At 34.3% G+C, this 72089-nt stretch overlaps 2 protein-coding genes, 1 non-coding gene and 1 pseudogene across 3 annotated transcripts; 2 read left to right on the top strand and 2 right to left on the bottom strand.

The window, feature by feature from the left end:
* Nucleotides 1-17418: 17418 nt before the first annotated feature.
* LOC118062695 (uncharacterized) lies at nucleotides 17419-19196 on the top strand. Its single transcript, XM_035076530.2, has 2 exons — nucleotides 17419-17977; nucleotides 19068-19196. The coding sequence occupies exons 1-2, from the start codon at nucleotides 17478-17480 to the stop codon at nucleotides 19171-19173; spliced, it is 606 nt and encodes a 201-aa protein (XP_034932421.1). The 5' UTR covers nucleotides 17419-17477; the 3' UTR covers nucleotides 19174-19196.
* A 10858-nt stretch (nucleotides 19197-30054) lies between these two features.
* LOC118062693 (putative disease resistance protein RGA4) lies at nucleotides 30055-34160 on the bottom strand. Its single transcript, XM_035076526.2, has one exon. The coding sequence runs from the start codon at nucleotides 33880-33882 to the stop codon at nucleotides 30076-30078; it is 3807 nt and encodes a 1268-aa protein (XP_034932417.1). The 5' UTR covers nucleotides 33883-34160; the 3' UTR covers nucleotides 30055-30075.
* Nucleotides 34161-47348: 13188 nt separating this feature from the next.
* LOC118062696 (uncharacterized) lies at nucleotides 47349-49169 on the top strand. The gene is made up of 3 exons (XR_012168966.1): nucleotides 47349-47435; nucleotides 48002-48433; nucleotides 49031-49169. It is a non-coding gene; the product is annotated as an uncharacterized protein (transcript).
* Nucleotides 49170-53849: 4680 nt separating this feature from the next.
* LOC118062694 (putative disease resistance protein RGA3) lies at nucleotides 53850-57899 on the bottom strand (annotated as a pseudogene).
* Between the last annotated feature and the right edge of the window lie 14190 nt (nucleotides 57900-72089).

The raw sequence follows: 72089 nt of genomic DNA, 5'->3' as shown, positions 1-72089 counted from the left end.
GAAAAAAAAAGAGTAATAATAATAATAATCCCAACCCAAGGAAGTTCACCTTAAACATTTGAACATAATATTGTTTTCTTCCAACAAAAGCCCCATCATCTATGTTTTCATATATTAAGCACGTAAAAAGAAGGTTTATTAATATCTTGTTTAAGAAGTATGAAGCAGTAATATAAATTTAGTGAGAGTTTGTTTATCTGGATAGATTAATAGAAGTTGAATGATGAATGCCTTGCTTTGTGATACTTGCAAATTGTTTCTCTATTTTAACGCTTTAGATTACTAGGGACTAGTAATAAGCTGGTTGGGGGGTGTGATTAGTACTTAAAAGTGCATGTTTATCAAGGTTTTATATCATCATTTTGCACTTGAAGTATCAATAACTCCTTAACTAAAGCATGTTTTATAATAACAACTTTGATATTATAAGATACCTTAATTTATGGTAAATGTTCATCTTAAATGCAGGCCGATCACATAAATAAAAGGATTGATTGATGAGTTTAAGTATTGAAAGTTAAAGGACAAAGAGATGGCCAAACTTAGAAAAGAGATGTCGGTGCAGTCCAAACCGGAACATTGCTCGGTAATTGGATCATATCTGGAGCTCTAGATCTCGGATTTAGGTCCATTTTATATGGATGGAAAGGTAAGACAAAGGCCTACAACTTTCATGAGGATCCCAAGATCTAAGAAGGCCGTTTTGAAGTCCAAATTGAAGGAACAACGAAGAAGTCCGAAGCTGTCCTGCAACCCAGACACTATTTAGTGTTCAGCCCATATCTTGAGTTCTAGAAGTCCAAATGACCTCATCTTTTTTTTGTTGGAAAGATGAGACAATTTCCTAGAACATTCCTGAGGATTCTGGGAAAATTATGATGTTAGCAATGACGTTTTGTTCAGACAAGAAGATAAGGATTGTCACCAAAGTCAAGATGTGGCCACCCACTCATCAATTAGTCAACAAATCAATAGTTCCAAATTTTGGCCTATAAAAGGAGGCACTTACCATGTATTAAGGCATCTTGGTTTCTAGATCAAGATCATGCTCTTGCTTTCTCTCTTTGTATTGCTTATGTCTTGCTTTCATTAATATCAAGTTTATGCACTTCATTTCCTTTCTTTTACTTAGTTAACTTCTTTCTCATTTATGTTCTTATCTTGTTTATTTATGTTTCTTTCTTTCATTATGTTTAGCTAAGTTAATTATGTCAAGGTGAAAAGGGTACACTAATGGTGTAAGAATAAGTATAATATAAACTTAACATGGATCTTAACGTTGGATACTAACATGTTTTATATTTGTTATCTTGTTCACTTTTAATACTTTGCTTGTTAAATGGTTAATCTAGATTTATGTTGTATAACACTTGGTACAACAAATACTTGGTACTTTCATAGCCCATACTGTATGGTTTAACCGACACCTGAGCTATGAAAGGAACTTGATTTGTTGTTAACATAAGTTATAATCATGAATGCCTGCCAACATTTACAAGTATTAGCTTTATTCGAATAAGATAACTAATGTAATCATGTTAACAATTTATAATCTGATTGGAACCTCCTTTATGTGTGGTTTCCAATTGAGTAATAAGAGTTTATATTATACTTGTTTGAAGTACCATTAGTGGATCCTCTAACCTTGACATTTGTTTTTATCATTGTTTAATCCTTACGTTAATCTTTTATCTCAAAGTTCTCATTAATTTCTTCATCTTCTGTTATTATTATTATTATTATCATTGTTATTATTATTATTATTTACATTCTGTTTATATTATATAATATATATCTTTGATCTTTTCATAAAGTCAGTATATAGGCTGGAAACCTGTGACCCGATCTTTAGATCATTCTCAGGTATAACAACGCCACGTACTGAGTATAATAATAATAATTGTTGTTGTTGTTGTTGTTGTTGTTGTTGTTGTTGTTGTTGTTGTCTTGTTATTTATAATTTATACAATTAACCTCTCTATGGTTCGACCCCGGTCTTGCCGGGTTATTTATTACTTCGACACTCCTGCACTTGGGAAAAGACATCAAGCTTTTGGTCGTGTCAGCATGCATCTTTGAAACGTGGCTGGTGCATTACATAATCCAAAAGGCATCCTTCGATATGCAAAAGTACCAAATGGACATGTGAAAGTAGTCTTCTCTTGATCTTCCAATGCAATTTCAATTTGATTGTAACCTGAATAGCCATCTAGGAAACAATAAAATTCATGACCTGCAACTCTTTCTAGGATTTGGTCCATGAAAGGTAAAGGGAAATGATCTTTTCTAGTCATTGAATTAAGTTTCCTATAGTCAATGCATATGCGCCAACCCCTAACAGTCCTAGTTGGAATTAACTCATTTTTCTCATTTGTTATCACAGTGACTCCAGACTTTTTGGGTACAACTTGGGTAGGACTTACCCATTTGCTATCAGAAATAGGATAAATGATTCCATTATCTAGAAGCTTAATGACTTCATTTTTCACTACTTCTTTCATATTAGGATTAAGCCTTCGTTGCATTTCTCTAGAGGGTTTAGCATTTTCCTCCAAATAAATCCTGTGTGTGCAAATCAAAGGGCTAATTCCTTTTATGTCAGCTATGGTCCATCCTAATGCATTTTTGTGCATTTTCAGAGTCTGTAATAACTTATCTTCTTGATGCGCATTAAGTTTGGAAGAGATTATTACCGGAAAAGTTTCATTTTCTCCCAAAAATGAGTATTTGAGATTAAATGGTAACGACTTCAATTCAGGTTTTGGTGGTTGAACACTTGAAGGTATGGGCTCAATTGATCGTGGTGGCAATTCTTCAATTTGTGGTCTCCAATTGCATGCCTTTGATTCCTGAAAGTAGACCATTTGCAAATCATCAGATTCATCAATCTCAGTTTCACTACAAGTGGTTTGAAATTGATCATGAACTAATTTTTCAATAAAGTCCACTTCCTGTAAATCATTATCATCTCCAGGTTGCTTGTAAATATTGAAAATATTCATCTCCAATGTCATGTTTCCAAATGATAGCTTCATCAGTCCATTCCTACAATTAATCAATGCATTAGAAGTGGCAAGAAATGGACGTCCTAAAATGACAGGAATTGAATTACATGCTTCAACAGGTTGTGTATCCAAGACAACAAAATCTACAGGGTAAATGAATTTATCAACTTGTACTAATACATCCTCAACTATTCCTCTAGGCACTTTTACAGATCTATCGGCGAGTAAAAGAGTTACAGAGGTTGGTTTTAACTCACCTAGATTGAGACTTTGAAAGACTGAAAATGGAAGTAAATTCACACTAGCTCCAAGATCAAGTAAGGCTCTTTCAATTTTATGTTCTCCAATAAAGCAAGAAATTGTAGGACAACCAGGGTCTTTATATTTCAAAGCATTATTGTTCTGAAGAATGGCACTTACTTGTTCGGCTAAAAAAGCTTTCTTTTTCACATTCAGTTTTCTCTTCACAGTGCACAGATCTTTCAAAAATTTAGCATAGGAAGGAACCTGTTTAATAGCATCCAACAAAGGTATATTGATCCTTACCTGTTTGAAAATTTCAAAGATTTCAGAGTTGTGACTAGCTTTCCTTTGTTTGATCATGGCATGAGGAAATGGAAGTGCTGGCGGGGAATCAGCCTTTTCTTTGCAATGTTCAGGTTCAACCCCTTCCTTACCCTCAGAGATAGACTCATCATCTTTCTCACAAGGTTCAAGAATAGGTTTTTCAATAACCTTACCACTACGAAGAGTGATGACTGATTTGACTTGATCCATGTGTTGGCTTCCAGAACTACTTGCATTTGCATTGTATTGCCCCTTTGGATTTTGCTGTGGTTGAGAAGGAAATTTACCTTTCTCTTGGAAACTGAGAGCAGATGTTAATTTTGCAAGAGCATCTTTAAAATCTGTCATGCTTTGAGCAAGTTGAGTGTTGATTGTCTCCTGCTTTTCAATGAATGCATGCAATGTGTCCTCAAGATTTCTTCTAGGAGGTGGAGCATAAGGAGGTGCATATCCATGAGAATTTTGAAAATTATGGTGTGCTTGAAACGGTGGCTGTGAAGTTTGTGCATTGTTGCTATCACTCTTCCAACTGAAATTTGGGTGATTTCTCCAACCAGGATTGTATGTTTGCGAGTATGGGTTATGGTTGGGCCTTTGGAAACTGTTTAAAGCATGGGCTTGTTCATGGAGGCATTCCTTGAAAGAAGGCAAAGTTGGACAATCATTTGTTGAGTGCTCCTTGGTTTCACAGATTTGACACACAATGTCTTGAACAGATTTTAATTGACCACTCTTTTTTAATTCTAGTGCCTCGACTTTTCTAGCTAAAGATGCAAACTTGGCTTGGAGGTCATGATCTTCCCTAAGGTTGTGCATACCCCCACTAGATGTATGAGGTTGAGTTTTACCTGGTGCCTCATAAGTACCTGTGGTGTCCCAATTTTGAGCATTTTCAGCTAGCAAGTCTAGGTACTCCATTGCTTCATTAGGGTCTTTATCTTCAAAAGTTCCATTGCACATCAATTCAACCATTTGCCTATCTCTAGGTGTTAAACCCTCATAAAAATGTGAAACCAATCTCCATGTTTCAAAACCATGATGTGGGCAAGTATTAAGCAAATCTCGATACCTATCCCAACATTGGTAAAATGTTTCTCCTGGCTTTTGAGTGAAAGTGATGATTTGTCTTTTGAAAGAGTTTGTTCTGTGAGATGGAAAAAACTTCTTTAAAAATTGTTGTTGCATATCATCCCAAGCACGAATGGATCCTGGTCTCAAATTTTGTAGCCATGTTTTAGCTTTATCTTTTAATGAAAAAGGAAAAAGCGTTAATGGAATGGTGTTCATGCTACAATTTGAGTCATTATAGGTATTACAGACCTCCTCAAATTCCCTTAAATGCAAGTATGGATTTTCTAAGTCTAAGCCATGAAAAGATGGTAAAAGTTGAATAATGCCTGGCTTAAAATTAAAATGAGATGCATCAGGAGGGAAAACTATGCATGAGGGTGCACTTGTTCTTGTGGGATTCATGTGGTCTCTAAGAGTTCTCATTCGGTTATTCTCATTATTCTCATTATGAAGCGATTGATTATCTTCTTCGGCCATATTTTCTGAAAATGATGAGGATACCCTACAAAGTCTACCACTTAATGTACGTGACCAAACTCTCATGCACGTGTAAGAAGAGAATAAAAGGAAGAAACGAAAATAGAAGAAAAAGAAACTAGAGAAAACAAAACAAAAGAAACAACAGTTAGAAAAAAAAATGAAAAGTGAAAGGAGAAAATAAAATAAATATTATAATTTATACAAGAATTTACCTCCCCGGCAACGGCGCCAAAAAACTTGACACGACCAAAAAGCTTGATGTCTCTTCCCAAGTGCAGGAGTGTCGAAGTAATAAATAACCCGGCAAGACCGGGGTCGAACCACAGAGAGGTTAATTGTATAAATTATAAATAACAAGACAACAACAACAACAACAACAACAACAATAATAATAATACTCAGTACGTGGCGTTGTTATACCTGAGAATGATCTAAAGATCGGGTCACAGGTTTCCAACCTATATACTGACTTTATGAAAAGATCAAAGATATATATTATATAATATAAACAGAATGTAAATAATAATAATAATAACAATGATAATAATAATAATAACAGAAGATGAAGAAATTAATGAGAACTTTGAGATAAAAGATTAACGTAAGGATTAAACAATGATAAAAACAAATGTCAAGGTTAGAGGATCCACTAATGGTACTTCAAACAAGTATAATATAAACTCTTATTACTCAATTGGAAACCACACATAAAGGAGGTTCCAATCAGATTATAAATTGTTAACATGATTACATTAATTATCTTATTCGAATAAAGCTAATACTTGTAAATGTTGGCAGGCATTCATGATTATAACTTATGTTAACAACAAATCAAGTTCCTTTCATAGCTCAGGTGTCGGTTAAACCATACAGTATGGGCTATGAAAGTGCCAAGTATTTGTTGTACCAAGTGTTACACAACATAAATCTAGATTAACCATTTAACAAGCAAAGTATTAAAGTGAACAAGATAACAAATATAAAACATGTTAGTATCCAACGTTAAGGTTCATGTTAAGTTTATATTATACTTGTTCTTACACCATTAGTGTACCCTTTTCACCTTGACATAATTAACTTAGCTAGACATAATAAAAGAAAGAAACATAAATGAGCAAGACAAGAACATAAATGAGAAAGAAGTTAACTAGACAAAGGAAAGGAAATGAAGTGCATAAACTTGATATTAATGAAAGCAAGACATAAGCAATACAAAGAGAGAAAGCAAGAGCATGATCTTGATCTAAACACCAAGATGCCTCAATACATGGTAAGTGCCTCCTTTTATAGGCCAAAATTTGGAACTATTGATTTGTTGACTAATTGATGAGTGGGTGGCCATATCTTGACTAGATAACAATCCTTATCTTCTTGTCTGATCAAGACGTCATTTCTAACATCATAATTTGCCCAGAATCCTCAAGAATGTTCTAGGAAATTATCTCAGCTTTCCAACAAAAAAAAGATGAGGTCATTTGGACTTCTAGAACTCAAGATATGGGCTGAACACTAAATAGTGTTTGGGCTGCAGGACAGCTTCGGACTTCTTCGTTGTTCCTTCCATTTGGACTTCAAAACGACCTTTTCAAATCTTGGGCTCCTCATGAAAGTTGTAGGCCTTTGTCTTACCTTTCCATCCATATAAAGTGGACCTAAATCCGAAATCTAGAGCTCCAGATATGATCCAATTACCGAGCAATGTTCCGGTTTGGACTACACCGACATCTCTTTTCTAAGTTTGGCCATCTCTTTGTCCTTTAACTTTCAATGCTTAAACTCATCAATCAATCCTTTTATTTATGTGATAGTCCTGCATTTAAAATGAGCATTTACCATAAATTAAGGTATCTTATAATATCAAACTTGTTATTATAAAACATGATTTAGTTAAGGAGTTATTGATACTTCAAGTGCAAAATGATGATATAAAACCTTGATAAACATGCACTTTTAAGTACTAATCAGTAAACCACTAGTATCGATTCTTGGGCATTTTCCTTCGGCAATCTGAGCCAACTCAGACTCTTGTCCATATTCTTGGAAACAGAGGTACTTAGTCATGATTTCAGCTCAAAAACCTGGGTAGATGAATTCAACAGTATTAATCGTGATGCAAAATGAAAGTAAGATTCACAACCTAAGGACAAGCTCTAATTATCAAGTGAGAGTGGGTAGTTTTTCTATCTGGTCTTGAAGGGTCTCATATCTACCCAGTGACGTTCTTCGTAAAGAAGTATGGGGGCGTTGCAAGGAACAGTTAAGACACGTATGCCCACCATTACCAAGCAGGCACTCAGATATGCGTTGGGTGTTTCACGCATTTAAATCCTGACCAATAGTCTTAGGGTAAATCGCTAATTCCCCACTTAACTTAAAGCTTGTGTGTGCTTTTTAAAATTAAAGCAAGTGATGCATGAGACAATTGTATAGAATGCAAGAATAATATGAATAAAATAAAATAAATACGCAAATAAAAGGACGGGCATATTAACAATAAACACCCAAAAAAACACAAACAAATCAGACAAAAACAAAGCTTAGTCTACAAGGTCCCCAGTGGAGTCGTCATTCTGTCGCACGTATGCGGCGTCGCGGCGAAAAGACTAAGTTTTTTCCATTTTTAAATCGACGAAGTAATATATATATATATATATGGAGATACGAAAAATATTATTTTTCATTGGTAAAAATGGAGTGGGAGTCGCCACCTAGTATTTTGGTCACTAGGAACCCTAACTGGTCTCAGAGATTGGGTACGGGGACTGGTTGCGTAAAAGGAAGGTATTAGCACCCCAAATACACCTTACCTAAGGTAAGCTGCATTGTTTTATTGTCTGATAAAAACTAAGGTGTTATTGTACATTCTAGTCGTTGGTCTGTCTATGGTTCAAGAAAAATCCTCCTCAGTAAGAAGGTCTTTTATCTTATCGGGTAAAATCTTAACCGTTCTAATGTCTATACCAAAATAATAATATTTAGGAATACGTTTTACGTATAAATTCGTAATCCCAAATACTAAAAAAGAAAACAAAAAGAATTTTTTTGAATTTTTTGAAATATTGGCCTAGTTCTCATGGCTTAAATAAACTGGTTATTAAAGTCAAAATGCATGCTAATACATATATTGTTTTGAAAATTTTCTTTGTTGTGTAAAAAAAAATATGATGTTATGATATTTATATCTATATATATTGGAGAGACTAAGCCGTATTTTAAAACAAAAACAATTTTTGAAAATATTATTATTATTAATTTTTTTTGCTTTTTGACATGAATCGGGTATTTAAATACCGAGCTTGTATCCTTACGGTATAAAAATACAACCCAATATTATTCCACCTTAATAAAAAATATGCAGAAAAATCAACAACATTTTTAGGTACTTTTAGAAATTTTTTTCGAAAGCAAAAAACATTTTTTTCTCGGAAAATCTTTGATATTTTTAGGAAAACCGGGTATTTTTAACACTGGTTTTGTATCTTTACAGTATAAAAATACCAACCAACATTAACCCATTTTGACAAAAAATATTCAGGGAAATCAACAATATTTTTCAAGATTTTTTCACAATATTTTTTTTAATAAAAATATATATACACAATATACACACATATATATTACCAAATACTATAATTCATAATATATATATAATAAAATTCGGGTTGGGCCGGCCCAAATGAATGGGCCGAACCCAACCCCGCTGGAATCGGGCCGATCTCGGCCCGCAAGGAGGATGGGCCGATCTCGGCCCAACAAATGCTGGGCCGATCTCGGCCCGCAATGAGGTTGGGCCGATCTCGGCCCGCAAGGAGGTTGGGCCGATCTCGGCCCAACACAAAAACTCTTTAGACTGGGCCAGACTCGGTCTGGCCCAAAATAAATAATAACAAAACTGGGCCGGAAACCCGGCCCAGTGTAAAAAAAAAAAAACTCACGGGGAAGGGAAAATAATTCCCTTCCCCTACTTCCTGCATGCAGAACGATTCTGCATGCAGGAGGATAACAAAAATAAACAAAAAATGAAAACGCAGGGGGGAAAGAAGAATACCTGGCACGGTGGAGGTGATGTTGCTGGTCGAACGTCCGGGTTGACGGTGCTGCAGCGGAGGTCAGCGGCTCACAAAGACGGTTCCCAACAGTCCGGTGCCTCTCGGGTCGTGCTTGGTTTTTTTTCTTTCCACTAAGCTTTCCCAACGGCTTCAATCTTCTTACCCCTTCTCCCAGCTTCGTTTCCTTGAATTTTATGTGTTTATTACTTTAGTCCACTGTTTCTCTCTCCTTCAGTCTCTCTCTCTCTTCGTCTCGGTTATTTTCCTTCTCTTTTCCTCCCCTGTGCTTACAATCTCCACCTTTCTTTTATAGGCGAGCAGGGGCTGCATGGGCAGCGTGGGGAGCAAAATGACGTGGGTTGAGCTGGGCAACGTGGGGAGCAGCACAGCGCCGGTCGGCTGGTCGGTGAGCGTGGTCGATCACGGCGTGGCCCTCCTGGCTTCGCGTCGTCCGAGGTGCATGGGCCTGGTCTGTCAGTGCACGCGAGGAGAGAGGGGCGCCGGTTGATTAAACAACGTTTTTCGTCCATGCTGTTGCACGTTAGGGGAGGAAGAAGAAAGAGGAACAGTGCCGTTCAAAACGGCACCGTTCGGTCCTCTTTTTTTTTTTTTTTTTTTTTAATATATGAAACGGCGTCGTTTTGGGGAAAACGCGCCGTTTCATTTAAAAAAGGCGCCAGAATACGCAAAATTTCAACTCAGCCCTCAATTATCTTTTGATTCTTTCAATTACGTCCCTGCCAATTTCGGTCTTCGCCCTCATAGTTGGCCGCGTTTTTCATCTTGGTCCTTGGCCTCTGATTTATGCAATTAAGCCCTCAATTGATCAATAAACTTCCAATTTCTTCAATTACACCCTTGGATCAAATCAAGACAGCCCCCTCTATTTACCCGCGTGTTCCAAATTGGTCCCTGGTTTCGGATTTTCACAATTAAGCCCCTAATTGGCCATTAAACTTCAATATTTATGCAATTAAGCCCCTGATTTGGCCTAATAAATTCCAAAAAAATATATTTTGGCCCCAGAACTTAAATTTCTCCCAATTAAAACCCAAATTGACCTAAAAATAAATTTTTCTTGCACTCCAATCCTCTATAAATTCAAATAAAATCCAATTAAGTCCATAAACATCCAAATTTGGGCTTTTCTCCTCAAAAATTCAAATTTTCCTTCTCAACAGGGCTCTCATCCTTCAAGAAAATACTGCCAAAAATCCAATCTCTGTATTTTTTAACCTCCTTGACAAATCTTTCGACCATTTTCTGAGCGCTTATGCCTCCTGTTATTTTTCTAACCTTCTTCGGCTATTTATTTATTATCATTTTTATTTTTTTGTGGGGACCCAAAAATGGGTTACAACAAAGATGATCTTTTGAAGTACTCACTCTCTTTACACTAGGAATCACAAGTGGTGTCCTATTTATGTGGGCAGATGTTCGTGTACCATCTTCCTTGTCTAAATCAACATCAACTACCCGCTTGTCTCTTTTATAGGTAGGAGAAGATCGTTTCTTTTTGGTTAAGAGAGGGTCATTCTTCTTTTCTGTTTTCCTTCGTGATACTATGGCAACATTAGCAAGACTTTTAAGAATGATCTTCATCTCTAGAGAACAAACTTTGGACCACCTTGGAGTCCACCAATCCATGTAACGTTTAGTTACCAAAGGAAGTTTATCATTTGGGGGCAACGGAAGCTTGCACTGGGAATGAGTTTTGAGTTTGGTAAAACTATGCCAAAGTTGAGATACATCCTCCAAGGTTGGGACTCCAGTTCTCCCTCCAAAGTCACGGGGAATATGCTGGCAAAACCCAAATTGTCTACTGAATCTATCAGGACAGTAAGATTCAAAAATAAAAGTATCATCATAACGAAGAGTCAAATAGCCAGATCGAATACACATAAAGTAGTCACTCTCGAGGATTGACAAGTTGCCATCATCATATAAGACCCCAACTTTAGCCAGGGGAAGTAATGCAGGAAATATGACTCTCTTGGGATCTCTGAAAAGAGCATGAGATTGAGATTCATTGAAATGTTTTGCCAACCCCACGCCGACATATTTCGTCATCCCAACTAACTTGGTAGGACTAATTGTTGTTTGATGGGTGCCAAATTTTTCTACAAGCCAACTGCTGAGAAAATAAATAGGAAAAGGGATGTCTCATGCGGTCACACTCAATGCAGATTGGACTTCCTTTAGACCTTTGAAGATACTTGCTAGAACTGGTATCGCAAGAGAGAATTGCCTTCCAGCTGCCATCATGGATGCTACTTTGAAAGTACTAGGACGAATGAAACCAACATCCTTGCTAGGAAATACAAATTTGCATAGCCAAAATGAAAGAAAAGCCGCTAAATAAACTTCATCCTGAATATAAGAAGGGACATTAAGCTCCTTAAAAGGATGAATGAATTTGCTGGAGCGAACACGAGACTTATCAATTGAGCCAGAAGGATAGTTAGTCTTATTGGATCCGCTAGACTTGCCCACAGAAAAAGGTACCTTGTATCTCAAGTCATCTTGAAACCAGAAATCTACCTAATCTTGAAGGGTCATTACATGGTCACCATCAATAGTCTGACATTCTTTATGAAAGGCGATGAATAGGTACTTGCAGCTCTTTGGAAGAAAAGAACATCCTTTCTTGTCAGCTTCATTAAGTTCATCAGCAGAAGGGATGACTTCATCATAAAAAGTGCCAAAAATAGGAAGGCCGCTACATGATTTTAGCTCCCAAAGAGATATAGACTCCTCGCCATTCGGGGTAGATAGCGTGTTGGTAGCAGGATTCCAATGGTTATAAAAAGAAAGGATAACATTCATCTGCCAGTCATAGGTAAAAAGGGATGCAAAAATAGTGTCTCGAATATGTGCCCTCTCGAGGATTGGCTCGTAATGTTTCAAAATATCTTTTGTCCATTCCCAATACTTGGGAGTATACTCAAGTGCATCGGAGATTGGGAAATAATCCTTGCAAGTAGCATTTCCATCACGTTTATGATAGTCTAATGACGGCAGATCAGCTAGAAAAGTTGTTGAATGTGGAAAGGAGGATTGAAGTTGTAAAACTGATTGAGGCAAACCACCATGACCATAAAGTTCATAAGAAGTCTCCAATGACCAGGAAGTCAAATGCTTGATGCTTTCGAAAGACCGCTTCTTAGCAAATGGACCAATGGCAGGTTCATATACGCGAAGGCTTGTCCGACGATACTTCTCATCAATTACTAAGAATCTTTTAGTAGAAGAAGAAGAATTCCTGAAAAGCACCATCTAAAAAGAAAAGGAAGACATATAAAAATGCATGAATTAGATGCATATTTGAAAAAAAAAAGAGGGAGAGAATAAGAACTTACCTTGATGAAGAGCCAAAGAAAAGTAATGCTCCAATGTTAAGAAATTTATGACTTGCCAAAATTGATGACGTGTTGAAAACAACAGTCGTGACCCTTAAGAAACAACTCGTCAAGCACCAAGGCTCGTGAAGTATTACGGCAAAAGAATTCAGATCACCCAAAGAAACCTGCAACCCTGAAATAAGAATAGATGTTAATTAAGGGAAATAGGCGGGTTCACCAATAAATCAATCAGGCTTAGTCAAGTCTATTTCAATAACAAGTTTGCGCCATCGATCATGCAGTTGTAGAAGCAGAAAAGGTTGCTTTTGGTTAACACACAGTATCAACAATATGCTCTTCCTCAACATTGAAAAGCTGTAGGAAGAATCTATAAGACTAGGCGCGCAAACAACATTGATTTCCGATGCAAACGAGAAGAAAAGAAACACTTGAGGAAGCTCTTTTATTTATAAGGCTGAGATGGTAGAATTGCTTTGGCCTCCATGTGTGAATTCTAGGTCCGTAAAAAAAAAAAGAGGCGCCTTGAACTAGCAGCTTTCACAGAAGTAATCCAGAGCCGGGAGAGCATATATATCATATAACTCATCAAATTCAGGGCTGATAGTATATCATAATTTGTGGTGCCAATGATTAGAGAGCATTGATGATAAGGATGTTGAATCTCTTGCAGCAACTTCAACCGTAAACACGCCTGATGGACAAGGAAATCATAATTCTAGATCACCACTGGTTGGAAGATCACGTATACTCATGCATCATAAAGCCTTAGAAACTTTGGAAGTTCTTCCACGGTTGGTTTATTATACACATAGTTGAAATCCAAGTTGAGATTGCATTGTTGACAATGGTAAAAAAAGAATAATCATGATCATAATGAAGGTTGTTTTACGAGCTTTGGTTAAGAGTTTACAGATTACTTCACCTGCATAAACTCAGAATTGTGTCCTGCATATATACAAAAAAACAAAAGGAAGGAAACCTGCAATTTTTAAACAAATACTGGAGAGCTATGCATACCTGCTAGGACCGTCGGTGATGCTGAGCTGCTAGGTAGATGCTATACGGCTAATGAAGGAACAAAAGGACTGCTGTGTGGAGGCTTCACTGTTAGTGAAGAAACAGAAGTATTGTCAGGTTGATGCTACGCGATTAATAAAAGAGCAACAGGAAGTGTTGCGTGGTGGGTAACAGGAAAAGAGCAATGTAATGTTCTTTTATAGCCACCTCAGTGACTCTTTCCTAATCTAAAACAAAGTCTTTTCTTATTCTGGGAAAGCAAAGTCGGCTTCCAGTACAGGAAATTGTGTTGGTCTCTTTCTTAATAATTCATGCACGTTGGATAATTCATTCAGGACTCTTAGCAGCTAATTCACTCCAAGCAATTCATTTAGAAAAGAAAGTCAATTAAGCAAAAGGTTGAAATTCATTTACGTGAAAAGTTGTTTTGTTCTCTGGACATTCTTCCAGGAAAAGGTTGAAATTAATTAAGGATGGAGGGCACGGTTCCCAAAGCAGTGAGAAAAGGGAGTTGCAACTTTCATAATTCATAACTTGTTGACCGCTACTCGGAATCACAAACAGATTGCGTTATTGGATTCAGAATAACGAGATCTTTAAAACAAGATGTTACAGTGACCATTTTCAGTGAAAAAAAAAATTCATACAGCACCGGTCAAAGTGTTGGTTGCTATTCGGGTATAAAGATAAATTTTGTTTGGTCCTGCATATGCAGCAGTTTCAAATGAGCAATTGGACCTGAATATTCTATCATTTGATCTGATAAATCTCAATCAAGATTGATCCATAAATTTTCAATTTTTGATTATCATATTTTATTTTCACAATAAGATTTATCTGCTTGTTGTGAAAATCTAATATAATCAAATCAAATTTTAGTCGGAAATTTAAAACCCTCACAGCCATATTTTTCGAGACATGCCCACTTGTTCCAAAAGTAAGTGAACTTGTCTCGAGGGGGCATCTGTAGAAACACAAATTTTCCACCAATCAAATTTCACCATATGTTATTTTATTCTTTAAAATAAAGGATAAAATAAAATTGAAATAAATGACATGGAAAACAAATGATCCTTCAAATATTTCTTGGCCAATGAAAAGTTGACACTTGAGATGAGATATTCAAGATATCTTATCATAAAGGTAAGATTCCATCAATAAAGACCAACCAATGAAATTATGCCACGTGGCATTGGAAAAGGACCTGAGAGCCCCTACAGATCTCTATAAATAGAAGGCCTCAACCTAAAGGCAGGGGATGGGATTCTAGGGGATACAAATTTTCTTTAAGACTCTCTCTCTCTCTCTTCAAGCAAGGAAGCTCTCTCTCAAAGAGTTTGCAAGCCTCCTTCATCTACGCTTGAAGTTTAACAAGAACGAAGCTCTGTTGGATCAAGCCAAAACGCCCCATAAGAGTTCTTCAACAACACTTTGAAGACAAATCAAGGTACTCTTCAAAGCATCAAATCACAATATCTCGCTTCGCAATACACGCCCAAATCCGCGTTCTTGCAAAGCGCAAATCTTAGCTTGATTACTCAAATAAATCAAGTCATCATATATCAAATCCAAGGGAAGAATCAGAGGATTTCCATATTCTTTTGAAAGAATATATTACATAGAGATTGTACCCATTCATATATTTAATAAAATCATATATTAGTACACGTGTGCTTGTTTAATTTCAGGTACACAAAATTGTGTCTACAGAATGCATTGAACATTAAAGTAGAGAAAGTTGTGTGAGGGTCCCTTCCTCCCTATACTAATTGATTGATGGCTGGTGTCAATTTGTCATGCCACGGCTGAGAAAATTCCACATTCGCCTATGTCAATTTGTATGTATTTAGAAAATTCCACATTCGCCTAAGATCTTTGAAACTCATGAATGAGACATCGCGGTAAGTTTGAAATTCTTGATGACTGTTGTATTATTTGAAACAAGTAGCATAATTGCTACTTTGATCTCCTCCCAACTTCAGTTTTTCAGTTTGTTTAAAAAGACGAGTTTATATGTTAAAAAGATAAGTTGAATAAAATAAAGAGGCAAGCCAATAATTCAGAACAACCAAAAGTTTATCAATTTATTGATGACAGATCATCACACACAACTAGCCAAGGAAATTAGCCGACAGGACCCTCATAGTAGTAAACCCGAAGAAATTAGACAAACATAGAATTTAGTAATGAAGTATTAAGTTCAAAGAAATTTAAATTGCTGAATGAAATTAGTTAACTTTGCATTTTATCATGACATGCCAAGTCTTGTTTTTTTGCTCTGGTTAAATCTGATGGAGTTCCACTTGAACCTGCCCCTCCAAAACATGAGGTTTTGTCAAATAAACATTGCATTTTCTTTTCAAGAAAAATAATTTAAGCAAAATAAAAGGAATTGAAGAATGGATAAAAATATGAAACTAAATATGATATATTTAAATCCTCATAACCCGTACCTAATGAGATGTTTCTTCACCACTTTCCCTTCTAATATTTGGACATACCAATAACTAAGCTTTTCTCTTCTTTTTCTTCTTTTATTGTTATGAAATCAAGTTTTTTACCTTCAATAATACAAAATTCTTCTAGAGTGGTGAGGTATGTTATGCTTCCTGGCAAAGAAATCAAGCTACTAAGATTTTCACATCCAAAAACTTCTAAGGCAAAATTTTCTAGATTTTCACAATTAAAAATGAATAAAGTATGAAGAATTTCAAGCACCCAATCCATAATAGATTGGGCAGCTCTTCTAATCCTTCACTTGCAACCAGATTTGAAAAGAGATTTTGGGAGTCTTTTTATTTATGTGTTCCCATAAAAACTGGAGGTGAGGTTTTAAGAAAATCCACAATTAATAGATCAAAAACTCTTTGTGACCAGGCTAAATTATCTATTTTATAAAAATGTAATGCTTCTATATTGATTTTCTATATTTAAATTAATTTATAAAGTATTTCTAAATGTTTATTTGAGGATTTAAACTTAAAAATCAAGAAAAAAAGAAAGCATATTCATAAATCAAAAAGATTGTAAAAGTAAAATCTTAATAGCTATGCTTTCATCTTTATTAATTTGTGAGATAATAGTAAATGACCGATTCAACCCTCACTGGTATACTCTTCAGGCAGAAGGACCGCGCATGCGCTCCATCTACAAATGTTAAGAAAGCCTAGACAAGTGGAATCCAACACAAAGCATATAACAAAATATATAAAAAAATGACTAAAAAACAGAGAGCAAAACAAATTTATTAACAGGATTTCCCTTTTAATTTAAATAATTAAAAATTCTTGAATACTTATTTAAATTACCAAGTTTTTTATTTATTAAAACAACTATGTTGCTAATTAAAAATATATATGTTTTTGTCAAGATAAAAAATAAATAATAAAAGTGAATTTTGACTTTTTTTATGTAAAATTAATTTATCAATTTTTTGACAAATACTTATTTTAATTATCTTAAAATTAAATACCAATAAATTTCCAAAAAGACATCGTGACGCAGTAACAAAGGAAAGAGACATCATCAAGCTGTGACTCCGTGGAAAGCTCGAAGATACAGAGGAAGTCACCGTAGATAACCTGTTCTAATATTGCCTTGCCCTGCACTACACTCTTGTGTGGAAAAGCAAAGATTCTTGATTGCTTCCCTTGGTGAAGACATCTTTTCTCTTTTCTTCCGTTCCCTCAACAGCATTTGCCAACAAAAAGAGAACATTGGTTCTGGAGTCAACATTGGTTCTGGAGTCAACAAAATGAATGGTGGAATTGTCAGGAATCGTAGTCAAGCTGATAAAATTACTGAAAGAGATATGTGCAGAAAAACGAATTGTCAAGAAGAAGCGATCAGGCTTTTCTTGAATTAGAGAGTTCAATCATAAGGTGGGTGGAAAAGTAAGTGGTCTGCATGCTGATTTTAGAAGGAAAATGGGAGGGGCAACGAGGGATGGACGATGGTTGAGGGATCATACTAGCAGCATGAATTCAGACGCGGAGGATTTCAATGAAACCAAGAGTATGAAGACTCGAATTGCTCAACGAAGTCCTATGGTATTAGAATATATTGAAAGCATTGATAGAACTATTGGCTTAAAAGAAAATCTTGCTCATGCTAAAGATTCCCTGGATATGTTGGGAATAAAGGGGAAAGCTTTTGAAGAAGAGAACATTGGTTCTGGAGTCAACAAAATGAATGGTGGAATTGTCAGGAATCGTAGTCAAGCTGATAAAATTACTGACAAGAGATATGTGCAGAAAAACAGATTGTCAAGAAGAAGTGATCAGGCTTTTCTTGAAAGGGGCTATGGTGAGGATTTTGAAGTGGAAAGGGCTGCCTTCAAAAGCTTTGAGCAATCCAATGATGTTATTGGCAAGACAAAAGTTCCGATGTGGAAAATAGAGGAGAAGATTCAGAAGCTAGGAAACTGGTGTGTAATCTATACTCTTTTATATCCTCTCTTTTTTTCTTCATAAGCTCAACTGAACTTAACTATCCTTTCATTACAACTAACAAGATTTTATTGGCATGTGTGTGCAAATTCTGTGTAGCTAAGCTATTTTGTATTTTTATCTATGCTCTGTAATTGTACCAGTCTTCATGTAACAGAGCAAAGCAATCTGATTCATGTCAAAAGACGCATTTCCAATACAATGTGTCCGTCCCTGTTTATTTTTCCAACTTTGTGTACTGATACCTGATAGATTTTTGAATTCATTGGACTCTGATTTGCCACTGTAACAAGTGGTCCTGAGATTAATGTGCCCCTTCTCCTCACTCCATGTTTAGATTACAGTCACACCAAGCAGTTTTGTTGTGGTGGGACAGCCTTAGCCTTGGGGGGCAAGGGGTGCCACTGGTTTCTTACCTGGTTTATTCTTTCCAAAAAGCAGGACAGTTCATATAAAAGTAAACAAATTATGGAGTAACAAGCTGTTAGGACATCAATGAAGGGAATATCTTTTTGTGTGGATGATGTTTTGTTTTAGAAAGTAATTCTCGAGAGCCTGCATTCCAGTGGAATTCCTAACTAAATCAATGTGCTTAAAATGCTATATTCTAAATATTTTTAGCAATTCCTAATAATTTTTAATTTTACAAGGAATGAAATTTGTTCCTGATAATTTCTAATTCAAATTTTGTTTTCTTTGTCTTGGATTTTTTAGCATATCCTTTCTTTGTATTTTTAGATGTAATTTTTATATACCAGTATAAAATCAAGTCATAGATATTAAGTTTAGGTAAAAATTTTACATCATAGATAAGTTAACTTTCTAATTCCTAATAATTTTCTATTCCCAATTTTACATCAGATCAAATTAACTTTCTAATTTCTTATAGTTGTCTATTCTTTCTTCAATGTGGGCATGTGTGCTTGTGTCAATAACCTTGTGAACATACAAGTTCTCTTACATTAAATATGTACATCTATCTTTTCTATGCTTCATTCGAACCAGTCTCATTCTTTGTATCTTTGATGATTCATTTATCATGCCAAGTTGAAGTAGCTCATTTGCCAGGTTAAATGGTGCTGATATTGATATGCCTGAGTGGATTATCCAGATATTGGGTAAATTGGGCAATTGGAGGCGAGTGCTACAAGTTATCGAGTGGCTTAACATATGAGAACGCTATAAATCCCACAGGCTAAGGTAACATCTTCTCATCTTCTTTGCACTGCTGTTTGTATGCATGAACGACAATACCTTTCTAGAGTACGGAGTACTGAAATTTCAAAGATAATCTCTCAGAATTTCTTCCCAGACAAAATCTACATAATTGATTAAATTGATCATCATACTGCAGGGTGAATCTCTGTCCTGTAAGGAAAGAGAAGCCCACTTTAGTTCTTTGGAGTGTAGCTTTTTTGCAACATATACTCTTTTACCTTTTAACGTTGCAGAAAAAAAGCTTGTTCTGTTTCTAAATATAGTTTTCATGACTTGTATCACTCAATCCAAAATTTTATCCTCTCTTGAATTAGTTCACAAAATTGTAAATTTTGATTGGTAATTTGGGTAAATCATCATGTCTTGATACAATCATGTTTACACAACTGCACTTCATGTACTTGGCAAGGCAAAGAGACCTGTGGAGGCACTCAATTTATTTCATGCAATGCAGGTAATGCTCAAGAATTTTCATCTGATGCCTTGCTCCGTTCTCATTTAATACAAGGTTATTTAATTGAACAATATAAAAGGAAATCCTCACTGACTTGTGTCATTGCTTCTTCTTCAAAGATTGAGAGCATTTTAGGAATTGATTATTGGCGTATTTTATCTGAGTTGGTTAACTATATAGTGTTAGCAGACCAGAGGTCAATGGAATGTAAAGATGCTAATATTATTTTTAATGGTTGATAATAACAACATAGACGGATGGATGACCAGAACTCAAGGATGAGTTCTTTTCAATCTAAAGAGATTGATGCAAGAGGATTTTTTTTTTTTTTTTGAAAAAGTTATTTGTTTTCTTATTTTTTTTCCTATTTATCTTAGAAAAATAAATCTTATGCTTAATGATTCTATTTTTTAAAATTTATTTAGAGCTTTCCTAATTTGTTAAGTTTGTTTTTCTTAATTTATTTAAGGAATTGTAAAATGATACTACTTGGTACGGTAAATTATGGAGAAATAAGATTTTAAATTAGAGTTTTTGATATGATGATCCTATTTGTAGAGATTTGTAGACTTTTGTGCTTATGAGCTTTATATTTTTCCATTTGTGACAAGTCTTTCTTATTCTATGCTAGTCATCAAACATAGTTCCTATGGATGTTCTGCTTGCTCTAATACAAGTTTCTAGCTTTCACTTGAGTTCATATAACACACATGTTGTCGATATGTATGATATGATCGGAAACATGATGGTTTTTGTGAAACATGGCGTAATCAAACATCTAAATTCATGATCAGTTGGTTAGATCAGAGAAATTTGGACGTGCCTGCTTTTCCATACAAGGACATGTCTAAATGTAAGATGGTTTCCAAGAAGTTATTCTAGATTTTATGTTTGCTCTTATTGCAAAAATCGATTACCATATCAAATGGTTGCATCTGCATTTAACAATTTATAACATTGACGGTTTCTTTAATTATAGATATTGAATATTATGAGAAAAAGTGTGAAGTGTGATGTGATTCAAGAAAACTTGAGGGTTATCTGTGGTTGAATCAGATCAGATCCATTCGATTCATTTTCTGGCTGAATGCCTAAAGATTTTGTTTTGGGCAGGAGGATAAGGTTGTATCAGGGATTTCTTTAGGTTCTGTGTTGATATATAAGATTGTTGCTTTAAGTTTCCCATGGTATGGAAAATTCCGGTTGATGCTTCCGGTGCTCAAGGAAAGATTGTATTCGTATCACCATTCTCTGTTCATCCCAGAAGGAAAAGCTGCCGCGTAGAAGTATCTTCTAGTCTTGACTTGTCTGTTTTCAGTGCACTGCAAACCAGCTGAAGAACAGCAACATGCTGTGAAGCAAAACACTTCCATCGAGGACGAAATCCTATGGGGCTCTGAAGGAAAAACACGAGCCATTAATGTCACAGCTCCTGGTGGAAGATTGCTTCAAAACAGCAGACAACTTGGTCATGGAGAGAGCATCACTGGGAGCAGCAACAGCAGCAGATCCATGAGTTTCCTTCGCTCCAATACTAGCAGTTTCAATAATGTTGGGCCTTGTTTTATCTGTGGCCATTTGGGGCACATGGCGAAGAATCATCTCCTCAACCAAATATGTTTTTTGTCGCTTTTACATCTGTTTCTACAATCCTCAACACTAACCAAACCAAACCAACCAAAGAGTTCAATTCAAGTTTCCAATGGATTTAGTTCTTGTTGAATTCTGACGAGGAACAACTCATTTCTTTAGAATGGAAGCCTTCTCCAGTTGAAATACTTAGTGGGCTTAGAAGGCTTATACATGAAACACTTATGGCAAGCATCCATCTTCTTTGGTCTTTGGCGAAAATCCAATCTCTCCAAACCATAGTTATTAAACCCGGACTGGACCGGCGGGTCAACCCGAGAACCGGTCGACCCAGTGACTGGACCGGTTCGGGTTAGGAGAAAGACCAGTAAATGCAAGAAACCGGCAAGACCTAGGCGACCCGAGCAAACCCAGACGAGACCCGGTGTTTGTAATGCATAAACTGTCATTTGCAAAATCAAAACTCGATCCATGAACATAATCAACATAACATTTAAATCTCGCAAAAACTATCAGATCTGAGTTAAACTCGGGAATGAAACACATAAAACTTAAATAACAAGCTCGCAAGTTACTACTGACTCAGGGGAAGAGCAGGAGAGGGGAGAAGGAGGGAAATGAAGTCAAGAAGAGGAAGTGATCGAGCAGTGGTTGCTGAGGAGTGAGGACATGGCGATCGCCAGTAAAGGTGGGATCTGATGGAGAGAGCGGTTTTTTTTTTCGTTTTAGATAGAGAGTGAGCCGGGGAGGGGGTGAAGATTGAAGAGCAGTAATTGCCTAAGCTGGGGGGTGACGTGGAGGGTTTTTATTTCAATCCATTAAATAATTATTTTAGTTTTTTTATTCAAAATAATTATAAATGCATAAAGTTTATTTTATAGTTTACAATAATAAGAAATAAACTAAAACAAAAGAGTTTTTTCACACTTTCAATGTAAAAAAATTATGTTTTTTAAATAAAAAATAAATTTTTTTTGGTTTAAATACTTCAACTTAAAAATATAACATAGTATCTTTTCAATGCGATATGAAGTCCTTGTATAAATATACTTTATGTTCATAAGAAAAAAAGTTATGTTTTTTTCAATATGGAATAAAATACTTTTTTAGTTTAAATACTTCAACTTAAAAGCATAACATAGTATCTTTTCAATGTGCGATAAATACTTTTTAAAATATTCTTTTAAACTTTATTATTTACAACATGTATAACATATATTCACATTGATTTTTTTTTTAAAAAAAAAATTCATATGAAATATGAAATATGAAATTTTTAATCTTTTAAAATTTTTCTAGGTTAACCTAGGTTGACCCATAAAATCCGGGACTTGGTTCCTTAGCCAAGTCAACCCCCAAACCGGGTTTGATAACTTTGCTCCGAACCACTTGCAATTTGTTTGATGGATCTAATTATACTTGAAGTGATATCAAATGACAAGAAATCAAATTTTGTATGCAATGGGAATAAAGCTTTAGGAGGACTGTCAAAATCTTATACTAGTATAAAACTATTACTAATCTTCAGGACTTTTTAGCCATTCTCATCGTGTCATTTTGCAGCAACAAAAAAATAAAAAAAATAAAAAAAAAATAAAAACTACTACACATGCCTTCATCTCTTTGCTATCTTCTTTTTATCTCTGAAAAGGAGATAAAAATGAATAAAATGATCAATGAAGAGTAAAAAAAAAGAGTTTATTTTACTTGAAAAATATTAAATTAATATATTTTTTTATGATTTTAATGTTAAAAAAAATCAATTCTTGTTTTTTCTTTGGACAATAATTTATTTTGTTTTTAAAAAATGTAAGGCAAATAGTATATTTAAACTCTGTTTGTTTTTTCATTTCAGAAGTGTTTTTTAAAAGTTTAAAAAACTATTTTTTTATTTGCTTCAAATTGATATTTTTTTTGGTATTTTCATATCATTTTGATGTGCTGATATTAAAAATAATTTTTAAAAAATAAAAAAAATATTTTAATTTACTTTTAGTAAAAAAATACTTTTAAAAATAACCACAATCACACTCCTGAACACTCTATTAGTGCCTGTTTGAGAACTAGTGGCTTTTGTCTCCTTTTTTCCCCCCTTAAAAGCTAAGTGTTTGAAAGATTTTTAAAAAGTTATTTTGAAAGCTTTATCAACATATATATCACTTGTTAGTGATATTTATATGTATTAGATGGAACTGAGATTATATTTATTTTAAAGTCCAATATGAAGATATTTTCGTGAATAGAGTAATATAGCATATAGTTGCTACCGATCAAGGATTATATGTCACAAATTTAACCACATTTTTTTAATCAATTAAATACTTTTAGCTTTGATTTTTTTTCCCCATCCGACAATGTATAAAATATTATTATACAATTACACATCAAGAAATCTTGGTTAAGTTTTTCTTGTGTCGTGAATTATTTTCTTTTATAATTTACTATAATGCCATCGAACTGTTATAAAACCAGTAACAACACTAGGAGCAAGTCGGCGGTGGCTTGGGACGGCCATTTCTATGGCCACTAAGAGCCCGTTTGGCAACGCGTTAGAGTTTGCGTTTCTTAAAAAACGCACTGAATAAATGTTTGGTTAAGGAAAAAAAAACTACTTAATGTGCATCGGTCCCACAATAAATTGTTGCTTTCTTGCGCAGCAACAAAAGGCAACCATGCTACACTGCTCACTGAACAGTGTAGCATGGTTGCCTTTCATGGAGCAGTAAAATGCATTGAACCGGGTCCGACCCAGTAAAAAAAATATTTTTTTATTTTTTAATTGTGTTTTATTTGCTTGATGACATAGTATTTGCAGAATTTGATCACAATTCTAATTTGTTCCTGATTATATTTTACAAGTTATGTTGTTGCGTGTTAAAGAAACCAAGAAAATTGTCGGATGTATTTCAGACGTGATGGAATTGTAGATCGTTCAATGGAATAATAAAAAAAATATTTATATAAAGTATGATTTATTTTATGATGTAATAGCAATAGCTAAATCCACAATATTTAAATTAAAAATCATCAATATTAATATATATTTTTTAAAATTATTTTATAACCTCAATTTTAAAAGCATTCTTAACCAAACACATTAAATTATTTTTTCTTCAACCTCAATTTCAACCACAGTTTTAACCAAATTGATAGGTTTATTTCCATTAAAGTGTGTACAAGCCAATGTATTCATTGCCTAAGCGTAAGAAGGCATGCTAAAGAGACAATGTCCAGCCTTCAGTGTATATAGCTATATTCAAGTACTGATTTGCATTGGAGTTTTGAAGGAATTACTAAAAACATGTTAAAATGGAATCCTCCTTCAGTTTTGAAATTTTTTTCTAATGTTAAACACATCAGCTAGTTAAACTCAACCTTAGGCACTTAGAAAAACACGCATATTTGAACTCAACCTCAGGCCATCAACAGAACCCTACATGAGCAACAACACAATACATTTTAAAAATATTTGAAGAACCTGAACTAAGACTAGATGATAGGGGGATTACAAATTTAAAATATACATGTACATATGTTATACCATGAAAGACAAAAAAGACAAGAGAGATAGCTGAATAAATCACTCGTAGGTACCACTCTCTTTGACATTAAAAAAACAGAGTATAATTATAACACATAAGAAGTCCAAATAAAAAGGAAAAGGAACACAAACACAGTAACAGAGCATCACAAACCGGAAGAAAAGCATATCATGCAGCAACAATGCATAAAATGTAATATACAATTGGCATAACAAAGTAATAGAATAATTCAACCGAAACATACATAATCAAACACAACAATAACAGAAATTTTTATTCTCAAATATCACACAACAACTGAAAATTAAAGACTACATTAATTGTGCAACAGAAACTGACCTTGATTTTCCTTTGCAACCGAGACAGAGATTGGTAAGATGCTTGGCCTTCAGCTTTCCAGGAGGATGATTTCGATGGTGTATTTGGTTCTGGCAAAGAAAACACACAGCAAATGAAATTTTTGGTTAGAGAAAACAATGTGTTTAGCAGATAAGGCATGATCTAAACAATTTTTCAGGTGAAGTGCGAAGAACATTACCTGGTGACACGACCAAAAGATTGATGTCTTCTCCCAAGTACAGGAGTGCTGAAGTAATATATAACCCGAAAAGACCGGGGTCGAACCACAAAGAGGTTAATTGTATAAATTATAAATAATAATAAAACAACAACAACAACAACAACAACAATAATAATAATAATAATACTCAGTACGTGACGTTGTTATACTTGAGAATGATCTAAAAGATCGGGTCACAGGTTTCCAGCCTATATACTGATTTTATGAAAAGATCAAAGAGATATATTATATAATATAAACAGATTTTTGATGTGAATGAACAAGGCAAGGCCAATAATATCAGGATCCTTGATCAAACATAGAGCATACTTAACGTACATAGAATATAACAAGAATGTAAATAATAATAATAATAATAATAATAATAATAAAAAGAAGAAAAGGAAGAAATTAATGAGAACTTTGAGATGGAAGATTACTGTAAAGATTAAACAATGATAAAAACAAATGTTAAGGTTAAAGGATCCACTAATGGTATTTCAAACAAGTATAGTATAAACTCTTATTACTCAACTGGAAACCACACATAAAGGAGGTTCCAATCGGCTGATTTCTCATTAATAGCTCATTATAAATTGTTAACATGATCATATTAATGATTTTATTTACGTAACACCAAACTTTTAAATATTATCAGGAATTCATGATGCTAACTTATGTTGACAACAAATCAAGTTCCTTTCATAGCACAGGTGTAGGTAATACCACGATTAAACAGCATCAATAGTGTTCTTTTTGTTTCTAATCTTCAATTCAAGAGTTCTTGTTGAATTCTGACGAGGAACATCTCATTTCTTTAGCATGGAAGCCTTCTCTAGTTGAAATACTTAGTGGGCTTGGAAGGCTTATACATGAAACACTTATGGCAAGCATCCATCTTCTTTGGCCTTTGGCGAAAATCCGATCTCTCCAAACCATAGTTATTAAACCCGGACCAGACCGGCGGGTCAACCCGAGAACCGGTCGACCCGGTGACTGGACCGGTTTGGGTTAAGAGAAAGACCGGTAAATGCAAGAAACCGGCAAGACCCGGGCGACCCGGCAGGTCAACCCGAGAACCGATCGACCCGGTGTTGGACCGGTTCGGGTTAGGAGAAAGACCGGTAAATGCAAGAAACCGGCAAGACCCAGGCAACCCGAGCAAACCCAGACCAGACCCGGTGTTTGTAATGCATAAACTGTCATTTGCAAAATCAAAACTCGATCCATGAACATAATCAACATAACATTTAAATCCCGCAAAAACTATCAGATCTGAGTTAAACTCGAGAATGAAACACATAAAACTTAAATTATGAGCTCGCAAGTTACTACTGACTCAGGGGAAGAGCAGGAGAGGGGAGAAGGAGGGAAATGAAGGCAAGAAGAGGAAGTGATCGAGCAATGGTTGCTGAGGAGTGAGGACATGGCGATCGCCAGTAAAGGTGGGATCTGATGGAGAGAGCGCTTTTTTTTTCGTTTTAGATAGAGAGTGAGCCGGGGAGGGGTGAAGATTGAAGAGCAGTAATTGCCTAAGCTGGGGGGGTGACGTGGAGGGTTTTTATTTCAATCCATTAAATAATTATTTTAGTTTTTTTATTCAAAAAAATTATAAATGCATAAAGTTTATTTTATAGTTTATAATAATAAGAAATAAACTAAAATAGAAGAGTTTTTTCACACTTTCAATGTAAAAAAATTATGTTTTTTAAATAAGAAATAATTTTTTTTGGTTTAAATACTTCAACTTAAAAATATAACATAGTATCTTTTCAATGCGATATGAAGTCCTTGTATAAATATACTTTATGTTTACAAGAAAAAAAGTTATGTTTTTTCAATATGGAATAAAACACTTTTTTAGTTTAAATACTTCAACTTAAAAGCATAACATAGTATCTTTTCAATGTGCGATAAAAAAACTTTTTAAAATATTCTTTTAAACTTTATTATTTACAACATGTATAACATATATTCACATTGATTTGTTTAAAAACAAATTCATATGAAATATGAAATTTTTAATTTTAAAATTTTTTTCCAAGTTAACCTGGGTTGACCCATAAAATTCGGGACCTGCTTCCTTAGCCAAGTCAACCCTCAGACCGGGTTTGATAACTATGCTCTGAACCACTTGCAATTTGTTTGATGGGTCTAATTATACTTGAAGTGATATCAAATGACAAGAAATCAAATTTTGTATGCAATGGGAATAAAGCTTTAGGAGGACTGTCTAGATCTTATACTAATATAAAACTATTACTAATCTTTAGGACTTTTTAGCCATTCTCATCGTGTCATTTTGCAGCAACAAAAAAATAAAAAAATAAAAATAAAAATAAAAATAAAAAACTACTACACATGCCTTCATCTCTTTGCTATCTTCTTTTTATCTCTGAAAAGGAGATAAAAATGAATAAAATGATCAATGAAGAGTAAAAAAAGAGAGTTTATTTTACTTGAAAAATATTAAATTAATATATTTTTTTATGATTTTAATGTTAAAAAAAATAAATTCTTGTTTTTCTTTGGACGATAATTTATTTTGTTTTTAAAAAATGTAAGGCAAATATTATATTTAAACTCTGTTTTTTTTTTTTCATTTCAAAAGTGTTTTTAAAAAAATTAAATTTTTTTATTTGCTTCAAATTGATATTTTTTTAGTGTTTTCATATCATTTTGATGTGCTGATATTAAAAATAATTTTTAAAAAATAAAAAAATATTTTAATTTATTTTTAGTAAAAAAATACTTTTAAAAATAACCACAATCACACTCCTGAACACTCTATTAGTGCCTGTTTGAGAACTAGTGGCTTTTGTCTCCTTTTTTTTTCCCCCTTAAAAGCTAAGTGTTTGAAAGATTTTTAAAAGTTATTTTGAAAGCTCTATCAACATATATATCACTTGTTAGTGATATTTATATGTATTAGATGGAACTGATATTATATTTATTTTAAAGTCCAATATGAAGATATTTTCGTGAATAGAGTAATATAGCATATAGTTGCTACCGATCAAGGATTAGATATCACAAATTTAACAACATTTTTTTAATCAATTAAATACTTTTAGATTTGATTTTTTTTCCCATCTAACAATATAAAAAATATTATTATACAATTACACATCAAGAAATTAATCTTGGTTAAGTTTTTCTTGTGTCGTGAATTATTTTCTTTTATAATTTACTATAATGCCATCGAACTGTTATAAAACCAGCAACAACACTAGGAGCAAGTCGGCGGTGGCTTGGGACGGCCATTTCCATGGCCATTAAGAGCCCGTTTGGCTACGCGTTAGAGTGTGTGTTTCTTCAAAAACGCACTGAATAAATGTTTGGTTAAGAAAAAAAATTTACTTAATGTGCATCGGTCCCACAATAAATTGCTTGTGGAACGCAGGGAGATGGAAAGCAGCAAGCTGCTGCTTTCTTGCGCGGCAACAAAAGGCAACCATGCGACACTGTTCTGTGACCAGTGTAGCATGGTTGCCTTTCATGGAGCAGTAAAATGCATTGAACCGGGTCCGACCCAGTAAAAAAATATATTTTTTATTTTTTAATTGTGTTTTATTTGCTTGATGACATAGTATTTGCAAAATTCTAATTTGTTCCCGATTATATTTTACAAGTTATGTTGTTGCGTGTTAAAGAAACCAAGAAAATTGTCGGATGTATTTCAGACGTGATGGAATTGTAGATCGTTCAATGGAATAATAAAAAAAATATTTTATATAAAGTATGATTTATTTTATGATGTAATAGCAATAGTTAAATCTACAATATTTAAGTTAAAAATCATCAATGTTAATATATATTTTTTTAATTATTTTATAACCTCAATTTTAAAAGCATTCTTAACCAAACACATTAAATTATTTTTTTCTTCAACCTCAATTTCAACCACAGTTTTAACCAAACATCTATTTTTTCAAACCACCTCAATTAAAAGTACTTTTTATAAAATAATTTTTTTCAAACCACAATCGCAACAGCTACAATAATACCAAACACACTCTAAGTATCCATTTTTGACAAACACACTTGTCTCATAAATACCACAAAAAACTATGCAAGTTACACATTTTATCCATCATTTAGCCCGATAAATACTAGTATGCATAAGCTTCAAATAACCATTCCATGGCGTCGCGTCTTGGAGGTTCCTACAATAGTTAAAATAGCTAACATGGTGTTAGCCATTGAAAGATAAACAATGCTAAAATTCAAAATGGTTGGAGTTAGATAATATATTATCAATATATAATTTATAAATCTATATTTTATATAAACAGGAGCCAAGTTTGCTTTTCTTTTTTTTTAATCTTGGGGTCAAATAAAGAGTGTTTTTAGCTTTAATTGTATTTGCTACAAAAAAGTGATTGGTTAGTAATCTCAGTAATAATCTTGTTGGTTGTTATTAAATGAAATTAGCTAAGTTAAAATTGGTTAGGCAAGAAATGATTAGGTAATTTTTTTTAGAAAGCAAAAAGTCTAATGACATTTTAAATTATTGACTTCATGGTTATAATTTTTCAATTTTAACAAATCATCATTAAATACATATGTATATAAAGTATTTAATTTTAAGATTTAATGGTTTGTTTTAAGAATCATGATATTATTGCTTTCATTAATTTGAATACTTTAATTGGTTCTCTCTCCTCAGCCTACTATAAAGTAATGGAATAATTAAAACCCCAACTTCCGTGCCTATACACGTGTATCGTCTATATAGATTCTTGGAATATGAGAAATCTTGGGCCACTCAGAGCCATTCTCCTTTTTACAATTTTCTTCAAGATGTGGACATCCGTAGATACTTAATTGCTTTAATTTGGAGAGGCGTTGAATGGCTGTTGAACTTGGCATATACTTGAGATTCTTGCACCTCTCAATCCCAATAAATCGAAGAGAACAAAGGTTGGCCATCCATTCTGGCAATGCTTCCTCTAACTCCTCTCCATCGAAATCCATTATCCCCAATTCCTCGAGGGCAGTGAGGTGTTGAAGTTGGTGTGGTACACTCTTCAGTTTATCCCATCCATGTATCCCTAGGTATTTGAGGGACCCACTCAAGTTGAGGTGTTGGATTGAGTTTAAAACTCCTACAGGAAAAGCCTCCATCTCCTCTGAGAAACTACCGATTCTCAATTCCTGCAGTTGGGTGAGGCCGCCCAACCAATCATCCTCTGGGATATCTCTCAAACTGGGACACATGATGATTTCTAATTGAACAAGAGAACGCAATTGTCGTAAACCATGCCAATCAATACTGATGAGCTTATCACAACCTCTAATCAATAATGTTCGAAGCGAAGACAATTCTTGAAAATCATTGCTATGGATAAGCTCACTCCAATTAATTATTGATAATTTCTCTAGAGATGCGCAACATTGTAGTCCGCTTGGAAGAGCCCTCAATTTACATCCCCTAATATCCAATTCCTTCAAAGAACATTTCAAATCTCGGAAATCACCAGGAATTGAGATCAACTCACCGCACCTATATATACCCAAATGCACCAGAGCTGTGCAGTGTTGTACGCTTGGAATGGATGCCAGCTTTGGACAGCTCCATATTCTTAAAACTCGAAGAGACGTGAAGCCATGAAATTCACCAGACAAATATCTCAGCTCATCACAACTGTCAATTTCAAATTCTACAAGAGATGAAAGACGACATATCGGAATGCTTTTCAACTTTCCACAGTTATCAATGGTCAACTCTTCAAGACAAGGAAATACTGCAAGAACTTCTCCACCTGGTGCCATCCATTCTTCAAGACCATCCATCCAGGATAGAGTGAGTATTTGTAGTGCTGGAAACAGTACACCTGCGCTGTCTCTGCTGCTATAGAACTCATTGCCTATACATTTCACATTAGGCATTTCACTCATCTTTAGAATCTTAAGGCGTGGAAGACATCCAAGTGTTGGGAGTTGCCTCAACTTCCCACAGTGATCAATGTTCAACTCTTCAAGACAAGGAAATACTGCAACAACTTCTCCACCTGGTACCATCCATTCTTCAAGACCATCCATCCAGTATAGAGTGAGTATTTGTAGTGCTGGAAACAGTACACCTGCGCTGTCTCTGCTGCTATAGAACTCATTGCCTATAAATTTCACATTACGCATTTCACTCATCTCTAGAATCTTAAGGCGTGGAAGACATCCAAGTGTTGGGAGTTGCCTCAACTTGCTGCAGCCTTTCAATCTCAGCACCGTCAGATTATTGAGTTGCAATATCCATGATGAGAAATTTTCACCTCCATAACCCTTAAATGTCAAGCTTCTTATGTCTGGGTGAGGCTGCAGGCCTTCCAGCACATCCTCGCTATTGACACTGCTGTTACCTTCATCATCACTCCATTCAAACACCAATTTGTTCATTCTTTTTCCACTCAGTTTTGCCTTCTCAGATTCTTCTCTGTCTCTAACTTGCTCAAGCTTGCATATCTTCAATGCTCCTCTTAGTTCTTTCAAACATCCCAGCTCTTCAACCATATGATCTGGACCCACAATAAATATCGGCAGAGTTTGAAGGCGTGTTAAGAGTCTCACCTCATCTGGTACTAGCTTTGGATCATCAAAATGAAGATGTATCAAGCTCACTAAATTCCTCATTTTCTTGGGAAGCTTTTGCATCGAGTAACAATCAGTGAATCTTAATGTTTCCAAATGGTAGAGCTCTGTGATGGATTCTGGTAATGCTTTGATACTGGTACGTGAGACATCAAGATATCTCAAATGTCTCAGCTTGCAAATTGAATCTGGTAACTCTGTGATATCAGACCCTCGCAATTTGAGAGTTCTCAAGCTTTTGAATTTCCAAGGCCCGTTGAGCACATCAACCATTGAGAAAACAGTTCGCAATTTTTTAGCATCAACCGCTGTTAATACTGCCTCGTCATCCCCACGAGATACGAGATTTAGATGACGAATATGAGATGCACCATCAACAGCCGAACCCTCTTCCAGATTTAACGCTTCTGATTTTGAGACCTGTAATGCAAGATCATGCACTAGATCATGCATCTTGCAACTTGTTACGATCTCACACTCGTTCCTTTTAACATCTTGGAAAAAGGAATTTGCAAGCAAGTCATTGAAACACTTGCTGCCTTCGTCTTCCATCCTCCCATTTGATGGCCTGAGAAAACCTTCAGCCATCCAAAGTTGAACCAGCTCTTCCCTTTCAATTTCAAAATCTTTAGGGAAAATGGAACAGTATGCAAAACATTTTTTCAGTGTAGGCGATGACAGGTAATCAAAACTTAATCTCAATATGCGCAAAGCTTTTTCATGTACATCCCGAGAATCCCAATTTCTACTCTTTAGAATTGACTGCCACACATCTGCCTGCTTTCCGTGAAGAGTTCCTCCCAAAACATTAGCAAGCAACGGAAGCCCTCCACATTTCTTTGCAATCTCTGTTCCAATAGACTCCAAGTCTGAAGCTATTGTTTCTCGTCCACCCCCACTCACCTTTTGCTTAATAATGGACCAACATTCATCATCTGTCAGTTTTCCTGGCTCGTGCTGAATACCAGGAGAAGTCTCCATCATGTCTGCGACTTGCTTTTTGCGGGTTGTAACAACAACACCATTCCCCTTCATGCTGTTAATTTCTAACAGTTGCTCCTTCAAATCATCCCACTTATCAAGGTCTTCATTCCACACATCATCAAGAACAAGAAAAAATGTCCTCTTTTCCAGCTTTTTCTTAAGGTTTTCCATAATTGCATTTAGGTTGCTCAACCTACTTGTAGTTTCATCAACATTTTGCAACATCTCTCCTAAAATCCTCCCTTTACTAAAATCATTCGAAACACAGACCCAGATTGTTAAATCGAAGTGTTTTCTCTCCCGCACTACTTCACAAACTTTTTTTGCTATAGTAGTCTTTCCAAGGCCAGCCATCCCCACTATAGGGACAACCGGAAGGACATGTTGGTGTTTGGTCAAGCTAGTCAGCAATTCCATAACTTTAGAGACATCATCCTCCCTTCCTACAACTTCTGAGCTGTCAAGGAACGAATGTGTCTCTCGATCTGGGTCCCAGCTAACTTCTTGAGCTCTATCTACAGGTAGAGATGTCAATCCAAGCCCAAATCCGGCTGCATCTTTCCGGATTTCATCCAGGGCTCTATTGATCTTCTCAACTTTTTGACCCATAATCAAACGGAATGCAACAGGATTGTGGAGTGAAAACCAATCACGTACCTTTCCCTTCTTTTGGTCTTTTCGGAGAATCTCATAAGCAAACTCGTCCAGAACATCTTCAGCATCGTAAGCTACATCCTGTAGGTTCTGCAGCCAACGCTTCACAGACTCGTCTGTTACTGCCCTTCTGGCTGCGTCTTGGAGCACATCTTTGATCATGGTCAAGGACTGGTTGAGCTTTCGCAGCTGGTCCTCCAATCCCCAAGCAAGTCCGATCCCTTCAGCAGCAATGGAACTCACCCTTTTCAAAGTCTCCTCCAAGGCAAACGTAAGAAGAAGCTCTGCTGCCATATTCTCCGTCTCTGTTTGTTTTTTTTTTTTTTTTTTTTTGGGGGGGGGTAATCAAAGAAGAAATTTTGAGCTAAGCATGGTGTGAAATATTAAAAGATGAAACGGAGCATAGTTGCATGAGGGTCCCTTCCTCCCTAATTGATTGATGGCTGTTGGCAGCATCTTCCACGAACCACTACTGTCATGTTGCTAAGAAAATTCCACGGACGCCTTTGTCGGCATGTTATTTGGTATAGTTTACAGGAGGAAACGATTCCAAGCTATTGATCATGAACCTGAGAAACTGATGGTGTATTTATTTTTGAGATAGTTTTTGTGTTTATAATTTCTAAAAATTAAATTTTAAAAATGTATGGTTGGATGAGGTTATTTGGATTTAGATATGAATTTGGTAAAAATCATGGTTAAGGTTTATATGCAGTAAAAAATATGTATAAAATGTTTGGTTGTTATTTCTTTTCAAAAGTGTTTTTTACTTTGAAATGTATTAAAATATATATATATATATATATATATATATATTATATTTATTTTTTATAAATTATTTTTTATATCAGCACATCAAAATGATCTGAAAATATATAAAAAAATCAAAATGATCTGAAAATATATAAAAAAATAATTTGAAGTAAGAAAAAAAATAATTTTTTTTTTTCAAATTTTGAAAAAAAAATGCTTTTGAAATGCAAAAATAAAAAGAATTTTATGAAACTCAGTTTAAAAAACATGTATAAACTGCTTTACAAAAACCACGTTTTAAATTCAATTTTTTAGTAGATCTTACATAATAAAACATAGTTTAATATATTATCAAATATCTAACTTCATTTTTTACACCGTAACACATATAAACTAAGAATAAACAAACACACCCTCAGCTGAATACTTCCATTATCAACAGGAGAATATGACTTCATGTAGTGGTAGAACACCTCCTTCATAGGATCTCCCCATTCCTACTGTAAACAAAAAGTGATAAGCAAGTAGCATCAAGCCACCGACACATAATTTCATAGTTGGAGCAGGCAAACCCTACCTAAGCAGCCGACATTTCAGAGAAGAAAAAAAACCAGCCACCAACCTTTGTTCATGGGATTTTGGTCCTATAAAACTCTGTACACGTGTTGAATCTTCTTGCCCATCACTTTCTAGTGGAAAACGTAAAGGGGCCATGAAATTGAAACCTCGACAGGGGAAAAGAGGCCCTCAGACGATGCAAATTATGTTTTTCCTTTCGCTTTAGGCTTTATTTGTTTTTACTTACATAATGTAATATAAGGTGTTTTGATAATAAATTAAATTGTGTTTTATATTATAGAATTTATTAAAAAAATAAATTTAAAACATAGTTTTTATATAATAGTTTTTAGTTTTTACATGTTTTTTTGACGGAATTTCGTAAATCCTGTTTTGTTTTTGCGTTTCAAAAAATATTTTTGAAAAAATTTAAATGTTTTTTTTATTCAAATTAATATATTTTTAATGTTTTTAGATAATTTTGATACACTAATATCAAAAATAATTTTTTAAAAAATAAAAAAATTTTATCTTAATGCATTTCTAAGTAAAAAGCAACCGCTACCACACTTCTATCAAATATTTTATATATATGTATTTTATTACGCATAAACTTCAATCATAATTTTTATCGAATATATATCTAAATCCAACAACCACACGTAACTATATTTTTCAAAAACTTATTTTTTAAAATAAAAACCATAAGTAAGAAGTTACCTAAAAAAACAAACATTTTTTAAGTGTTTTTGTCTTTTTTTGTTGCTTATATTTTGTTCAATTTCATTACCTAATATTTGGTTGGTTATTAATTGGGTATATATAATTTATTCAAGTTTGATTTTTTTTTTCAATCGCTTTGGTATTTTGCAAATTTTTAATTTTATAGGTGTATATTTTAGATCAAATATTATAAAAAGATTGTTGAACCCTGATAAGTTTGTGACCTAGGTCATGAGTTTGGTTGGTTTACCTTGACTGGATAGGAATTAAACTTGATAATTTATTTGTTTTTGCATAAATAGTTCTCAATTTATTTAATTATATGCATGCATGAATTTTTTAAATTTCGCTTGAGATTTCTTTATGTACAAAAACATGCCGTAAAAAGTTTGCATATCTATATTTTTTTTTAAAAATAAAAAAACATTTGACCAATGGTAAAGCGCGGGTCAAATAGTTAGTACTACTATTACTAATTCCAGCCTCACCTAGGAGTGAGACAACCAACTCCTTGACATCTACATGCAAAGTGTGTTTGTTTATACGGTTAGATGGTGATTTTAAAAGTTTTTTAGTTTTTTAAGTTTTAAATTAATATTTTTTAGTATTTTTTTTATTGTTTTGATGTGCTTATATTAAAAATCTTAAAAAATATTATTTTAATACATTTCACAACAATTTTTTTTTAAAAAATAATCTAATAATATTTTACAAACAAGACTCGTAATAGATTAGACCATGTTGCCACTATGCCACTACATGTGTAACATTATTTCCATTTCTTGTGTGTCACAATATATTTATATTTACAGTACAACTATGAATGAGATGGTCCAAGGTGGAGGGGAAAATATTAAATCAATTGATCATATTATAAAACTATAACATAGGATCAGGACCAAAGTTGTTAAAATCACGTTTTGACTCGTAAAATCATGCGATTTTACGAGTCAAAACATACTTTACGTGTTGAATGGCTTGAAAAAATCAAAAATGGATGAAATCGGGTTGAATCGGGGTGAAATCGCAAAAATCGAATGAAATCGTGCAAAATCATGATTTCAGGACCGATTTTACGATTGTGCCAAAATAAGATGCACTGAAACAAATTTTCCCTCCCTGGTCCAGCTGTCAGGCACCTATTATATTATACATATATAATAGTATTAGCTATGGAAATGCACAGTCACGCGTGAGAGTGACTTCCTCTTCTTTCTTTGAATAGAATAATTAACTTTAACTAGGTGCACTACAGCCCCATTGGTTATGCATCATTTATTCAAGAATAGTGCCAAATTGGTGTTGGTACATGAAGATAAAATGGTAATGAAGATGAAAGGAATAATGAGAAAGATAAATGGAATGAAGCTGATTTTAGTTTACATGACACATCAGCAGATTGTTTGTTTTAAGTTTGTTGATTTTTAGTTAATGAAAAGTTATTTTAAATTATGTATGATTTTTATTTGAATCATGTATTTTAAGATGCTTGAACTATATATGAATTTTTATTTGAAGGCTTGAAATATGTATGAAGTTTTATTTGAAACATGTTTTTTAAGGTGCTTGAACTATGTATGAATTTTTATTTGAAACATGAATTTTTTTTAATGTATTTTAAAATTCTTTACGATTTTACGATCCGTTTTTACGATCCGAGTTTGTGAACGACTTTCCGTTTCATGTTAAAATCACGATTTTAACAACCTTGATCAGGACAACGAAGAATAAAGAAAGAAAAGTTGTCTATGTGAGTGACAATGATACAATGCTTCTTTTCATGTGGAATTTTTGGTCTAAGACTTTTTGCGCATGCAAAATTGTGAGGGGATGCACCTTAAAAAGGGTGTCATTTGCGCATGATTCTATTCATTGGGATTTATTACATTGATGCCCATTCTTTTAATATCAATTAACAAAAGCTAGAGCTTGAGTAAAATTAAAAAAAAAAAATTATAATTTTTTTATTTTTTTAATGTATTAATATCAAAAATAATTTTTAAAAAATATAAAAATATTATTTTAATACATTTCCGAGTAAAAATCATTTTAAAAAAATAACCACTATAATATTTTTTAAACACGATTTAGAGTGAAAGAGAACAAATATCAAATCTAAATGTAATATAAAAGAAATTTTATATTTTTATCTCTGTTTTTTTCAACCAAATACGTTTCTATCCCTTTGTGTTGCACTTGTAAGAGTAGTACCTATGAGTCTTTCCATCATGAGCTAAATGCAATATTTGTTTCTACATTTGAAAAGTGTTTTTGAAAAAATTTAAATTTTTTTATTAATTTTAAATTAATATATTTTTTAGTGTTTTCAAACCATTTTTATGTGATGATATCAAGAATGATTTTTTAAAAAATAACAAAACATCATTGACATGTATTTTAATATGAAAAATTATTTAAAAAATAACTGTAATTACACTGTCAAACAAGCTCGTAAAGCTAATCTTGGACCAAGATTATTGTGCTATAATTTTGAGTTTGAATCTTTCCTTTATGAATCCAATGCCAAAAAAGAAAAAAAAGAAGAAAAGTTTAGCACACGAGAACGAGGAAGGTGGCAAAGTAATTGGAGCTTTGTCCCTTTCCATGGTGACCTTACCTTTCTGGATGCTGTGTCAATGTGACACTCTTTCAAGCTACAATCTAACAATTTCCCACATAAAAGTAAGTTCAAAAGTATAATGTTCATTCATGGGCAATGAGGCCTTTTGTTTTTCTCTCTAAATCAAACCCCAAGTGACAATTGCATGTCTCTTATCCATCCATGACAAAAATGAATTGAAGTAATGTTTTATTTATGTAAAGCAGGCGGACTTACTATTATTAATTATTTGTTGTTATTATTGTTTATGAGATTATTAATTATTTGCTAGCAATTCTTAGAAGATAAAGGGGGTGTTTGGGAGTGTGATTGTAATTGCTTTTTAAAATATTTTTTACTCGGAAATGTATCAAAATCATAATTTTTTTAAAAAAAAAATTATTTTTGATATCAGTGAATCAAAATAATATGAAAATATACAAACAATATTAATTTAAAAAATAAAAAAATTATTTTTTTTTCAAAAACATCATATTATATATTGGATCCCATTACTTGGAGAATCATAGGAAAAAGAGTATATTAATTATACTTGCTTGATGTTGCTATTAAGGGTGTGCTTGTTTTCCGGAAAGTGGTTTCTAGAAAACTATTTTTCAAATTTTTATATGTTTGTTTGCCTTTAGAAAAGTTGGTGATTAGTACTTAAAAGTGCATGTTTATCAAGGTTTTATATCATCATTTTGCACTTGAAGTATCAATAACTCCTTAACTAAAGCATGTTTTATAATAACAAGTTTGATACTATAAGATACCTTAATTTATGGTAAATGCTCATTTTAAATGCAGGACTATCACATAAATAAAAGGATTGATTGATGAGTTTAAGCATTGAAACTTAAAGGACAAAGAGATGGCCAAACTTAGAAAAGAGATGTCGGTGCAGTCCAAACCGGAACATTGCTCGGTAATTGGATCATATCTGGAGCTCTAGATCTCGGATTTAGGTCCATTTTATATGGATGGAAAGGTAAAACATAGGCTACAACTTTCATTTGGACACCAAGATCAAAGAAGACCGTTTTCAAGTCCAAATTATAGGAACAACGAAGAAGTCCGAAGCTGTCCTGCAACCCAGACACTATTTAGTGTTCAGCCCATATCTTGAGTTCTAGAAGTCCAAATGACCTCATCTTTTTTTTGTTGGAAAGCTGAGATAATTTCTTAGAACATTCCTGAGGATTCTGGGCAAATTATGATGTTAGCAATGACGTCTTGTTCAGACAAGAAGATAAGGATTGTTATCAAGTCAAGATGTGGCCACCCACTCATCAATTAGTCAACAAATCAATAGTTCCAAATTTTGGCCTATAAAAGGAGGCACTTACCATGTATTGAGGCATCTTGGTTTCTAGATCAAGATCATGCTCTTGCTTTCTCTCTTTGTATTGCTTATGTTTTGCTTTCATTAATATCAAGTTTATGCACTTCATTTCCTTTCCTTTACTTAGTTAACTTCTTTCTCATTTATGTTCTTATCTTGTTCATCTATGTTTCTTTCTTTCATTATGTTTAGCTAAGTTAATTATGTCAAGGTGAAAAGGGTACACTAATGGTGTAAGAATAAGTATAATATAAACTTAACATGGACCTTAACGTTGGATACTAACATGTTTTATATTTGTTATCTTGTTCACTTTTAATACTTTGCTTGTTAAATGGTTAATCTAGATTTATGTTGTATAACACTTGGTACAACAAATACTTGGTACTTTCATAGCCCATACTGTATGGTATAACCGACACCTGAGCTATGAAAGGAACTTAATTTGTTGTTAACATAAGTTATAATCATGAATGCCTGCCAACATTTACAAGTATTAGCTTTATTCGAATAAGATAACTAATGTAATCATGTTAACAATTTATAATATGATTGGAACCTCTTTTATGTGTGGTTTCCAATTGAGTAATAAGAGTTTATATTATACTTGTTTGAAGTACCATTAGTGGATCCTCTAACCTTGACATTTGTTTTTATCATTGTTTAATCCTTACGTTAATCTCTCATCTCAAAAGTTCTCATTAATTTCTTCATCTTCCCCTTTTATTATTATTATTATTATTATTATTATTATTATTATTCTGTTTATATTATATAATATATATCTTTGATCTTTTCATAAACTCAGTATATAGGCTGAAAAACCTATGACCCAATCTTTTAGATCATTCTCAGGTATAACAACGCCACGTATTGAGTATTATAATTATAATTATTGTTATTGTTGTTGTTGTTGTTGTTGTTTATAATTTATACAATTAACCTCTCTGTGATTCGACCCTGGTCTTGCCGGGTTATTTATTACTTCGACACTCCTGCACTTGGGAAAAGACATCAAGCTTTTGTCGTGTTAAGTTTTTGGCGCCATTTGCCGGGAGGTAAATTCTTGTATAAATTATAATATTTAATTTATTTTCTCTTTTCACTTTTCATTTTATCTATTTTTGTTTCCTTTGTTTTGTTTTTGTTTCTTTTTTCTTCTCTTTTCTTTTCTTCCTTTACTCTCTTCTTACACATGCATGAGAGTTTGGTCACGTACATTAAGTGGTCGACTTTGTAGGGTATCCTCATCATTTTCAGAAAATATGGCCGAAGAAGATAATCAATCACTTCATAATGAGAATAATGAGAATAACCGTATGAGAACACTTAGAGACCTATTGTTAACTGTGAAAAGACCTCATGATCCTCACCCTTTTGTGGACTGTTAACTGTGAAAAAAACAGGTAAAATACAATATGTTAACAGCTCATTGGAATACAAAACAAACATGATAACTTTGCAAAACATTAAAAAAACATGAAATATGGAAAGCATGCAATAATTACCAAAACCTATTAAACACAACAACATTTAATTGATGCAACATATAACAAACAATAAAATACATAAATGTAAGTTTTCCATATATCAAATGAAAACTTACTTCAAAGTCGGAAGTTAGCCCTTCGCTCAAACATTAATTTCAGCCACTGAAATTTTCGGTCCATATCACCAATTGTTGCCCACATTTCCCTCCTACTTCTAACCATAAAAAACTCAGTTGCAAAGCAATACAGCTCACTGCCGAACACCACTTCCTCAATGGAGTGAAACTCATTCATCACCTCTTCTATGCTACATCCTTTTGTTTTATCCAAAACACTTGATGTGCACTCACTCTTGGTAGATACACTATCCATGTGTTCATGTGGTAGTTTCTACTATTTGTTAATGTTGGATTCCAATGTTAGTTTTCAGTAGTAAGAGGGGGTACCATTTCATAGCATCATGAAGTGATAATTTCCCATCATTTTTTGCTCTTTAAGATAGGTGCTCAATCTAGAATCTTTTAGGGTGGTTTTGGTGTTAAATATCATTGTCAAAGCATAGGAGCATGAGCTATCCTTTTGACCTGCATACCATCAAGAAAAATGTTTCCTATGAAAAGCCTTATGTTGTATTATAAACTGTACTTATGGAACTGGTAACATTTTGCTAGATATTCTCATTTTCTTGAATATACATCTTAGTTTTTGTAATAACTAGGAAATGATAAAATGGTTTTCTGCCTCGTACTTGAGCAGGTCATGCTTGCTTGTGGCAAGTACAACTTGGTTCATGAGTTCTTCAAAAAAGTTCAGAAGTCTTCCATTCCAAATGCCTTAGTATATAAAGGTGCTTGACTAGTCTATCATTTCTTCCTTTTGATTTTATAGAACCTCATTTTGAAATCAAATTCTTGTTACATACAGTTCTTGTTAATAAGAGGCTGTGTTGGCTGTCAAAGACATGGAAAGACGGGGAATTTTTTGTGGTAAACACAATCAAGCACCAACTACAACCTAACCTCAACCACCCACAAACAATAAGCCATCTACTACCACCTAATATCAACCACCATCACCTGCTGCCACCCACCACTACCTGTTGCGTCTTAGTTTCTGTATAAATAAGGTGTTAAGTTTGTGTTGTAAAGTGTGGGAAAGAAAAGAGAGAAAGAGAGGGTGTGTATTAAGATATTGTATTTTGTAAGCTTTTGTTTTTGTAATAAAACCGTGTGTTTTATCCCCTCTGAGTGTTCTAAAGCCACCACAAAGTGGTTTCCCCACCAACAATTGGTATCAAAGAGCCCCGTTCGTCAGAAAACAGAAGCGTTTTGGGGTATACCCGAATTTTCAAAGTTGTCAAAAACAAGTTTTGATCATTCCACAGTGTAGATCTCATCAAGACGAACTCACTGGTGCAAAGAACAGCATGATCGGAGCCCGCGGTGAGCCTCACGCGCCGCCTGAAGATCCGGTGACTGTCGCCCACGCGCATCCACCTGCGCCAGAGGTTGAAGACGTGTGTCGTCCACGCGCGCCATATACTGAGCCGGTTAAGCCGCTAAGCCGAGCCATTAGTCGAGCCGTCAAGCCGAGCCTCCAAGCCGCTTCGTACCACACTGAGCCGAGCCTCCAAGCCGTTTTCCCAGCCGCCAGCGCGCCAACAGAATATTCCCGGTTCAACTCAGCGAACCGCCCGCCATACAGAATTGGTTTTTGGACCGGTTCACCCATTTTTGGACCGACTGTTTGGACCATTCCGGATCGATCTATAGTGTCCTTTTGGTCAAATTCGGCTCCCAGAAGGTGATATAGTCATTAAAAGAGCAAAATGACTATAGAATGTACACAAACACTCATCCTGAAGCTGACCAGAGACAACTATGATAGTTGGTGCATCAGATTGAAGGCATTTCTTGGTTCACAAGAGTGTTTAGATATTGTACAAAATGGTTATGATGAACCAGAGTCCAAAGAAGAAGAAGATGCTCTACAAGAGGCATAGAAGCAAGCCTTGAAAGTCAACAGAAAGAAAGACAACAAAGCAAAGACCATCATCTATCAAGGTCTTGATGAAGACACGTTCAAGATCATTGCTTCCGCTGAAACATCAAAAGACATATGGGAGGCTCTCCAACAAAAATACAAAGGTGCTGACAGAATCAAGAAGATTCGTCTTCAATCTTTGTGAGGTGAATTTGAATTGTTGCAGATGAAGTCCTCATAATCTATTTCTCGCTATCACACAAGAATTATGGTGATAGTCAATCAAATGAGAAGAAATGGAGAACCATCACAGATTCTCGAATTACGGAGAAAAATTTGAAATCCCTAGATCCAAAATTTGATTTTGTTGTTGTCGCCATTGAAGAGTCAAAAGACATAGACATGTTAACAGTAGATGAGCTTGTGAGTTCTTTGCAAGCTCACGAGCAAAAGATTGTAAAGAGAAATGGAGATAAGGCCATTGAGCATGCCTTACAAGCAAAGCTATCTCTCAAAGACAGATATGAGCAAGAGGAGAATTCAACAAGTGGATATACCACTCAAGCAAGAAGTCAACAATCCAGAGGAGGATTTCAGCGATTCCAAGGAAGAGGATCTTGGAATACAAGCTTTAGAGGAAGAGGTGGTAGAAACACCACAAGAGGAGGTCGAGGACAACAAGCATTCACTCCTAGAGGAAGAGGAGGCGGTTACAATAACCGTGACAAGAGGAATATCCAATGTTATAGTTGCAATCAATTTGGGCACTATAGCACTGAATGCAGAAGGAAAACTCCGTTGGAGATACGTGAGCAAGCCAACTATGCAGATAAGGATGACAAAGAAGAAGCTGCATTTCTTGTCCAACAAGAACATGGCGAGAAATAGAAGAATATATGGTATCTAGATACTGGAGCCAACAATCACATGTGCGGCCACCGAGAGTTATTTGGTGATCTAGATGAGACCATACAAGGTCTAGTTACTTTTAGAGACACCTCAAAGGTTCCATTCAAAGGTAAAGGCAACATCCCCATCAAGTTGAAGAACAGCGATCACAGCCACATCGCCAATGTCTATTATGTCCCAGCCATAAAGCAGAACTTGATCAGTATAGGTCAACTCATGGAGAGAGGTTATACTCTGAACTCGAAGAATTGTCATCTGACAATTAGAGATTACAATGGGAGATTAATGGCATACGTGAAAATGTTCAAGAATAGGATGTTTCCTCTGAACATCTAGTATGATGCAGCAAGGTGTTTGAGCGCCATCACCAACAGTCAAGAATGACTTTGGCACCTGAGGCTTGGACATCTGAATTTCACGAGTATGAAGATGCTAGCAAGCAAGAAGATGGTCAAAGGTTTGCCTCACATTGATCATCCAGATGAAGTCTGTGAGAGTTGTGTCATCAGCAAACATCACAGATCTAGTTTTGCCAAAGAAGTCAACTAGAAAGCAAAGAGGCCACTGGAGTTAGTACACACAGATGTGTGTGGCCCGATAACGCCTATGTCGACTGGACAAAATAGGTACTTCCTCACTTTTATTGATGATTTTAGCAGAAAGACGTGGATATACTTTCTGAAGAGGAAGTCAGAAGTATTCAATTGTTTTAAAGATTTTAAAGCAATTGTGGAGAAGCAAAGTGGCTACATGATCAGAACTGTGAGATCTGATCAAGGTGGAGAATATACAACCAATGATTTTGAAGCCTTTTGTACACAACAAGGCATCCGACATCAGATGACACCAGCTTATACATCACAGCTGAATGGTGTAGCTGAGAGGAAGAATCGAACGATTCTTGACATGGCCAGAAGTTTGCTCAAAGCAAAGAAGCTGCCTAAGCAATATTGGGCTGAAGCTGTATCATGTGCAGTGTATCTATTGAATCGCTGCCCCACCAGAAGTTTGCAAGGCGTCACTCCAGAAGAAGCATGGAGTGGTCATAAACCAAGTGTTACTCATCTACGAGTCTTTGGTTATGTGGCATATGCAAAGATCCCAGATGCAAGGAGGACAAAGCTCGATGATAAAAACAAGAAATGCATCTTTGTCGGATACGGTGATAGAAAGATGGGATACAGGTTATATAATCCCATCACGAAGAAAGCAATTATGAGTAGAGATGTTATCTTTGAAGAAGATAAATCTTGGGAATGGAATGGTGATTAAGAAGCAGTCAAATGGATCACCACTGATTTGATCCTTGAAGGTGAAGAAGTACCAACAGTACTTGCAGAAGAACAGATTGTGCCAGCAGCTGAACCACAAAGTCTGGTACACAGATTCCCTGTATTCAACAGGAGGAACACACCAGGAGCATCATCATCATCAACACCATCATCAGCATCCTCATCAGAAGGACCAAGAAGGATGAGGAATCTTGAAGAGTTGTACGATGCCACTCAAGTCATGGAAGATACAACTCTGTTTTGTTTCTTTGCAGATAGTGATCCACTAAGTTTCGATGAAGCTATCACAGAAGAGAAGTGGATAGAAGCAATGGATGAAGAAATACATGCCATTGAGAAGAATGATACCTGGAAGCTGACTTATCTACCAGAAAATAAGAAAGCAATAGGTGTCAAATGGGTCTACAAGACAAAGAAGAATGCCCAAGGAGAAGTGCAAAGATACAAAGCCAGATTAGTGGCTAAAGACTACAAACAGAGAGAAGGCATTGACTATGGAGAAGTATTTGCTCCAGTAGCCCGGCTAGAGACAATCAGACTGATGATCTCACTAGTCGCACAATATAGATGGAAGATCTATCAACTCGATGTGAAGTCAGCATTTCTGAATGGCTTCCTAGAAGAAGAGATCTATGTTGAACAACCACTTGGATACATTGCTGCTGAAAATGAAGGCAAAGTGTACAAGTTGAAGAAGGCTCTCTATGGTTTGAAGCAAGCTCCGCGTGCTTGGAATACCAGAATTGACAAGTATTTTCAAGATAATGGATTTGAGAAATGTCCATATGAACACTCCATATATGTGAAGAAAGGAGCAGATGGCAACATATTATTTGTGTGCCTGTATGTTGATGATTTGATATTCACCGGCAACAACCCTACCATGTTTGACGACTTCAAACAAAGCATGGTATAGGAGTTTGAAATGACTGACATTGGTCTAATGTCACATTTTCTTAGCTTGGAGGTAACGTAGAAAGAAGAAGGGATTTTTGTATCCCAAAGCGGTTATGCCAAAGATATTCTTGAAAGGTTCAAGATGGAAAGCTGCAATCCGGTATCAACTCCAGTTGAGAATGGAGTGGAATTGAGGAAGAGTAAGGTTGGAAATGTTGATCCAACTTACTTCAAAAGCTTAGTAGGAAGCTTAAGGTACTTGACATGTACCAGACCGGATATACTCTACGGAATCGGACTCGTCAGCAGATACATGGAGACACCAGACCAGTCTCATTTGAATGCAGCCAAGAGAATTCTTCGCTACATCAAAGGCACAATGAATGAAGGTATGTTTTATACCTCAAGTAAAGACTTTAATCTTGTAGGCTACTCGGATAGTGATTGGGGTAGAGATTTGGATGAAAGGAAAAGCACAACAGGGTTTGTCTTTTTCATGGGAGGCACATCTTTCACATGGTCATCCAAGAAGCAATCAATTGTCACATTATCAAGTTGTGAAGCTGAGTATGTAGCTTCCAACTTAGTCGTATGTCATTCAATATGGTTAAGGAATATGCTGAAGTTTCTAGGATTTCCTCAAGAAAATCCTACGGAGATTTATATTGACAATCAATCAGCAATCGCATTGGCAAAGAATCCAGTGTATCATGAAAGGAGAAAACATATTGATACACGTCATCACTTTATCCGGGAACATGTGAAGAATGAAGAAGTCCAACTGATATCTTGCAACACAAATGATAAAGTTGCAGACATCTTCACAAAGCCATTGAAAAGAGAAGTATTTATCAGATTAAAGTACATGCTAGACATGACATCCCTTGATTGAGTTTAAAGGGAGGATTTGTTGTGGTAAACACAATCAAGCACCAACTACAACCTAACCTCAACCACCCACAAACAATAAGCCACCTACTACCACCTAATATGAACCACCATCACCTGCTGCCACCCACCACTACCTGTTGCGTCTTAGTTTCTGTATAAATAAGGTGTTAAGTTTGTGTTGTAAAGTGTGGGAAAGAAAAGAGAGAAAGAGAGGGTGTGTATTAAGAGATTGTATTTTGTAAGCTTTTGTTTTTGTAATAAAACAATGTGTTTTATCCCCTCTGAGTGTTCTAAAGCCGCCACAAGTGGTTTCCCCCACCAACAGAATTGTGGGCTCAGCTGCTCTTTATTATGATCTAGCACGCTGTCTCTGTACATCTGGAAGGTGTCAAGAAGCACTAGATCTGGTAATCTTTTTATGCTTAATCTACTATGTTTCTGTTGTGCATGTATATTTAAAACTGAATATAAAGAACACTGTATTGTAGCTAAACGATCCGCATGCATTGAATGGTGTGTTGCTAATTAGAGTTTATGAGCACGGGGAGCTATATCACTACAAAAAGCAAAAATCTGTGTATTGATAACTGTTGCCTGCCTAGTTAAGGTTTCAGTTTATACTACTGTTGAATGCACAAAGAATATGCATGTTTTGCAAGTGTGTCTTTTGTTCATTGAGAGACTGAAGAAGCCTTGGGCTGCACAATTGGGGCCCTTTCCTAACTGCTGGGATGTCTCTTTGGGCATTTAATAGTTTGCAAGCTTTAAAGCTATATATTATGTACACTCATTGATGCTTTTGTAAAACTCCATGATATAACTCATTGAATGCTTTTGTAAAAACACCATGATATAAACAAGTAGATTGCAACAGGTTTGGTGTCACTTCAACCACCTACAATTTGTGTGCTTATTATTACCACTAGCTTTTCTTTGAACAAACAGTCCATCACAACCTCCTTTCATTTCACAGATTGAGAAAATATGCAAGGTTGCTAATAAGCCGCTTGTAGTAACTTACACTGGCTTAATCCAAGCTTGTCTGGACTCTGGAAACATTCAAAACGCTGTGTACAACTTCAATCAAATGAGGAACTTTTTCCCCCCAAATCTTGTTACTTGCAACATAATGCTGAAAGCGTATCTAGAACATGGATTGTTTGAATAAGCAAACGAGCTTTTCAACAAGATGCTAGACGATGGCAATCATATCAGCAGAAGATCTGATTACAAGTTTCGGGTAATACCAGATATCTATACTTTCAACACCATGCTTGATGCAAGCATTGCAGAGAACAGGTGGGATGATTTTGAGTACGTTTATCAAAAGATGTTGCGCCATGGGTTCCACTTCAATGCAAACCGTCATCTTCGAATGGTACTGGATGCTTCTAGAGCTGGAAAGGTACTTCTCAAATCTATTGTGATTATTTGAAATTACACTTGTACGTCAACATAATATTGAAATGGATGTTTGTAGCTTCTCCATAAAAATAACACTAGGCTGCCAAACTACATCTACGTCTTGACTGAATAGCCTGATTCAAGGTGCTATTATACGAGAACAGTTAAACGCACTTGTAGGAATAAAATGGATGCCTTGTTGAATTCCTTAGGAGGGATGATAAGAACTTATCTTTTTAGTACACTTTGGACGCAATCTTCATAAAATGCTTCTAGGTAATTCATCTGTTTGAAAATTCTGAATTGTGAAAATTTTATGAAGTGTAAAATCCCAGAATTCAGAGTTATGGAAATCTAACTCTCTTGTCCTTGCCCTCTTCAAATTTTAGATATAAATTGTCAACAGAAATTGAAATTTCTCACTTTATCCTTTCAAGACTTCAGATTTAGTACAAAAGAATTGTTCATGCCTATATTAATAAAAACAAAAATACATGTAGTATGTGTGTAGTGGCAACGATTAAACAACATCAATAGTGTTCTTTTTGTTTCTAATCTTCAATTCAAGAGAAGTCACAAATTCCCATTGTGACTGCAGGGAGAAGTTTTGGAAATAACTTGGAAGCACTTGGAGCAGGAAGATAGGATTCCTCCACCGCCTCTTGTCAATGAAAGATTTTGCATGATGCTTGAAAAAGAAGACTTCGATTCTGCTCTTGCTTGTATTACCACAAATTCTGCTGTAAAGAAAATCTGAAGACGTGAGTAGAACAATTTGTTCTAATGGTTTGTTTACTGAAACGTGAACATACAATCTTGATTGATTACATTACACTGCGATAAGCAAAGTATTTAAAGTTTACTGAAGATGACATATACAAGGATTCAAAGAGCTAGCCAACTAAGGATTATCTTGAGTGTTTATCTTGATAAGTATGAACAAGGACATGAGGCGGCTTCCATGCATTGTCAATTCTGACTTGGAATCACAGAGTCCCTTTTACTTTCGGATGAATCACAACAGTCTCCTTATCTTGTTAGACTACCATTCTGACTTGAATTTGTTACCCTTGAAGACATCTTTATCTCCTGACTTTTCTCCATTAAACTCGGAAGTTTTGTAGAACAATGTGGGCAGCATCGTAGGGAGCTTTGTGAGAGAATTCTGCCTTATTACTCCACTAGCATAGACACCCTTATCTCTCCACTGAACTCTCACAAAGCTTGTTGTCAGATTGTGTTGTGCTAACATGCTGGAGAGTCTCAAGCATTCTGCAAAAGTGCCTGGTTGAATTTATTCAAAGAAAACGCTCAGCGGTTTAGAAAGGACACCCTCAAAGCAACTCGCCAAACCCTGTATTGCAAAATCTATTAATATCTTGTAGTGATTATAATAGGCCCCGTGTAAAGGTTCCTGGATTCAATCAAACATAGATTTTCTGTACAGTTAAATCATGAAAAATCCTTGGCTTGTTATAGGTATCCAAGTTCTATGAAGGTGAGGTAAGCCTTTAAAATGGCTTCAGATGTATCTACTTGTTAATGCTTGTGATACACTATCAAGAAACCACTGTAAAGGGCTTGCCGACCTACTACTATGCAAAAGGACTCGATGGGATCTCTGCTTCAGAACATTTCAAGTTGTCAAGCCTGTTATAGGTATCCTAGTTCTACTTGTTAATGCTTGTGATATACTGTGTTCCTTAGTGTGGTTATAAATAATGTATGAGCAAGATGTCTTGAAGCCTCGTATTGTGATTACATGCCCGAACTAGCTAGTCGAATAAATGAAGGGACAATAGAGTTTCCGAGGAGATTTTTTTTTTTTTGGAAAATTGATTTTTCTTAGTTATTATCTTTTTTTCTATTTATTTTAAAATATTATGTTTAATAATTTTATTTTTTAATTTTGTTTATGAATTTTATTGCCTTTTTTTCAAGTTTTTTAGTTTGTTTAGGTGTTTTTTTAGTTTATGTAAAGAGTTGTAAACTGCTTACAAAGGAAACTATTTGACATGGTAAATTATTAAGAAATAAAATTTTGAATTATGGTTTTTGGTGTGATGATCCTTTTTAGTAGAATTTTGTGTTGTTTGTTATTGCTATTTTTTTTTTGTATTGTTTCTGAGTATCAGAGCCCAACAATCTTTGATTATTGTTTGCTTGTTGTATGCTACAAAACAACCATAAATGGAAAAGATCATAAAACTGAACATGTTCAAGGAGTGGATGAAGAGGTTTTCTCTTGAGAGAAAAAGGTTCATGAGCTGGAAATTGAGGATATACAAAGGTAGATCGCAGAGCTTACGTGACAATTGAAATAAAACACCTAACAAGAATAGGAGGAGAGTAATTGTGAACCCTAGCTAATCTAGAGGAGGCAACCTTTTAATTGGGCAGCACATCATGGAGATTTTGATTTTTAAATTAAAGTTTCTAATTTTATAAAAACTTTACAAGTGGAAGAGTTTATCGTTTGGTTGAATGAAGTATACAGGATTTTCAAGTGCATAAAAGTTTAAGCGCAGATAAGGGTGAAGCTTATTGGTATTAGATTAAAGAGGCGAGCTTATGCTTGGTGGAAGCAATTAAAGAAAAAGATGAAAGAGCATTTTTTTTCATTTGGATACATTTAGATTTTTTACCAATGACTTCATACATTGGGACAATATGGGAGAACTATTGTTGAGTACATTGAAAACTTTACCAGCCGGTGGCTAAGAATGATTTTTCAGAAAGAGTAGTTGATTGCTAAGTACTTAAAATAGATTATGATAATTCATACAAGATGTATTGTGTTTGCATTTTTTATAAATAGTTTTATAAACCTATCAGAGAGCTTTGATTGTGGATAAACAATAGGTTATTATGGTAATTAAAAAAGATGGCTTTTGATTTGACCAAAATAATAGGGAGGTATGCACTAACAAAAAAATATCATTCATTCAGCCAGAACCGATAGCTAAACAAATCAAAAGTTAAGATTCAAGTTCTGGATATGGTTTTAATTTTTAGTGTTTCAGATATGATGAGTTAGGGCATTGAATTTATAAGTGTCATGAATCAAAGAGTCATAAGTGTAAACATTTGTAGGTAAAATAGCATAATGAGAAGAGAAGTGATCCTATTTATGATGATTAATATGGTAGTAAGGAGGTTTTCCAAGGTAATGGTGGTGCTACCTTAATCATCCAAAAGAGTTTGCTTATTCTTAAGAGTGATTCAAACCAAGATTGGCTACACACTAGTCTTTTTCTTTCAACTTGTACCATCAAGGAGAATGTATGTAATTTAATTATTGATAGTAATAATTGTGAGAAGGTGGTGTCAACTGAAGTAGTAGAGAAGTTGCAACTTAAGAAAAAAAAAAACACCATATGCCCTACAAATTAAAGTAGCTGAATCGAGATCCCAAGGTAATCATGGATGAATATTATCTTGTTTTATTTTTTATAGGTGAGAGATATTTTGATAGTATTTGATATGATGTAGTGTCTATAAATGTGTGTCATTTATTGTTAGATAAACCATGATAATATGACAAGAATGTCATGCATAACAGACGATGTAATACTTATACCCTTCGTATAGTATTGGAATAAAAGGGAAGTTGTTAAGAGCAAACATAAAAATATGTTGTTTTTATCCTAATTTATCAAAATGGAAAAAACATAGAGAGAAAATGGAGATTTTCAAGAATTAGGATGATGTGAAAAATGGTATAATATAGAATAAGTCATTAGCGGCTACTAATGGTTCTACAAAGATTGAGAGCACTTTGGGAATTGATTATAGGTCTATTTTGTTTGAGTTGGTTAACTACATAGTATTAGCATACCGGAGGTCAATGGAAAGTAAAGATGCTAACATTATTTTTAACGATTGACAATAACAACATAGGCGGATGGATGACCAGAACTCAAGGACAAGTTCTTTTCAATCTCGAAAGATTGATGCAAGAGGATTTTCTTTTTTAAAAAAAAGTTATTTTTTTTCTTAGTTCTTTTTATTTTTTTCCTATTTATCTTAGAAAAATAAATCTTATGCTCAATGATTCTATTTTTAAAAAATTTGTTTAGAGCTTTTTTATTTATTTATTTTAAGGTTTCCTAATTTGTTAAGAAGTTTGTTTTTCTTAATTTATTTAAGGAATTATAAAATGATACTACTTGGTACGGTAAATTATGCAGAAATAAGATTTTAAATTAGAGTTTTTGATATGATGGTCCTATTTGGTAGAGATTTGTAGACTTTTGTGCTTATGAGCTTTATATTTTTCCATTTGTGACAAGTCTTTCTTATTCCATCCTAGTCATCGAACATAGTTCCTATGGATGTTCTGCTTGCTCTAATATAAGTTTCTAGCTTTCACTTGAGTTCATATAACACACATGTTGTCGATATCTATGATATGATCGTAAACATGATGGTTTTTGTGAAACATGGCCTAATCAAACATCTAAATTCATGATCAGCTGGTTAGATCAGAGAAATTTGGACGTGCCTGCTTTTCCATACAAGGACATGTCTTAATATAAGATGGTTTCCAAGAAGTTATTCTAGATTTTGTGTTTGCTCTTATTGCAAAAATCGATTACCATATCAAATGGTTGCATCTGCATTTAACAATTTATAACATTGACGGTTTCTTTCATTATAGATATTGAATATTATGAGAAAAAGTGTGATGTGATTCAAGAAAACTTGAAGGTTATCTGTGTTGAATCTGATCAGATCCATTAGATTCATTTTCTGGCTGAACGCCTAAAGATTTTGTTTTGGGCGAGGAAAAGGTTGTATCAGAGATTTCTTTAGGTTCTGTGTTTATATATAAGATTGTTGCTTTAAGTTTCCCATTGTATGGAAAATTCCGGTTGATGCTTCCTGTGCCCAAGGAATGATTGTATTCGTATCACCATTCTCTGTTCATCCCAGAAGGAAAAGCTGCCGCGTAGAACTATCTTCTAGTCTTGACTTGTCTGTTTTCAGTGCACTGCAAACCAGCTGAAGAACAGCAACATGCTGTGAATTTTCTGGACTTGACATCTTGTCTATGGTTTAACCTTGCTTTCTCTCCTTATTGATTCCTTCTTACGATTATACAGAACAGATAAAATTTGATGCAAGTCAGCATTATTTTTTCGGGAAAAAATGTAGCTGAGCGTGATTTGGAAGATTTCAACGAAAGCATGCATGATGCTGCTGCTGATGAAGCTGGAACTGAAGCATGTATGAATTGATTAATTCTCTGCTAATCTGCCTTGAACAGATAACATTCTTGCTTAAACTTCTCAGCTGCTCATGCTTCAGCATGATGCTCCTGCTGATGAAGCTGGAACTGAAGTATGTATGAATTGATTAATTCTCTGCTAATCTGCCTTGAACAGAAAAAATTCTTGCTTAAACTTCTCAGCTGCTCATGCTTCAGCAAATTTTGGCCACGGCCTCATATAACTCTTGAAGTTTTGTTACAGATGAACAGGATGAGCAGCCCAGTAAGCCTAGGATATGCTACTAAAAGTGGTTCTCTCTCCTCAGCATACTACAAAGTAACGGAATAATTAAAACCCCAACTTACCTATACACGTCTACCCTCTATATAGATTCCTGGGATATGAGAAATCTTGGGCCACTCAGAGCCATTCTTATTTCTACAATTTTCTTTAAGATGTGGACATCCCTAGATACTCAATTGCTTTAATTTGGAGAGGCGTTAAATGGCTGTTGAACTTGGCATATACTTGAGATTCTTGCAATTCTCAATCCAAAGAAATCGAAGAGAAGAAAGGTTGGCCATCCATTCTGGCAATGCTTCCTCTAACTCCTCGCCATCGAAATCCATTATCCGCAATATCTCGAGGGCAGTGAGGTGTTGAAGTTGGTGTGGTACACTCTTCAGTTTATCCCATCCATGTATGTATAGGGATTTGAGGTGTTGGATTGAGTTTAAAACTCCTACAGGAAAAGCCTCCATCTCCTTTGAGAAACCACCGATTCTCAATTCCTGCAGTTGGGTGAGGCCGCCCAACCAATCATCCTCTGGGATATCACTCAAACTCGGACACGCGGTGATTTGTAATTCAACAAGAGAACACAGTTGTCGTAAACCATGCCAATCAATACTGATGAGCTTATCACAACCTCTAATCCATAATCTTCGAAGCGAAGACAATTCTTGAAAATCATTGCTATGGATAAGCTCACTACAATCAATTATTGATAATTCCTCTAGAGATGCGCAACATTGTAGTCCGCTTGGAAGAGCTCCCAATTTACACCCATTAACCCTCAATTTCTCCAAAGAATTCAAATCTCGGAAATCACCAGGAATTGAGATCAACTCACCGCACCAATATATACTCAATTCCACCAGAGCTGTGCAGTGTTGTACGCTTGGAATGGATGCCAGCTTTGGACACCTCCATATACTTAAAACTTGAAGAGACGTGAAGCCATGAAATTCACCAGACAAATATCTCAGTTCATCACATTGCTCAATTTTAAATTCTACAAGAGATGAAAGACGACATATCGGAATGCTTTCCAACTTTCCACAACACTCAATGCTCAACTTTTCAAGACTAGGAAATACTGCAACAACTTCTCCACCTGGTACCATCCATTCTTCAAGACCATCCATCCTGGATAGAGTGAGTATTTGTAGTGCTGGAAACAGTACACCTGCGTTGTCTCTGCTATAGAACTCATTGCCTATACATTTCACATTAGGCATTCCACTCATCTCTAGAATCTTAAGGCGAGGAAGACATCCAAGTGTTGGGAGTTGCCTCAACTTGCCACACCCCTCAATGCACAACTCTTCAAGACAAGGAAATACTTGATCACCTTCTCCACCTGGTACCATCCATTCTTCAAGACCATCCATATACCTCAAAGTGAGTTTTTTTAGTGCTGGAAACAGTATTGCTTCACTGCCACTGCTGCTGCTATAGAACTCATTGCCTATACATTTCACATTAGGCATTCCACTCATCTCTAGAATCTTAAGGCGTGGAAGACATCCAAGTGTTGGGAGTTGTCTCAACTTGCTGCAGCCTTCCAATCTCAGCACCGTCAGATTATTGAGTTGCAATATCCATGATGAGAAATTTTCACCTCCATAACCCTCAATTGTCAAGCTTCTTATGTCTGGGTGAGGCTGCAGGCCTTCCAGCACATCCTCGCTATTGACACTGCTGTTACCTTCATCATCACTTCATTCAAACACCAATTTGTTCATTCTTTTTCCACTCAGTTCTGCCTTCTCAGCTTCTTCTCTGTCTCTCACTTGCTCAAGCTTGCATATCTTCAATGCTCCTCTTAGTTCTTTCAAACATCCCAGCTCTTCAACCATATGATCTGGACCCACAGCAAATATCAGCAGAGTTTGAAGGCGTGTTAAGAGTCTCACCTCAGCTGGCACTAGCATTGGATCATCAAAATGAAGATGTCTCAAGCTCACTAAATTCCTCACTTTCTGGGGAAGCTTTTCTAGTGACTCGCAATCAGTGAATCTTAATGTTTCCAAATGGTAGAGCTTGGTGATGGATTCCGACAATGCTCTGATAGAAGTATCCGAGACATCAAGATATCTCAAATGTCTCAGCTTGCAAATTGAATCTGGTAACTCTGTGATATCAGACCGTCGCAATTTGAGAGTTCTCAAGCTTTTGAATTTCCAAGGCCCGTTGAGCACATCAACCATTGAGAAAACAGTTCGCAATTTTTTAGCATCAACCGCTGTTAATACTGCCTCGTCATCCCCACGAGATACGAGATTTAGATGACGATTATGAGATGCACCATCAACAGCCGAACCCTCTTCCAGATTTAACGCTTCTGATTTTGAGACCTGTAATGCAAGATCATGCACTAGATCATGCATCTTGCAACTTGTTACGATCTCACACTCATTCCTTTCAACATCTTGGAAAAAGGAATTTGCAAGCAAGTCATTGAAATACTTGTTGCCTTCGTCTTCCATCCTCCCATTTGATGGCCTGAGAAAACCTTCAGCCATCCAAAGTTGAACCAGCTCTTCCCTTTCAATTTCAAAATCTTTAGGGAAAATGGAACAGTATGCAAAACATTTTTTAAAGTGTTGGCGATGACAGGTAATCAAAACTTAATCTCAATATGCGCAAAGCTTTTTTATTTACATCCCGAGAATCCCAATTTCTACTCTTTAGAATTGACTGCCACACATCTGCCTGCTTTCCGTGAAGAGTTCCTCCCAAAACATTAGCAAGCAACGGAAGCCCTCCACATTTCTTTGCAATCTCTGTTCCAATAGACTCCAAGTCTGAAGCTATTGTTTCTCGTCCACCCCGACTCACCTTTTGCTTAATAATGGACCAACATTCATCATCTGTTAGTTTTCCTGGCTCGTGCTGAATACCAGGAGAAGTCTCCATCATGTCTGCGACTTGCTTTTTGCGGGTTGTAACAACAACACCATTCCCATTCATGCTGTTAATTTTTAACAGTTGCTCCTTCAAATCATCCCACTTATCACGGTCGTCATTCCACACATCATCAAGAATAAGAAAAAATGTCCTCTTTTCCAGCTTTTTCTTAAGGTTTTCCATAATTGCATTTAGGTTGCTCAACCTACTTGTAGTTTCATCAACATTTTGCAACATCTCTCCTAAAATCCTCCCTTTACTAAAATCATTAGAAACACAAACCCAGATTGTTATATCAAAGTGTTTTCTCTCCCGCACTACTTCACAAACTTTTTTTGCTACAGTAGTCTTTCCAAGGCCAGCCATCCCCACTATAGGGACAACCGGAAGGACATGTTGGTGTTTGGTCAAGCTAGTCAGCAATTCCATAACTTTAGAGACATCATCCTCCCTTCCTACAACTTCTGAGCTGTCAAGGAACGAATGTGTCTCTCGATCTGGGTCCCAGCTAACTTCTTGAGCTCTATCTACAGGTAGAGATGTCAATCCAAGCCCAAATCCGGCTGCATCTTTCCGGATTTCATCCAGGGCTCTGTTGATCTTCTCAACTTTTTGACCCATAATCAAACGGAATGCAACAGGATTGTGGAGTGAAAAGCAATCACGTACCTTTCCCTTCTTTTGGTCTTTTCGGAGAATCTCATAAGCAAACTCGTCCAGAACATCTTCAGCATCGTAAGCTACATCCTGTAGGTTCTGCAGCCAACGCTTCACAGACTCGTCTGTTACTGCCCTTCTGGCTGCGTCTTGGAGCACATCTTTGATCATGGTCAAGGACTGGTTGAGCTTTCGCAGCTGGCCCTCCAATCCCCAAGCAAGTCCGATCCCTTTAGCAGCAAGTCCGATCCCTTTAGCAGCAAGTCCGATCCCTTTAGCAGCAATGGAACTCACAGTCTCCTCCAAGGCAAACGTAAGAAGAAGCTCTGCTGCCATATTCTCCGTCTCTGTTTGTTGTTTTTGTTTTTTTTTTTTTTGGCGGGGGGGGATCAAAGAAGAAATTTTGAGCACAAGAGAGAGAGAAGCATGTGTGAAATATTAAAGAACTAAACGCGTGGATATTATTGCAGCAGCTGTTTCTTTTTTCTTTTTTCTTTTCTTTTTTTTTTTCTTTTTCTTTTTTTTTACTCAAAATTGACTTCTTCTTTTTATTTTTTTTTTTCAAAATTCTTTGCTAATTTTTAAAATATTGAGTTGGTTGAAAATTTAACTATTATAGTTTTTTCTTTAAAACATTGTGAATTGCTATAATATTCTCATACATTGTTTATTTTTCATTTTATGATTTATTTATTCTTTTTTTTTTTAATGGTCTTGTAGATTTTAATTTTTATATAAGTTGTTGAAAATTTAGCTTTGTAGTTTTTTTTAAAAAAAAAAATTATTTAGTTATCAGATTTTCATGATAGGGATCTGGGTTTGATGGGTTAATTTGATTTGACGATTTTTTTTTCATTTAGTTTAGTTTGTTTAAAGTTATTTTTTTTTTCTATTTAATTCTCATACTTTCATGACACATGCCCTGGACTTGATGGGTTAACCCAGTTAATTCTGGGTAAACCCGTCAGTTTTTTTTCTATTTAGTTATCATATACTGTCATGATGCGATCCCAGGTTTACGGATAACCTGGTTTCAAGGGTTAACCCAAGTAAATTCAATTTTTTTTTCATTAGTTTTTTTCCTTTCTGTTGATTTTTTTTTAATTAATCTTTATTTAATTCATACTTTTACGAACAACCTTATAGCCAGACCCACATACAATATTCTTGACCCAGTGTTGTAGCCAGCTTACTTAAACTTTGGTCATACAAGTTTACTTTTATATATTATAAATATTATGCTGTCAACGTACGTTGCAGTCAAACTAAGATCCTTGGGTATAGCTTTGCAGAAAACCCAGATTTTAAAATTTTTATTTTTTGTTTTTATTTTTTATGCAAAAAAATGACCCGCGGCATCTCGCGGGTCATGTATCTAGTTAAAGAACTCTAAAACGCGTAGGATTCACTGTAGCAGCTTCTTTTTTTTTTCTCTCTTTTTTGTAGCTTTTTTTCTGTTTTTTTTTTCTGATTTTGTTTTTTTTCTGGAGCATTTTTTTCCCGCTTTTATTTCTTCTTCATTTTTTTACATTTTTTTCTTTTTGTTTTACCCAAATTGACTTCTTCTTTTTTTAATTTTTTTTCAAAATTATCTTTACTAATTGTTTTAAAATATAAGCTGTTGAAAATTTAACTATGTAGCTTTTTCTTTAAAATATTGGGATTGCTAAATGTTCTCATACATTGTTTTTTTCTTTTATGATTTTTATTCTTTTTTTTTTCAAAATGGTATTTGTAGATTTTTTTTTATATTAAGTTGGTTGAGAATTTAGCTTTGTAGTTTTTTTTTTTTTAAAAAAAAAAAAACAATATGGATTGCTATAGTGTTTCCCCTACATGGTTTTTGTTTTGTTGCAGTGTTTCCCCACATATTTTTTTAAAAGTTATCTTTATTGAATTTATTTTTTCAATATTAAGCTAGCTAATAATCTAACTTTAGCTTTCCCCATATGTTTTTTTTATTTCTTTTTCTTTTTTCCAAAATTGTCATGTTTACATATTTTCTTTTTTTTGTTTTGTTTTTTTCAGAATTATTTTTGTTGATTTTATTTTTTTTGCTATTGAGCTGGTTGAAATTTTAGTTTTTTTTTTATTTTTTCTTTAAAAACACAGTAGCTTTCCCCGCATGTTTTTTTTCTCACTTTGTTTCCTTTTTTTTACATGTTTTTTTCATTTTTTACCCAAAATTGACTTCATCAGTTTTTTTTTTATATATTGAAGCTGGTTGAAACTAGCTTTGTAGCTTTAAAAAAAAAAAAAAACACTATGGATTGCTATAGTGTTTTCCTTACATGGTTTTTGTTTGGCTGCAGTGTTTCTCCCACATGTTTTTTTTAAAATTATCTTTGTCGAATTTATTTTTTCAATATTGAATTGGTTGAGAATTTAGCTTAGTTTTAAGCTTTTCCCAAATTTTTATTTTCGTATTTATTTTTGTTAATTTTATTTTTTACTATTGAGTTTATTGATAATTGAGTTTTTTAATTTTTTTTTTTTAAACACTAGATTGTTTATAATATTTCTACATGGTTTTTTATTAAATAATTTTTGAAAAAAATTATCTTTGTGGAATTTTTATTTTTTCCAGAGATTTATTTTTCAACACCATTCCCATTCATGCTGTTAATTTTTAACTTGCTCCTTCAAATCATCCCACTTATCACGTCGTCATTCCACACATCATCAAGAACAAGAAAAAATGTCCTCTTTTCCAGCTTTTTCTTAAGGTTTTCATAATTGGCATTTTAGGTTGCTCAACCTACTTGTAGAGTTTCATCAACATTTTGCAACATCTCTCCTAAAATCCTCCCTTTACTAAAATCATTAGAAAACACAAACCAGATTGTTATATCAAAGTGTTTTCTCTCCCGCACTACTTCACAAACTTTTTTTGCTACAGTAGTCTTTCCAAGGCCAGCCATCCCCACTATAGGGGACAACCGGAAGGACATGTTTGGTGTTTGTCAAGCTAGTCAGCAATTCCATAACTTTAGAGACATCATCCTCCCTTCTACACTTCTGAGCTGTCAAGGAACGAATGTGTGTCTCTCGATCTGGGTCCCCAGCTAACTTCTTGAGCTCTATCTACAGGTAGAGATGTCAATCCAAGCCCAAATCCGGCTGCATCTTTCCGGATTTCATCCAGGGCTCTGTTGATCTTCTCAACTTTTTGACCCATAATCAAACGGAATGCAACAGGATTGTGGAGTGAAAAGCAATCACGTACCTTCCCTTCTTTTGTCTTTTCGGAGAATCTCATAAGCAAACTCGTCCAAACATCTCAGCATCGTAAGCTACATCCTGTGGTTCTGCAGCCAACGCTTCACAGACTCGTCTGTTACTGCCCTTCTGGCTGCGTCTTGGAGCACATCTTTGATCATGGTCAAGGACTGGTTGAGCTTTCGCAGCTGGCCCTCCAATCCCCAAGCAAGTCCGATCCCTTTAGCAGCAAGTCCGATCCCTTTAGCAGCAAGTCCGATCCCTTTAGCAGCAATGGAACTCACAGTCTCCTCCAAGGCAAACGTAAGAAGAAGCTCTGCTGCCATATTCTCCGTCTCTGTTTGTTGTTTTTGTTTTTTTTTTTTTGGCGGGGGGGGGATCAAAGAAGAAATTTTGAGCACAAGAGAGAGAGAAGCATGGTGTGAAATATTAAAGAACTAAACGCGTGGGATATTTATTGCAGCAGCTGTTTCTTTTTCTTTTCTTTTTTTTTTTTTTTCTTTTTACTCAAAATTGACTTCTTCTTTTTTTGTATTTTTTTTTTTCAAAATTATCTTTGCTAATTTTTTAAAATATTGAGTTGGTTGAAAATTTAACTATATAGTTTTTTTCTTTAAAACATTGTGAATTGCTATAATATTCTCATACATTGTTTATTTTTCATTTTTATGATTTATTTATTCTTTTTTTTTTAATGGTCTTTGTAGATTTTAATTTTTTATATTAAGTTGGTTGAAAATTTAGCTTTGTAGTTTTTTTTTAAAAAAAAAAAATTATTTAGTTATCAGATTTTCATGATAGGGATCTGGGGTTTGATGGGTTAATTTGATTTGACGAGTTATTTTTTTCATTTAGTTTAGTTTGTTAAAGTTATTTTTTTTTTCTATTTAATTCTCATACTTTCATGACACATGTCCTGGACTTGATGGGTTAACCCAGTTAATTCTGGGTAAACCCGTCAGTTTTTTTTCTATTTAGTTATCATACTGTCATGATGCGAATCCCAGGTTTTACGGGATAACCTGGTTTCAAGGGTTAACCCAAGTAATTCAATTTTTTTTCATTAGTTTTTTCCTTTCTGTTGATTTTTTTTTAATTAATCTATTTAATTATCATACTTTTACGAAACAACCTTATAGCCAGACCCACATACAATATTCTTGGACCCAGTGTTGTAGCCAGGCTTACTTAAACTTTGGTCATACAAGTTTACTTTTATTATTAATATTATAAATATTACTCTTAGGTCAAGCGTACGTTGCAGTCAAACCTAAGATCCTTGGGTATAGCTTTGCAGAAAAAACCCAAATTTTAAAAATTTTTATTTTTTGTTTTTATTTTTTATGCAAAAAAATGACCCGCGGCATCTCGCGGTCATTGTATCTAGTTAAAAGAACTCTAAAAACGCGTAGGGAATTCACTGTAGCAGCTTCTTTTTTTTTTTCTCTCTTTTTTGTAGCTTTTTTTCTGTTTTTTTTTTCTGATTTTGTTTTTTTTTCTGGAGCATTTTTTTTCCCGCTTTTATTTCTTCTTCATTTTTTTTACATTTTTTTTCTTTTTGTTTTTACCCAAAATTGACTTCTTCTTTTTTTAATTTTTTTTCAAAATTATCTTTACTAATTGTTTTAAATATTAAGCTGGTTGAAAATTTAACTATGTAGCTTTTTCTTTAAAATTTGTGGATTGCTAAATGTTCTCATACATTGTTTTTTTTTTCTTTTTATGATTTATTTATTCTTTTTTTTTTCAAAATGGTATTTGTAGATTTTTTTTTATATTAAGTTGGTTAGAATTTAGCTTTGTAGTTTTTTTTTTTTTTAAAAAAAAAAAAAAACAATATGGATTGCTATAGTGGTTTCCCCTACATGGTTTTTGTTTTGTTGCAGTGTTTCCCCACATATTTTTTAAAAGTTATCTTTATTGAATTTATTTTTTCAATATTAAGCTAGCTAAATAATCTAACTTTAGCTTTCCCCATATGTTTTTTTTTATTTCTTTTTCTTTTTTTCCAAAATTGTCATGTTTTACATATTTTTCTTTTTTTTTGTTTTGTTTTTTCAGAATTATTTTTTGATTTTATTTTTTTTGCTATTGAGCTGGTTGAAATTTTAGTTTTTTTTATTTTTCTTTAAAACACAGTAGCTTTCCCCGCATGTTTTTTTCTCACTTTTGTTTCCTTTTTTTTACATGTTTTTTTTTCATTTCTTTTTACCCAAAATTGACTTCATCAGTTTTTTTTTTTATATATTGAGCTGGTTGAGAACTTAGCTTTGTAGCTTTAAAAAAAAAAAAAAACACTATGGATTGCTATAGTGTTTTCCTTACATGGTTTTTGTTTGGCTGCAGTGTTTCTCCCACATGTTTTTTTTTAAAAATTATCTTTGTCGAATTTATTTTTTCAATATTGAATTGGTTGAGAATTTAGCTTTAGTTTTAGCTTTTCCCAAATTTTTATTTTCGTATTTATTTTTGTTAATTTTATTTTTTTACTATTGAGTTTATTGATAATTTAGTTTTTTAATTTTTTTTTTTTTAAACACTAGATTGTTATAATATTTCTCTACATGGTTTTTTATTAAATAATTTTTGAAAAAAATTATCTTTGTGGAATTTATTTTTTTCCAGAGATTTATTTTTCAACACCATTCCCATTCATGCTGTTAATTTTTAACGGTTGCTCCTTCAAATCATCCCACTTATCACGGTCGTCATTCCACACATCATCAAGAACAAGAAAAAATGTCCTCTTTTCCAGCTTTTTCTTAAGGTTTTCCATAATTGCATTTAGGTTGCTCAACCTACTTGTAGTTTCATCAACATTTTGCAACATCTCTCCTAAAATCCTCCCTTTACTAAAATCATTAGAAACACAAACCCAGATTGTTATATCAAAGTGTTTTCTCTCCCGCACTACTTCACAAACTTTTTTTGCTACAGTAGTCTTTCCAAGGCCAGCCATCCCCACTATAGGACAACCGAAGGACATGTTGGTGTTTGGTCAAGCTAGTCAGCAATTCCATAACTTTAGAGGACATCATCCTCCCTTCCTACAACTTCTGAGCTGTCAAGGAACGAATGTGTCTCTCGATCTGGGTCCCAGCTAACTTCTTGAGCTCTATCTACAGGTAGAGATGTCAATCCAAGCCCAATCCGGCTGCATCTTTCCGGATTTCATCCAGGGCTCTGTTGATCTTCTCAAACTTTTTGACCCATAATCAAACGGAATGCAACAGGATTGTGGAGTGAAAAGCAATCACGTACCTTTCCCTTCTTTTGTCTTTTCGGAGAATCTCATAGCAAACTCGTCCAGAACATCTTCAGCATCGTAAGCTACATCCTGTAGGTCTGCAGCCAACGCTTCACAGACTCGTCTGTTACTGCCCTTCTGCTGCGTCTTGGAGCACCATCTTTGATCATGGTCAAGGACTGGTTGAGCTTTCGCAGCTGGCCCTCCAATCCCCAAGCAAGTCCGATCCCTTTAGCAGCAAGTCCGATCCCTTTAGCAGCAAGTCCGATCCCTTTAGCAGCAATGGAACTCACAGTCTCCTCCAAGGCAAACGTAAGAAGAAGCTCTGCTGCCATATTCTCCGTCTCTGTTTGTTGTTTTTGTTTTTTTTTTTTTTGGGAAACGGGGGGGGGGGGGGGATCAAAGAAGAAATTTTGAGCACAAGAGAGAGAGAAGCATGGTGTGAAATATTAAAAACTAAACGCGTGGGATATTGATTGCAGCAGCTGTTCTTTTTTCTTTTCTTTTTTTTTTCTTTTTTTCTTTTTACTCAAAATTGACTTCTTCTTTTTTTTATTTTTTTTTTCAAAATTAAAACTCTTTGCTAATTTTTTAAAATATTGAGTTGGTTGAAAATTTAACTATATAGTTTTTTTCTTTAAAACATTGTGAATTGCTATAATATTCTCAATACATTGTTTATTTTTCATTTTTATGATTTATTTATTCTTTTTTTTTTAATGGTCTTTGTAGATTTTTAATTTTTATATTAAGTTGGTTGAAAATTTAGCTTTGTAGTTTTTCTTTAAAAAAAAAAAAAATTATTTAGTTATCAGATTTTCATGATAGGATCTGGGGTTGATGGGTTAATTTGATTTGACGAGTTATTTTTTTTCATTTAGTTTAGTTTGTTAAAGTTATTTTTTTTTTTCTCTATTTAATTCTCATACTTTCATGACACATTGTTCCTGGACTTGATGGGTTAACCCAGTTAATTCTGGGTAAACCCGTCAGTTTTTTTTCTATTTAGTTATCATACTGTCATGATGCGAATCCCAGGTTTTACGGATAACCTGGTTTCAAGGGTTAACCCAAGTAATTCAATTTTTTTTTCATTAGTTTTTTCCTTTCTGTTGATTTTTTTTTTAATAATCTATTTAATTATCATACTTTACGAAACAACCTTATAGCCAGACCCACATACAATATTCTTGGACCCAGTGTTGTAGCCAGCTTACTTAACTTTGGTCATACAAGTTGTACTTTTATTATTAATATTATAAATATTACTAATAGGTCAAGCGTACGTTGCAGTCAACCTAAGATCCTGGGGGATATAGCTTTTGCAGAAAAACCAAGATTTTAAAATTTTTATTTTTGTTTTTATTTTTTATGCAAAAAAATGACCCGCGGCATCTCTGCGCGTCATGTATCTAGTTAAGAACTCTAAAACGCGTAGGGAATTCACTGTAGCAGCTTCTTTTTTTTTTCTCTTTCTTTTTTTGTAGCTTTTTTTCTGTTTTTTTTTTCTGATTTTGTTTTTTTTTCTGGAGCATTTTTTTTCCCGCTTTTATTTCTTCTTATTTTTTTACATTTTTTTTCTTTTGGTTTTTACCCAAATTGACTTCTTCTTTTTTTAATTTTTTTTCAAAAATTATCTTTACTAATTGTTTTAATATTAAGCTGGTTGAAAATTTAACTATGTAGCTTTTTCTTTTAAAATATTGTGTGGATTGCTAACTTCTCATACAATTGTTTTTTTTCTTTTATGATTTATTTATTCTTTTTTTTTTCAAAATGGTATTTGTAGATTTTTTTATATTAAGTTGGTTGAGAATTTAGCTTTTGTAGTTTTTTTTTTTTTAAAAAAAAAAAAAACAATACTGGATTGCTATAGTGTTTCCCCTACATGGTTTTTGTTTTGTTGCAGTGTTTCCCCCACAATTTTTTTAAAAAGTTATCTTTATTGAATTTATTTTTTCAATATTAAGCTAGCTAATAATCTAACTTTAGCTTTCCCCATATGGTTTTTTTTTATTTCTTTTTCTTTTTTTCCAAAATTGTCATGTTTTACATATTTTCTTTTTTTTGTTTTGTTTTTTTCAGAATTATTTTTGTTGATTTTATTTTTTTTGCTATTGAGCTGGTTGAAATTTTGTTTTTTTTTATTTTTTCTTGAAAACACAGTAGCTTTCCCCGCCATGTTTTTTTTCTCACTTTTGTTTCCTTTTTTTTACATGTTTTTTTTCATTTCTTTTTACCCAAAATTGACTTCATCAGTTTTTTTTTTTAATATATTGAGCTGGTTGAGAACTTAGCTTTGTAGCTTTAAAAAAAAAAAAAAAACACTATGGATTGCTATAGTGTTTTCCTTACATGGTTTTTGTTTTAGGCTGCAGTGTTTCTCCCACATGTTTTTTTTAAAAATTATCTTTGTCGAATTTATTTTTTTCAATATTGAATTGGTTGAGAATTTAGCTTAGTTTTAGCTTTTCCCAAATTTTTTATTTTCGATTATTTTTGTTAATTTTATTTTTTTACTATTGGGTTATTGATAATTTAGTTTTTTTTTAAAATTTTTTTTTTTTTAAACACTACATTGTTATAGATATTTCTCATACATGATTTTTATTAATTAATTTTTTTGAAAAAAATTATCTTTGTGGAATTTATTATTTTTCCAGATTTATTTTTCAACACCATTCCCATTTCATCTGTTAGATTTTAACGGTTGCTCCTTCAAATCATCCCCACTTATCACGGTCGTCATTCCACACATCATCAAGAACAAGAAAAAATTCCTCTTTTCCAGCTTTTTCTTAAGGTTTTCCATAAGTTGCATTTAGTTGCTCAACCACTTGTAGTTTCATCAACATTTTGCAACATACTCGCCTAAAATCCTCCCTTTACTAAAATCATTAGAAACACAAACCCAGATTTATATCAAAGTGTTTTTCCTCTCCCGCACACTTCACCAAACTTTTCCTCTTTGCTACAGTAGTCTTTCCAAGGCCAACCATCCCCACTTAGGGACAACGAAGGACATGTTGGTGTTTGGTCAAGCTAGTCAGCAATTCCATAACTTTAGAGACATCATGTCTTCCCTTCCTACAACTTCCTGAGCTGTCAAGGAACGAATGAATGTCTCCGATCTGGGTCCAGCTAACTTCTTGAGCTCTATCTACAGGTAGCAGATGTCAAGCCAAGCCCAAATCCGGCTGCATCTTTCCGGATTTCATCCAGGCTCTATTGATCTCCTCAACTTTTTGACCCATAATCAAACGATATGCAACAGGATTGTGGTAGGAAAAGCAATCACGTACCTTTCCCTTCTTTTAGTCTTTTCGGAGAATCTTCAAAGCAACACTCGCCAGACATCATTCAGCATCGTAGCTACATCCTGTAGTGTTCATTGCAGCTAAACGCTTCACAGACTCGTTTGTTACTGCCCTTCTGGCTGCGTCTTGGAGCCACATCTTTGATAATGTCAAGGACTGGTTAGCTTTCGCAGCGCTGGCCCTCCAATCCTTTAAGCAGCAATGAACTCACCCTTTTCAAGTCTCCTCCAAGGCAAACGTAAGAAGAAGCTCTGCTGCCATATTTCTCCGTCTCTGTTAATGTTTGTTATTTTTTTTTGGGGGTGGTAATCAAAGAAGAAATTTTGACGCACAAGAGAAGAGAGCAGGTGTGAATTATAAAAGTGAAACGGAAGCATTAGTTGCTGAGGGTCCCTTCCTCCCTAATTGATGATTGGCTGTCGGCGAGCATCCTTCCACGAACCCATACTGTCATGTTGTTATGGCATGCTAAGAAAATTCCACGGACACTTGGTACGGAGCATGTATTTGGTTATCACTTTTTTAACCATTACCAAATACCATGCGACAGGAGGAAAACGATTCCAAGACTATTGATTCATGAACCTGTGAAACTTGATGGTGTATTTATTTTTGAGATAGTTTTGTGTTTATAATTTTTAAAATTAGTTTTTAAAAAAGTATGGTTGGATGAGGTATATTTGGATTTAGATATGTATTTGGTAAAAATTATGTTGAGGTTTATATGCAGTAAAAAATATGTTATAAAATATTGATTGTTATTTACTTTTCAAATGTTTTTTTACTTTGAAATGCATAAAATAATTTTTTTTATTTTTTAAAAAATTATTTTTGATCGTATCAGCAATCAAACGCATCTGAAAAATATATATAAAAATTTGAAGAAAGAAAAAAAATAATTTTTTCAAATTTTGAAAAAAAAATGCTTTTTGAAATGCAAAAACAAAAGGAAATTTTATGAAACTCAGTTTAAAAAAAACATATTATAAACTGCTTTATAAAAACCATAATTTTAAACTCATTTTTTAGATAGGCCTCTTACAAAATAAAACACAGTTTTAATATATTATCAAAATAATCTACTTTATTTTTTTAAACACGTAAACAATAAATAAGGAATAAACAAACGCATTTTCCTTGAGCTGAATATTCCATTATTCAACAGGAGAATTTGACTTCATGTAGTGGTAGAACACCTCCTTCATAGGATCTCCCCATTCTACAATAAAACAAAAGTTAAGCAAGTAAGCATCAAGCACCGACATAATTTCATAGTTGGAGGCAGGAAAAACCCTACCTAAGCAGCCGGCATTTTCAGAGAAGAAAAAAAAACAGCGGACACCTGTTCCTGAGATTTTGGTCCTATAAAACTCTGTACTGTTGAAATCTTCTTGCCATCACTTTCTAGTGGAGAGTGTGTTTTTGTTTTTGCTGTAATTGTTGTGGTTTGCGGTTGAAAAAAAAACACTTTTTTAAAAATCATTTTTCCTGTTGGTTCTTGACATTAATGTGGTAAAAAACCATGGTAGGTTAAAAATTGTGGTTTGCGGTTTTCTTTTTGTACCAAAAATGACTAAAATAAAATTAACAATAAATAAAAAAGGACATAATAATATAATTCATTGTGTTAAGAGGAAATAAAATATTATTTTCCACATTAAATACCGGCATTATAAAAGCGTGCTTTTGTTTTACAATTAAACATTATTGTCCATCAAACTATTTGAAATGCCATCACGAATAATAATTCCATCGTGACGCCCTCTGGTGTCCATTGTTTTGACTTTGTGGACACGACATCGGGAAAAATATCGTTGAGGACGAAATCGAGATAGTTATCAAACTTGTTGAATGCAACATCTTGGCCCTACTATCCGTCGAATATTAGTTGATGTAGCGCCATTAATGCGACAACAATTTTAACCTGTGATTTGTATGGAAACTTCAGGCCATGTTGCAAGATTCGCCATCTTTTCTTTCTTCAAACTCCAAATGATATATTCGATTACACATCGTAATGTGAATTGGACATCGGTTAAATAGTCCTCCCGATCCGCTGGTTGTCCCGTCGGTGAAATTCTGGAAGATGATATATTTTCCCCTCTATATGGACCCAAGTAAACCGTACTCATTCGGATATCCCAATCAAACAAGATTAATACTTCCCTGCAAAATGTTAGAATTTGATTTACGCTTACAAAATACTATTATAAACAATTAGACTAGCTGAACAAACAAGCACAATTTAATATTTTTTATAATACCTTCTAGTCGCCGGGAAATGTAGTTTGCTTATTACCAATCGCCTCATAAATTCTTGAATATCGTTGAGCATACTTCCCACCAGCCCACAAATGTACAATTGCATTGTCAAAGCTACATGCTGCCATTGTATTTGACGTAGGTATTACCTTTTCTACCAATAAAGTATTTGATTTTCCTTGTGAAACATAATGCAGTACATGTGTTTCCCATTCAATCGCTTCCAATGCAATTCTACATACACAAAAAATATTTGCCGAATAATTTAATTTGCACGTAAATATGATTGTAACCTTTTGAAATATTTAACAACTTGACTAAGTATTGCTTTACCTTGAATAGGCATTGTATCTGGGATTCATTCAATTCCAATTGGTTTTGTCTTGAATTCTTGGACTACTGGTCTGATTAAATTCAAGCTGCTAGCAAGCACACAAGGAACGAAGAACCTTCATTGAAAAATTTCTAGAAACGGTTTCAACCTGAATGCTGAAAACTCTCCTGACTCCCTATTCGACGCACCGAGAGCTAAAGTGTAGAAAAAACATGCCTACTTTCTCAATAACACTCATTCGCGTTCAGACGGTTTTTTCAAACCCGTACATCATTTCCCAACCAAAAGACCAACTTTCTTCAATGTCTCAGCATCCATACGAAACATTTTCACACAACGAATCCAATGCCCATTAAAATTTAATAACCAGCGCATGCTTAGTTTGTATGAATCCCATTACATGGTCTTTTAAAATACGTATTGTTACTACATTCGCCAGGCTCCAAGCCCGTGCATATGACTAATTTAGTGGATATCACACTTCTATGCTAAAATAAATCTCCAACAAGCAATTATCATCCTTGATTTAGGTCGTCGTGCTGAGCCTCACTATCTATAGTTTAATAACCATACACCAAAACTACCTCCAAAAACCATTACAGAACTTGTTACCAGCAAGACCATCAGACACATATCGACCAACATTATTCATAAACATTTTCAATAATGCTCATCAAAAGCGCATTAAACCATACATGTTCTTTGAAACGATTTGTTTTTAAATTTTCTATCTGTTAATTGCCGGTCTTTAACACATGCAATTATTTTTCAACACACAATAATTGTAATTTCAACCTGCAACGTTTACTCGTAACATGAAAGTTTTGTCTGTCTAATTTTTTGCAAATTTAAAACGTAATGGCGACATTAACTTATCCCACACATATATATTATAGGAATCCCAAATAAGGGAATGTATTTACAGCTCATTTAACTTAAGAAAAAAAATATATAATTTGAAGCGACCCCTATGAAACAAAAAGATTTTACTATAAGTTTTGCATTAATATTATACAACAAAACCATACACATGCAACCCACAAAACAGTGTTTCATACATTGGCATGCTTTAACTTAATTGGTTGGCATCCACCTTAAGGTTTCTTAACAACTAAAGATACCGAGAAGGGATAGTATATAAATAGCAAAAAAAAATATACATTCACTTACTTTATTGACAATAACAGCAGCCTAAACAGCATTTACCAGTGCAAATTCGGTTAACAAAACAACAATAGAACTTTATGACCTAAAAAGCATCCCTAAAACAAAACTAAACCTTGTAAGCAATGACTTCCAGTGGTGCAGTATTAAAAAACAGAAAAAAAAACCTGCAATTACAGCCCTCCACTACAGTTGGGAATGCGTTGCAAATTTTGTGCCCAGCCAATGACAACTCTTTGGAAAGATATGCTTCTTAATACAAACACCACACACAGCACAAAACAAGTTGTATTTACTGCCATACACGCCAAAAACTAGAATTTGTTACAATTACCAACCATTCAAAGCCAGCAACTCCCATTCAATCCACTATCAACATGCAAGTAACTTCACAATAATTCACAGCAGTAGCTTTGCCATTTCAAGATCAACATAAAATTCACCCAGTCAGCAGCCATCAAGGTTCAACATAATCATCACACAATCATCCATTTTCAACTCATTAAAAGAAAAATGCCAATTGTAGGTTGAAGCATCTGAAAACAGGCTAAAAATAAGCCTTGAAGACAATAATTGTTCCAAATCATCTTCAAACATAACTAATTAGCATACAACTTACAAATACAAAGGCAGATCATAATTGTGATATGTTACAAGCTAATAAACCTGGAAAAAACAGCAAAATTGCATAATTGATTTGCATAACCATTATGCAATTCTCAGCCTAATAAGACCTCATTGATCCTCACCCTTTTGTGGACTGTTACTGTGAAAACAGTTAAATCAGAGTAAAATACAATATGTTAAACAGCTTCATTGGAATACAAAAACAAACATGATAACTTTGCAAAAACATTAAAAAAACATGAAATATGGAAAGCATTTCAATAATTACCCAAAACCTATTAAACCACAACAACATTTAATTGATCAACATATAACAAACATAAATAACATAAATGTAAGTTTTCCATATCAAATGAAAACTTACTTCAAAGTCGGAGTTTAGGCCTTCGCTCAAATATTAATTTCAGCCACTTAAAATTTTCGGT

This window comes from Populus alba, chromosome 1 (assembly GCF_005239225.2).
Source record: "Populus alba chromosome 1, ASM523922v2, whole genome shotgun sequence".
In the NCBI taxonomy this organism is placed as follows: Eukaryota; Viridiplantae; Streptophyta; class Magnoliopsida; order Malpighiales; family Salicaceae; genus Populus; species Populus alba.
The sequence above is the reverse complement of the archived record's forward strand: the minus strand, read 5'-3'. Positions and strand labels throughout refer to the sequence as shown.

What these genes read in the sequence shown, in the direction of transcription:
- LOC118062695 (XM_035076530.2), top strand. Translation starts at nt 17,478, where the DNA reads ATGGGAGGGGCAACGAGGGATGGACGATGGTTGAGGGATCATACTAGC. An exon ending in ATTCAGAAGCTAGGAAACTG is followed by an intron (nt 17,978 to 19,067) that starts GTGTGTAATCTA and finishes CTCATTTGCCAG; the next exon opens with GTTAAATGGTGCTGATATTG.
- LOC118062693 (XM_035076526.2), bottom strand. Translation starts at nt 33,882, where the DNA reads ATGGCAGCAGAGCTTCTTCTTACGTTTGCCTTGGAGGAGACTTTGAAA.